The 57,405-nt window shown below is 40.8% G+C and overlaps 1 protein-coding gene and 1 long non-coding RNA gene across 4 annotated transcripts; both read left to right on the top strand.

Moving 5' to 3' along the window:
* The first annotated feature begins 12,576 nt into the window (after positions 1-12,576).
* On the top strand, positions 12,577-24,205 carry ap5s1 (adaptor related protein complex 5 subunit sigma 1). 3 transcript variants are annotated; one of them, XM_062042414.1, is made up of 4 exons: positions 12,577-12,874; positions 20,539-20,830; positions 21,026-21,104; positions 22,195-22,332. In XM_062042414.1, exons 1-3 carry the CDS (start codon positions 12,690-12,692, stop codon positions 21,062-21,064), a joined length of 516 nt encoding a protein of 171 aa, XP_061898398.1. In that variant the 5' UTR covers positions 12,577-12,689; the 3' UTR covers positions 21,065-21,104; positions 22,195-22,332. The 3 variants fall into 3 exon arrangements, with proteins under 3 accessions (XP_061898398.1, XP_061898399.1, XP_061898397.1); XM_062042415.1 differs by lacking the exon at positions 22,195-22,332 and adding an exon at positions 21,691-21,708; XM_062042413.1 differs by lacking the exon at positions 21,026-21,104 and having other exon boundaries at positions 12,585-12,874; positions 22,195-24,205.
* A 20,320-nt stretch (positions 24,206-44,525) lies between these two features.
* On the top strand, positions 44,526-49,154 carry LOC133645746 (uncharacterized). Its single transcript, XR_009825200.1, has 3 exons — positions 44,526-44,658; positions 45,678-45,764; positions 46,544-49,154. It is a non-coding gene; the product is annotated as an uncharacterized LOC133645746 (long non-coding RNA).
* The last annotated feature ends 8,251 nt before the right edge of the window (positions 49,155-57,405 follow it).

Below are 57,405 nucleotides of genomic sequence, written 5' to 3'. Positions count from 1 at the left end.
CCACACAGGAAGTGACGTGAGAAAGAACGCGCCCCACACAGGAAGTGATGTCAGAAAGAACACGCCCCACACAGGAAGTGACGTCAGAAAGAACGCGCCCCACACAGGGAGTGACGTCAGAAAGAACGCACCCCACACAGGAAGTGACGTCAGAAAGACCGCACCCCACACAGGAAGTGACATCAGAAAGACCGCACCCCACATAGGAAGTGACGTCAGAAAGAGCGCGCCCCACACAGGAAGTGACATAAGAAAGAACACGCCCCACACAGGAAGTGACGTCAGAAAGACCGCACCCCCTACAGGAAGTGACGTCAGAAAGAACACGCCCCACACAGGAAGTGACGTCAGAAAGAACACACCCCACACAGGAAGTGATGTCAGAAAGAGCGCGCCCCACACAGCAAGCGACGTCAGAAAGAACGTGCCCCACACAGGAAGTGATGTCAGAAAGAACGCGCCACAGCCAGCTTCATAACAACCGGTTTTGTAACTCGGAGGTAACCACTGGAAAGATGGAGGCGAATCATCCAGACATGCCCGTGTTTCTCCTTCTACATGTACATGAGTAAGGAGTGTCCTGACCAGATATCTAGATCCCTAGATTGATTGTTGTAAAATGTTCTTTATCACATTGTTTACATTCACATGTCCAATAAAGATTTGATTCATTTATGATGTCTCAGGTGTGATTCACTATAATAGGGCCGCACAGCACACTGGATTCCAGTTAATTGATGTACCACAACACTGGATATTGTTCAGATGAGTTACATTTAATTGAAGAACTTGCACACAAAGCAACACGGCACACAAATGTAATTGATTGATTGATTGATTGAAACTTTTATTAGTAGATTGCACAGTGAAGTACATATTCCGTACAATTCACCACTAAATGGTAACACCCGAATAAGTTTTTCAACTTGTTTAAGTCGGGGGTCCACTTAAATTGATTCATGATACAGATACATACTATCAAACATATACTAACATCATAATACAGTCATCACACAAGATAATCATCAGAGTATATACATTGAATTATTTACATTATTTACAACACTAAATTGGCCCTAGTGTGTGAATGTGATTGTGAATGTTGTCTGTCTATCTGTGTTGGCCCTGCGATGAGGTGGCGACTTGTCCAGGGTGTACCCCGCCTTCCGCCCGATTGTAGCTGAGATAGGCTCCAGCGCCCCCCGCGACCCCGAAGGGAATAAGCGGTAGAAAATGGATGGATGGAATCCGGGGTGTGGGATATGGAGGGGGGGGGGGGGGGGTTAGGTTTGGTTGGTATCAACACTTCAGTCATCAACAATCAACAACAATTGCATCATCAGAAAAGGCAAACAAAGCACAGCAAACTATTTACAACTGTTAAGATTGTATATATCTGCGCTCTTACTCTGTGTGTTTATTGTAGAGGTTGGATGTTGTAGCGCATGTTCTCCACTTGGGGCGCTCTGGTGCTGTGTAATGTTTAACACCGCAGCAGTTGTGTGTTCAACAGAAGAAGAAGAAAATAAAGTATCCTCGGAGAGAGGACGTTGATGATCGAACTCGAATAAAGTGTCGTTCATGTGCACGCATAAATGAACTCCAATAAGCTCAAACACCTTAACAGGTTATGGGCCCAGGAACCCCAGTGATTCCAGCCACCTCAAGCAAGCAAGGCAAGGTACCGTTGAGTCGACGCACGGACAGAGAAGCCAAGAAAGTTTGCAGGTGTGGACTTGAGCTAACAGAGGAGAACTGCTTGACCAAGGATAAAGGTAATGCAAACGCGAAGTATTACACGGAGCATAAAAGGGACTTTAGCCAAAGTAGCGCGTACTCTCGAAGAAGAAGTAACCGCGGTAAAGTTTGAGCTAATTAGCATAGCACAGTGCTAAAGTGCGGAGATTAAAGATGGCGGTTCGTACTACTGGAGCAGTATCCCCGCAGCTGTACTTTGATGGATCCGAAAGCAAGTATGACCTTTGGGAAGCAAGGTTTTTGGGACACTTACATATTTTAAAGTTGAGAGACACTGTTCTAAATGAACCAGTAGGAGAAGAGCAAGCAGCAGCGGACAGAATAAAGAATCCAGACTGCTATGCAGAGCTCATAAGGTTGATCGATGATAAAAGCTTGTCTTTAATAAGACATGATGCTACATACAATGGCAGGAAAGCACTGAAAATACTGAGGGACCACTACTCAGGAAAAAGCAAGCCATGAATAATCAACCTGTACACGTCCTTGACAAAACTACGGAAAGCAGACAGAGAGTCAACTACGGACTATGTCATCAGAGCAGAAAACCTGATTACAGCACTTTGTGATGCCGGTGAGACTCTCAGTGATAGTCTGATCATAGCCATGATTCTTGGAGGCCTACCTAACTCTTACAAGCCATTGGCTGTACATGTAACACAAAACGAAGACAATGTGACATTTGCAGATTTCAAAAGAAGATTACGTATTTACGAAGAGTCAGAGAAAATTAGTACTGCTGAGCCAACAGACAATGTGATGAAAACGTTCACAAGACAGGATAGAAATATCCAGAAGAAGTACACCAGCAGCACTCAAAGTAGAAGTGAAGATGGAGATCTGACATGTTTCAAATGTGGATTAAAAGGACACAGAGCAAGAAATTGTATCCGAAAAGTGTGGTGCAACTTTTGTAAGAGCAACACACACCAAGAAACCATATGCAAAAAGAAAGATAAACAAGACAACGCCAGAAAGGTTACTGATGAACAATCCAGTGATTACCTCTTCAAAGCAGCACAAGAAGAAAGTGAGTCAGCACCCAAAATAAAGATGAAAGGCATTATGGTGGATGCAGGAGCGACATCCCACATTGTAAATGATGTAAATAACTTTACAAGCTTCAGAACTAACCACTCCACTGACACATGCCTTCTCTCTGACCGACCACATCAAACATGAGGTGGACGCGGGCAAATACTGCGGCATGGTCATGCTGGACCTTCAGAAGGCCTTTGACACCGTTAATAGAACCTTTATGTAACCACATAAGAAAACCTATTGAGATCAAGATATCTTTCATAAGGGTGACCTGGCCAAGAGGTCAACAGCACATGTCACAGAGCAGTTTCAAAAATAATACATTAAGACATACATTTTAAAATACATAAGAGAACTGTAAAACAACAGAGATTTACATCTTTAAAAACACAGGCACTGTGCAAACGTCTCTCGCTGTTTGTCCCTCAGGACAGAACGGAAGGCTCCAAATGGAAGTAGTTCTGTAAGTTTCAGTTTCGTCTGCAATGCATTCCATGCCATAGGGGCAGCAATGCCAAAAGCTCTTTTGCCAAATTCAGTCCGTACATGAGGAACAGTTAAAACATACAAATTGTTAGAACGTAACGCATAAGAGCTGCTTTTTCTTTGTAACAGAGTACACAAGTATGGAGGGATTAAACCTAAAAGAGCCTTATAAATGATAGTCAGCCAATGTGTGTATCTGCGTGCACTCAATGAAGATAAGTCTGACTTCATATACAGTTGACAATGGTGGGTGAGACTACGACAGCCAGTAACAAATCTTAGTGCTGAATGAAAAACAGTGTCCAAGGACTGGAGGCATTTAGATGAAGCACTAAAATAAAGCACGTCTCCGTAATCAATTACAGGCAAGATAGTTGCTGTCACCAATTTCTTTCTGACTTTAAGAGAGAAGCAGTTTTTATTTCTAAAAAAGAAACCAAGCTTTACCCTAAGCTTAGAGACCAAGTTGTTAATATGGGCTTTAAATGAAAGCTCCTGATCAAGAGTAAAACCCAAGTACTTGTAATTTAAGACCTGCTCTATAGGGTTTCCATTTGATGTTACAATATTTGGAAAATTTTCCAGTAGCACCCTTGAATGAGAAAAAACCATGACCTTGCTTTTATCTGTATTTAAAACCAATTTAAGATCAAATAAGCGAGCCTGGATGACATAAAAAGCAGCTTGTAAAAACTCAAAAGCCTGAGTGATGGAGGTTGAACAGCAATAAATAATGGTGTCGTCTGCATAAAAATGGTACATTGCATTTGACAAATTATTACAAAGATTATTTATGTAGATAGAAAATAAAATGGGCCCCAGCACTGAGCCTTGTGGAACGCCTTTGGTAATGTCCAGTAATGAAGAGGTGGTCCCAGCCACCTGTACACGTTGTGTTCTGCTGGAGAGATAGTCTGTGAACCAAGCAGCTGCATTTTTAGATAATCCAACGTGATGAAGGGCTTGAATTAACAGACTGTGGTCTACTGTGTCAAATGCTTTTGACAAATCAATAAATAGGGCGACACAATATTTCTTGCCGTCTACAGCCTCGATTAAATCATTGAGGACCTTAAGAGCAGCTGTAATAGTGCTATGCTGTTTTCTAAAACCAGATTGAAATGGAGATAAAATATTGTTTGATTCTAAAAAATCCTCTAGCTGGTTACTGATGATCTTCTCAAACAATTTTGCTAAAATGCATAATTTAGAAATTGGTCTGTAATTATTTATATTTGTGGGTCACCCCCTTTTAGCAGGGGAAGAACAAAGGCCGATTTCCAGATTTTTGGAATGCTTTTACTTTTTAGACTTAGGTTAAAAATATGCGAGAGAGGCTCAGCAACAAAATCAGCAGCCAATTTTAAGAAAAACGGTTCAATTTGGTCAGGTCCTGCTGCTTTAGTTGTGTCCAGGCTCTTTAGTGCACTGTTTACCTCGGATATTGATACAGGTGTGAACTCAAAAGTGCAGGTGCTGCGTCTATTTACAGCCTGTGGTGTATTTGGTATATTAACATTAGTTAAACCAACATTTGACAATTGAGGATTCAACGACTCAAACAAGGATCCGGCAGAAACAAAATACTCATTAAAACAATTTGATATAGTTGTCTTATCAGACAAAGTACCAGATTGAGTAATTAAAGGACTTGGAAAGTCATTTGTTGTCACATGATTTAAAGAAGCTTTTATGGTTTGCCAAAACTTTTTGGGATCATTTATGTTTTTTGCATTCATGCAGGTAAAAATCAGACCTGGCCCTCTTAACAAGCGAAGTACATTTATTTCTAAGCTGGCGAAAGCTAAGCCAGTCAGCCTCTGTCTTTGTTTTTCGAGCCCTGGCCCAAGCAACGTCTCTCTCTTTGAGAAGGTTTCCAATTGCAGAGGAAAACCAGGGATTATTTTGACCTTTAACTCTAAGTTTTCGAAAGGGAGCCTGTTTATTGACTATACGTTGAAATTCATTATAAAAGTATTTCAACGCTATCTCAATATCATCAATTAAAGCAACTCTGTTCCACTGAAAGGCAGCTAAATCGTATATAAAAGCTGGGAGGCAAAAGTTTTTAATATTTCTTTTGCATGTAATAGTGGGTTTTGATTTTGGTAGCTTGCAGTTTCTTACAGCTGCAATTGTACAATGGTCACTCAAGTCATTGGCAAACACCCCAGTGCCAGTGTACTTATGGGGAGCGTTGGTTAGAATTAGATCAAGTAAAGATGATTTTGAGGAGTTTTTAGTATTGGGTCGAGTTGGGGAAGTGATTAATTGAGTTAAGTTTAGTGAGTTGCATACAGCTTTAAGGTTATCAGAAGAGGAAGTCAACCAGTCAAAATTTAAATCACCAACCAAGAGAAGTTCACTAGCTTTTAACCCACTCATAAAGGATTCAAGCGAGGCAAGAGCTTCAGTGGAGGCAGAGGGAGGTCTATAACAGCCTACAATTGCGAGAGGTTGGCCATGTGAGAATTCAAGCTGCAGGGCAAGGAGTTCAAATTTAGTGATTGACAGTGATGATAATAAGGTAACATTAAATTTGTTTTTGATATACATAGCCACTCCTCCACCTTTTCGAGGACGATCGCATCGGAAGACATTATATCCATTTATAGCAATGTCCTTGTCAGAGACTGCTTTGGTTAGCCAGGTTTCTGATAAGATAAATATGTCTGCATTGGTTGTTTGAATCCAGATTTTGACTAAGTCTAATTTTGGCAGTAGACTTCTAATATTTGAATGAATTAAACCAAGACCTGACCTAGCTCTAAATTCATCAGGATTATGATGTTGTACAAAGCTGGGCCTGGATTTGGTTGCACATTGCCTGATAGAAGAAGTAAGAGCAATATAAAAATGTTTCGTTTCATATGGCAAGGTAACCCGATGACAACATTACTTGGCTTCACAATGTCAAAATGAGTAATTTCAGAAGGAGAAAAACATCTATTTAACACAGAAATACACCATAAATGAAGCTGGTTAGAATTATTTAGCACTGACCCACATGTAGATATCAATAAGCTTTGTGTAAATGCTGTAGTTTCGTAGGACCAGGTGATTGTTATTGCGTTCGGTAGAGTTAAAGGTTGGTGGAGCACCTGGTCAGGTACCCCACTACAATTGCAGAAAACAAGTCCAGGAAAAAGCATTAATATTAAATACAGAGCTTTTGTCAAAGTCATTGTTAAATTGTTTTACTACCTACCCAGGTCCAATATTCAAAGTTCAGATGTCCAGGCTACAGCAGTTGGAAGGCCAAGCTAAGGCTAGCAGAGGCCCAGCCTTAGTCCGTATGAGGCTAAGATAGATCCAGGCTGTGGCAGATGGAAGGCCAAGATGAGCTAGCAGACCCAGTCTGTAGGCAGTGAGAGGCCAAGCTGGGACTAGGTTAGAGCCAGGCTGTGGCAGATGGAAGGCCAAGATGAAGCTAGCAGACCCAGTCTGTAGGCAGTGAGAGGCCAAGCTAGGGCTAGGTTAGAGCCAGGCTGTGGCAGATGGAGGGCCAAGATGCAGCTAGCAGACCCAGACTGTAGGTAGTGGAAGGCCAAGCTGAGAGTAGGATAGATCCAGGCTGTGGCAGATGGAAGGCCAAGATGAAGCTAGCAGATCCAGGCTGTGGCAGATGGAAGGCCAGGATGAAGCTAGCAGATCCAGGCTGTGGCAGATGGAAGGCCAGGATGAAGCTAGCAGATCTGGTCTGCAGCTAGCAGATCATGTCTGTAGGCAGTGGAAGGCCAAGATGAAGTTCGCAGACCTAGTCTGTAGGCAATGGAAGGCCAAGCTGGGGCCAGGATAGATCCGGGCTGTGGCAGGTGGAAGGCCAAAATTTCAGCTAGCAAAACATCTCCTGGCTGCAGCAGGTCAAAGGACTCCAGATTTCCAAATCCAACAAAAGAAATGCCACTTTTTGGAAGTAAGCCTTCATTCATCAATTGTTACGCTTAAAACTAGTACAATTTACTTAAATTGGCTAAAAAATAAATTAAAACAGATAGAAATTCAGACCACTTTGACAAGCAGACAAACAAAAGACAGTGCTGTCGGCCATCTTGGACCACGCTATACTGTTGGATAAGCTCAGAGCAATCGGATTTAACAAAACCTCTTGGAGCTGGATGCAATCTTACTTGGAGGGGAGGGAGCAGGTGGTAGAGGTGAACGGCACCGTGTCCCCCCCCCTCTCGGTGAGCTGTGGAGTCCCCCAAGGCAGTATATTGGGACCTTTACTGTTCCTAATATACATAAACAACATGTCATCTGCATGCGACTGTGAATTGTTCTTGTTTGCGGATGACTCTCCCTTGCTGGTATCCGGCAAGGACAAGTCACAGGTGGAGAAAATCCTCAATGCTGAGCTCTGTAGAACTTGCACCTGGCTCGCTGACAACAAGCTATCCATACACTTGGGTAAAACAGAATCCATCCTGTTTGGGTCCCACATCAAACTTAAGAAAGTCAATGACTTCACCATAAAAGTAGGTGACAGTGTCATCACCAGGAAAGATGAGGTCACCTACCTAGGTTCCATTCTAGAGGCTAACCTTTCCTGTGATAAAATGGCAACCAAGGTAATCAAAAAGGTTAACCAACGAACGAGATTTCTCTACAGAATTTCCTCTCTGGTCAACAAAAGCACCTTGAGGATTCTGGCGGGAACTCTCGTTCAACCCTTTTTCGATTATGCATGCACCTCCTGGTACCCTAGCAGCTCCAAAACCCTCAAATCTAAACTCCAAACATCTCAGAACAAGCTAGTCAGGTTACTTCTAGACCTCCACCCCAGATCCCACCTCACTCCTACCCACTTCTCTAAAGTGGGCTGGCTCAAGGTGGAGGACAGAGTTAAACAACTTGCACTGAGCCTAGTCTATAAAATCCGCTACACCTCCCTGATACCGAAGTACATGTCAAACTACTTCCTTAACGTAAATGACCGCCATAACCACAACACCAGGGGGTGCTCCACTAACCACGTTAAACCCAGATTCCGAACTAACAAAGGTCTTAACTCATTCTCTTTCTATGCCACATCAATGTGGAATGCGCTCCCAACAGGTATAAAAGAAAGGGCATCTCTATCCTCCTTCAAAACCGCAATAAAAGTTCACCTCCAGGCAGCTACAACCCTAAACTAACACCCTCCCCGGATTGCTAATAATCAAATGTAAACAATCAAATGCAGATACTTTTTATTTTTCTTATGCCTTCTGATCTCTCTCTGTCTCTCTCTCTCTCTCTCTCTCTCTCTCTCTCTCTCTCTCTCTCTATGTCCACTACTTGATGTCCATATCCCCCCCCTCCCTCTCCACACCCCTGATTGTAAATAATGTAAATAATTCAATGTGATTATCTTGTGTGATGACTGTATTATGATGATAGTATATATGATAGTATATATCTGTATCATGAATCAATTTAAGTGGACCCCGACTTAAAAAAGTTGAAAAACTTATTCGGGTGTTACCATTTAGTGGTCAATTGTACGGAATATGTACTTCACTGTGCAACCTACTAATAAAAGTCTCAATCAATCAATCAATCAGACAACACTTTTCAACCAGAGACTCATTCAGTGGAACTAGCTGATGGGACAAGATGCAGTGGAATGGCCCAAGGAAGAGGAACAGCGACGATACACCTAGTGGACAGCGATGGACGACAGCACAGGGCACAACTATGAAATGCTCTGTACATGCCGTCATATCCCCACAACATCTTTTCAGTGGCGAGAGCAGCCGACGGAGGAGCAACCATAACTTTCAAGAAAGGAAAGAGCCACATGATCACTAAAGATGGTAACAGATTTAAAATAAACGAACATGAGAAGTTATATAATCTACCAACTGTTGATGCAAATGAAGATCAGTGTAAAGTTTGTCATGACGTACAAACATGGCACAAGATTCTAGGGCACTGCAACTATGACGATGTAATCAAACTCCAAACTGTGGTCAAAGGTATGGTAATTAAGGGAAATGTTGTTAAGCCAGATCAGATGTGTGAAATATGTACAAAAGACAAGTTTACCCAAACGAGAAATAGGGAGCTAGATGCTAAAGCAAATAAACCCCTGGAGTTAATCCATACAGACCTAGCAGGCCCAATGAAAACTGAGAGCATAGAAGGACACAAATACGCACAATGTTTCACAGATGACTATTCAGGTGCTGTATTAGTATATTTCCTTAAGTCAAAAAGTGATGCAGTTGCTGCAACAGAAAAGTTCTTAGCAGATGTAGCACCCTATGGAGATGTGAAGTGTATACGTTCAGACAACGGCACTAAGTTTACAAACAGAGAGTTCCAAATGTTACTAACAAAGAACAAAATAAGACATGACACGTCAGCGCCTTATTCGCCACACCAAAATGGCACAGCAGAGAGAGGATGGCGAACACTGTTTGACATGGCTAGATGCTTACTGATAGAAAGCAAACTGCCAAACTATTTGTGGAACTATGCCATTCAAACAGCAGCTCATGTTAGAAACAGGTGTTACAATAGACGGACAAAGAAAACAGCATATGAGTTACTTACAGGAAAAGTACCAAATGTGTCACAAATGCAAAAGTTTGGGTCTACATGTTTTGGTTACAAACAAGGAAAAGGAAAACTAGACTCCAAAAGTGAGCAGGGCATTTTCATAGGCTATGATAAATACAGCCCAGCCTTCCTTGTATATTATCCAGAAATGGAAAAGGTCCAAAAGATCAGATTGGTGAGATTCGCAACCAAAACAAGTGTAGAAAGAGAGACACAAACTTTAGAGCCATACACAGGACATGACATTGGAAACAGAGACAATGCAGTCTGTGACAGTGACCAGAAGGATGAGGACAGAGTTCAACCTGAAAACAAAACTGAGGATTTAAATGAGCAGGAAGATGTGGAACAGTCAGCGCCAAATGCCGAAACAGAAATCAGAAAGAATCCATTCAGGATAAAACAAAAGCCAGTTTATCTACAAGATTTTGAGACTGATGATTCATTGGACGGATTACAAACATGTGTTGATTTCTGTTATCGAGTAGTTTGTGACATTCCAGAAACTTATCAGAAAGCCGTGTTATCATCCAAGTCAATGCACTGGAAAAACGCCATGGATGAGGAGATGAACTCACTTGTGGAAAATGACACATTCCAGTTGACTGACTTACCACCGGTAAGCGAGCTTTAAAAGCGAAGTGGGTTTATGCACTCAAAACTGAATGGATCTGATAAATATAAGGCGAGATTTGTTGCTAAAAGATACGACCAGAAAGCAGGAACTGATTACGAAGAGACGTTTTCACCGACAGCTGACATGTTAAGTGTAAGGATTCTCATGCAGAAGGCGGCACAGGAGGACCTAATCTTACATCAGATGGACGTGAAGACCGCGTATCTGCACGCACCCATCGACTGTGAAATCTATTTAGAACGACCACAAGGATACGAGAAAAACTCTAACACTGGTGAAAAACTGGTATGTAAACTGAACAAATCATTGTATGGACTCAAACAGTCGGGCAGAAACTGGAATACAGTGTTACACACCCATTTATGTGAAAATGACTTTGTGCAAAATGAAGCAGATCATTGTGTGTATACAAGAGAAAAATATGGTCAAAAGGTAATACTTTTTATTTGGGTAGATGACCTTATTTTAGCTGCTTCAAGTGAAAAATCAATGCAGGATGTAAAAAGAATGTTAACTCAGAGATTCAAAATAAAGGATTTGGGAATCCTAAAACATTTCTTAGGAATAGACTTTGAACAAACAAATGGACTAGTCAAAATGTCACAAGAGAGATATATGAAAAAGGTTTTACAAAGGTTTGATATGGAAAATTGTAAACCAAGAGAAACTCCTTGTGAACCAAAACTTGATTATGCAGAAAATGCTGAAAAGTTGAAACAACCAAGACAGTACAGAGAAGCAGTGGGAAGTTTAATTTACTTATCCACATGCACTCGACCTGACATAAGCTTTGTTGTGAGTAAACTATCTCAACACTTTAATGAACCTACTATGGAACATTGGAATACAGTGAAACATGTATTCAGATACCTAAAAGGTACATCAGAACAAGGACTTAACTTTAAGAAGAATGTAACTGAAAGACTCGGTCTGACAGTTTACTGTGATGCAAGTTGGGCATCAAATGAAACAGACAGACGTAGCACATCAGGCTATTGTGCAACTTTGTGTGAAGGCAGTTCATTCATTTCATGGAAGACAAGAAAACAACCAACAGTAGCTCTTTCTACCTGTGACGCAGAGTACATTTCGTTAGCTTCAGCTATACAGGAGTGTCTTTACATTGAACAGCTACTAAAAGGACTTGATAACTATCAATATGTTACAACAAAAGTGTACGAAGATAACCAAGGTATGATTGCACTCACTAAAAATCCTGTTAACAGACAAAGATGCAAACACATTGATGTGAAATACCACTTCATAAGAGACATTGTTGCTACTGGTAGGGTATTACTGGAATATTGCCCTACAGAACAAATGGTTGCTGATATCCTGACAAAACTATCTACTAAACATAAGTTGAAATGTTTTTCACAGAATATGTTTGGCATTTTAGGATAAAGACTAGAAGGAGGAATCCTAACAAAACAGGATGATGGAAAATGTTCTTAAATATTGTTTACAAATTGATTTAACACAGTGAGCTAATAGCAAGTGGGGGTGTTAAGATTGTATATATCTGCGCTCTTACTCTGTGTGTTTATTGTAGAGGTTGGATGTTGTAGCGCATGTTCTCCACTTGGGGCGCTCTGGTGCTGTGTAGTGTTTAACACCGCAGCAGTTGTGTGTTCAACAGAAGAAGAAGAAAATATAGTATCCTCGGCGAGAGGACGTTGATGATCGAACTCGAATAAAGTGTCGTTCATGTGCACGCATAAATGAACTCCAATAAGCTCAAACACCTTAACAACAACGTAGTAAAGTTCACAAAATAGGTCAGAGGTCACTATGACGAGCGCATTTTCCGCGCATGCGTACTAGGTCGCGTTGCGCCGGCGGACGGAGAGGGTCTTAAACGCTGGCATTGTGTGAGTATGGACAAGGATAAGGTTAGGTGGGATATATCCTGTATAACCTCAGCCGGTTTAGTGTAGAAGCAGCCTTAGAGAGTATTGACAGCTCGGAGTCGGTCCCAAACATGGCGCTCTGTAGTCACGTGAGGAGCTTTTGACCAATCATTTAGGAGATCGTCAGCCTATACTCTCTCTGATTGGTCAAAAGGCCCTCACGTGACTACAGGACGCCGTGTAAACCCACGTGTGTAAACAGAGCGCTATCTAGTGGCTTAAAACATGTATGACAATACGTTGGTCATGTGACCCATACCCGGAAGTGATTCAATCGGCATCAAAACAGCGGTAAAACCTCCTAAACGGACATGGTTCGTTGTTTTATCATCCACACCGTGTGTCCGATAAATGCCCTTGCTCCAGGGGAGAGCAGGGTGCTCTACTCCCGCGTCTTCGGACCGGACGAGGCAGTCTTTCATGCCGGACAGCAGCGGCAGCTCACCCCGCAGGAGAGGCGACTTCTCTCCGCCGAGAAGGTCTCCGTGGTGGCGCGGTATGTTGGTTCTTTTTCGCCCCAATGAAGTGGACCAGAACCAACATGGTTGAGCTAGCTTTTGTGGTGTGTGTTGACAGCGCCAGTCCCAGGCTTTGTGTGGCGTTATCTTGGTCTTTAATATGACTTATTTATTATTATTATTGTTAAGACACCCAATGCACCCCACCATAACCCTAACGTTACACCCCCACATAGAGTAATAGTCTGTTTACATGCTCAAAAACCAACAATTGACTTAATTTGCTTGAAATGAACTTTTCAAAGGTTTTGTATGCATCATGCACTTTTTAATGTGTTTGTATAGAACACGACTATCAAGATGATCTTATTAATGTATGATTATCATTAGTGGATAGTAAGTATCATAAATAGGCTATTTTTTAAATCATCATTAATTAATGAAGGGATTCTCAAACTGTGGTACGGGTTCCATCTAGTGGTACGCCAAAGAATCACTTGATTAAAGTACAGTGTTTTACTATAAAATATTCCAGCTGTGTCTAATGGTTCTGGTGGTTCCAAACGTGTCCCATTTACGAATAATGGAGGCCACTGCGCTCATTAGAACCTTCAAGGCAGCTGATATTTTTCTGTACCCTTCCCCAGACTTGTGTCTACACTCTACAGACTGTTCATTTGACTTCATTATTGTTTAGTGTTCTGCAGGGGCGTCACTAGCTCTTAAGGACAGAGGGGGCTTAGCCCCCAGGAGATGCAGGATGCGAGCGAACGTAGCGCACGAGCACAAAACTTCACAAACGGCTAACAAAGACTTTGAAATTATTCATTGTTATTATTATTATTTCAACCGGTTTAGTTTCAATCTGTGTTCAGTACAACAACAAACATGGGTTTGCACAGTGACATTTTGTTTACAGCATCAACAAGAAACAATTACTTGCATGATCCTTCAAGATACACTGAAACACAATGAAAGTCATGGCATTAGCCTCTATATTATTAAAGGCCTACTGAAATGAGATTTTCTTATTTAAACGGGGATAGCAGATCCATTCTATGTGTCATACTTGATTATTTCGCGAAATTGCCATATTTTTGCTGAAAGGATTTAGTAGAGAACATTGACGATAAAGTTCGCAACTTTTGGTCGCTGATAAAAAAGCCTTGCCTGTACCGGAAGTAGCGTGACGTCACAGGTTGAAGGGCTCCTCACATTTGTACATTGTTTACACCAACAGCGAGAGCGATTCTGACCGAGAAAGCAACGATTACCCCATTAATTTGAGCCAGGATGAAAGATTTGTGGATGAGGAAAGTGAGAGTGAAGGATTAGAGTGCAGTGCAGGACGTATCTTTTTTTCGCTCTGACCGTAACTTAGGTACAAGGGCTCATTGGATTCCACACTCTCTCCTTTTTCTATTGTGGATCACGGATTTGTATTTTAAACCACCTCGGATACTATATCCTCTTGAAAATGAGAGTCGAGAACGGGAAATGGACATTCACAGTGACTTTTATCTCCACGACAATACATCGGCGAAGCACTTTAGCTACGGAGCTAACATGATAGCATCATGCTTAACTGCATATAGAAACAGAAGAAATAAGCCCCTGACTGGAAGGATAGACAGAAGATCGTTACGTCTCGTCTCGATTACTGTAACGTATTATTTTCGGGCCTCCCTATGTCTAGCATTAAAAGATTACAGTTGGTACAAAATGCGGCTGCAAGGCTTTTGACAAAAACAAGAAAGTTTGATCATATTACGCCTATACTGGCTCACTTGCACTGGCTTCCTGTGCACTTAAGATGCGACTTTAAGGTTTTACTACTTACGTATAAAATATTACACGGTTTAGCTCCAGCCTATCTCGCCGATTGTATTGTACCATATGTCCCGACAAGAAATCTGCGTTCAAAGAACTCCGGCTCATTAGTGATTCCCAGAGCCAAAAAAAAGTCTGCGGGCTATAGAGCGTTTTCTATTCGGGCTCCAGTACTCTGGAATGCCCTCCCGGTAACAGTTAGAGATGCTACCTCAGTAGAAGCATTTAAGTCCCATCTTAAAACTCATTTGTATAATCTAGCCTTTAAATAAACCCCCCTTTTTTAGACCAGTTGATCTGCCGTTTCTTTTCTTCTCTCTTCTCCCCTGTCCCTTGCGAGGGGGAGTTGCATAGGTCCGGTGGCCATGGATGAAGTGCTGGCTGTCCAGAGCCGGGACCCCGGGTGGACCACTAGCCTGTGCATCGGTTGGGGACATCTCTGCGCTGCTGACCCGTCTCCGCTCGGGATGGTTTCCTGTTGGCCCCGCTGTGGACTGGACTCCCGCTGATGTGTTGGATCCACTGTGGACTGGACTTTCACAATGTTATGTCAGACCCACTCGACATCCGTTGCTTTCGGTCTCCCCTAGAGGGGGGGGGGTTACCCACATATGCGGTCCTCTCCAAGGTTTCTCATAGTCATTCACCGACGTCCCACTGGGGTGAGTTTTTCCTTGCCCGTATGTGGGCTCTGTACCGAGGATGTCGTTGTGGCTTGTACAGCCCTTTGAGACACTTGTGATTTAGGGCTATATAAATAAACATTGATTGATTGATTGAAGATCAACAATACTACCAAACCCTGGACCTGTAACCACACGGTCAATGCTGTGCCGCCTGGCGAAGCCTAGCAATGCTGTTGCTAACAATGCCATTGAAGCTAACTTAGCTACGGGACCTCGACAGAGCTATGCTAAAAACATTAGCTCTCCACCTACGCCAGCCCTCATCTGCTCATCAACACCCGTGCTCACCTGCATTCCAGCGATCAACGGCGTGACGAAGGACTTCACCACGATGATCGGTGCGGTCAGCGGCCCGGAGACGGAGGAAGTCAACCCAGACAGGTGAGGACAGCGGTGAGGACAGCGGCGCGGCGGCGGACGGCGTTGTAGCTTTCGACGACACCCCGGCCGCCATCAGAGTCGGCAAGAAACATATATTTCCCCAAAGTTACGTACGTGACATGCACATAGCGACACGCACGTACGGGCAAGCGATCAAATATTTGGAAGCCAAAGCTGTACTCACGGTAGCGTGTCTGCTATCCAACTCAAAGTCCTCCTGGTTGTGTTGCTGTAGCCAGTCGCTAATACACCGATCCCACCCACAGCTTTGTTCTTTGCAGTCTCCATTGTTAATTGAACAAATTGCAAAAGATTCACCAACACAGATGTCCAGAATACTGTGGAATTATGTGGTGAAAACAGACGACTTAAGCTGGCCACCGTGCTATTCCAAAATGTCTGCTTCAACCCGTGACGTCACGCGCAAACGTCATCATACCGAAACGTTTTCAGCCGGAAGTTTCCCGGGAAATTTAAAATTGCACTTTATAAGTTAACCCGGCCGTATTGGCATGTGTTGCAATGTTAAGATTTCATCATTGATATATAAACTATCAGACTGCGTGGTCGGTAGTAGTGGGCCTTTAATTCACAACATAGAGGCAAATGCCACAACTTTCGCTCACAATACAATAATTGTTTGTTCCCAAATATTTTGAAGTTGCACATATTACATTTTGAGCACATATGTGACTGAAATGGTTGTAAATTCAAGCCCTGGAAATATTACTTAATTACTTGAATTAAAGTAATATCTGGATCGGGATAATTTGGCTTGTATATAATATATTTATATATATATATATTATGGCAAGCCGTTAAGGAAATTAAATATATATGGAAGTCTGAATAGAAATGAGAAACATTTATATATACTGTAAATAAGAAAGACTTAGTCTGCTGATCTGAAAAAGAGCCAAAGCTGTCAAAGAGCTGAGGGACCATCTTCAAAGTGCAATGCTGAAACAAATAATGCAAACAATAAAATGTAACTTCCAGGGCTTGAGATTAAAGTAGTCCCGTCGTCCCGGGGACGGTAAAAAAAAAATGCACGGGACGAAATTAAATGCTCCCTGGGACGATGGCTTTTAACCATTTTTTTTCTTTTTCTTTTTATGTATTTATTCATTTTACATTTTATATTAAATGTCTTGGTTTTTCCACCCTCTGAAAATCCTATGAAATGTTTAACAAGCCATCCTATAATAATACAACAGCTATTAATGTAACAATACAATAAAACAAATATATTTAATGATGTTGTTTTCATTATTTTAACAATAGGCTAATGCAGACCTGGGCATTGTGCGGCCCGCGGGCCGCATCCGGCCCTTTGTACGTCCCTGTCCGGCCCGCGTGAGGCCAATTATAAATTACAAAATAAATTTTAAAAAGCATCTATTTCGAGTGTGCAATACAACGGTGCTGCTTTTGTTTTGAAAAGCGTTATTTGTATTACTTCCGTGTGGACGTATGCTTGTGCGCGCAGCGGCAATCTCAAATTACAAAATAAATTTAAAAAAACATCTTTGTCGTGCGTGCAATACAACTGTGCTGCTTTTATTTTGAAAAGTGTTATATGTGCGTATGTCCTGTGAGGGAAGGCGCACAGCGACAAGTGATGCCCGGTTATCCCTGAGACGCTAAAAAGAGAAAAGTTGATGACGAATGGCGTGTTTTCAACAAGACATGGACTGCCAAGTAAAGGTAAAGCTGTGTGCTTATTTGTGGTACACACGTTGCTGTGTTTAAAGAATATAGTGTAACGACCTGCTGAAGTTGATGTTGTCTTCTTGAGTTGCGTAAATGAGGAGTGAGGAGACGTGCGTGTGGAAGGAACGAGATATGTTGAGCTGTGTTAGTATAGCTTGCTCAATAAAGGTTTAAAAAGAGCGTCAGACTTGATGTGCACTTCTTCTGGACGCTACAATTGGTGGCAGAAGTAAAACTTTGCGCATACTGCACTGTTTGTGTGCTACGTCATCGGGAGGTACGTGCCACGTGAGGAGCTCGCCGAGAGAGAGAGAGAGAGAGAGAGAGAGAGAGAGAGAGAGAGAGAGAGAGAGAGAGAGTGTTTACAGGTGCAGCCACGCTGCTTGCCACGGGGGGAATTCCGCCCTCAATGAAGACTCCCAGGTTTGATGGCAAGGCGAACTGGGAGGCATTTCATCCCACTTGTGACATCAATTGTAGCGTCCAGAAGAAGTGCACACCAAGTCTGATGCACTTTTTAAACTTTTATTGAGCATGCTATACTAACACAGCTCAACTTATCTCGTTCTTTCCAAAAGGAAAACCAATCCTCACTCCTCATTTCCGCAACAGCAACGCTTACTCCTTCTTCGCCAATCACCTTACAGGCGTGCTACGTTCACAACGTTTTCTTATCTGGTTAAATAAAGGTTCTACAACAAAGAGGATGCAGGATAAAGTGACAGAAATTGACATTTTTGTATTGTAATATACATCAGGAAGTGTTGTGTAAGAAAGTGTTAAAAATAAAACCATCAAAAGCCATCTGCTTTTGTATAAAGATAAGTTAGGTTAAATGAAAATATTATTATTATTATCTATCTTACGGTATATCAAAAATAATTTGAGCAAAATTTAATTGAAATATTGTCAGTGTGGCCCTCCAGCAGTGCTCGGGTTGCTCATGCGGCCCCCGGTAAAAATTAATTGCCCACCCCTGGGCTAATGTATATTACTTTCTATAAATTCTACATGAAACACAAAACTTAAAAACTAAATTATTTACAATTGCAGACACAAGGTTCTTGTTCTGCAGTGCTGTGTGCTAATGTGCTTCGTACACCTGCCAGACCGCAAGCAAGGTCGCAGAGAAAATGCGGACTGGATTTTGAGTGATGTGGGCATTTTCTATATGAACAAGTGGAATGGATTGGATACCGACGCACTGAAGGGGCTCTCTACCTTACACTATGAAGTGAGGGGAAACTCAGTGAATAATGACAGGTTATATGATTATTTATTTAAACTCATATTCGGGCCACTTTATAATGAATATGTCGGCATGTATTTGTAAAAAAAAAAAAAAAGTTTTTTTTTTTTTTAACACCAAATTATTTAGGGGGCCTTAAAGGCCTACTGAAATGAAATGTTTTTATTTAAACGGGAATAGCAGATCCATTCTATGTGTCATACTTGATCATTTTGTGATATTGCCATATTTTTGCTGAAAGGATTTAGTATAGAACAACGTCGATAAAGTTCGCAACTTTTGGTCTCTGATAAAAAAAACCTTTGCCCCTACCGGAAGTAGCGTGACGTTGTCAGTTGTTCACTCCCTCATATTTTCCTATTGTTTTCAACGCAGCTAGAGCTATTCGGAGCATTACCCCATTAATTTGAGCGAGGATGAAAGATTCGTGGACGAGGAACGTTAGAGTGACGGACTAGAATGCAGTGAAATAAATTTTTTTCCCGCTCTGACCGTAACTTAGGTACAAGCTGGCTCATTGGATTCCACACTCCTTTTTCTATTGTGGATCACGGATTTGTATTTTAAACCACCTCGGATACTATATCCTCTTGAAAATGAGAGTCGAGAACGCGAAATGGACATTCAGTGCCTTTTATCTCCACAACAATACATCGGCGAAACGCTTTAGCTACGAGCTAACGTGATAGCATCGTGCTTTAACTGCATATAGAAACAAAAAAAATAAACCCCTGACTGGAAGGATAGATATTAAACCGTGGACATGTAAATACACGGTTAATGCTTTCCAGGCTGGCGAAGGTTAACAATGTTGTGCTAACGACGCCATTGAAGCCTACTTAGCAACCGGACCGCACAGAGCTATGCTAAAAACATTAGCTCTCCACCTACGCCAGCAAGCCTTCATCTGCTCATCAACACCCGTGCTCACCTGCGTTCCAGCGATCGGCGGAAGGACGAAGGACTTCACCCGATGCGTTTGGCGGCCCGGAGACGTAGGAAGTCAAGGTGAGGTCGCCGGCTAGCGAGTCTGCTCTCCAACAAAGTCCTCCTGGTTGTGTTGCTGTAGTCCGCTGCTAATACACCGATCCCACCTACAACTGTCTTCTTTACAGCCTTCATTGTTCATTAAACAAATTGCAAAAGATGTCCAGAATACTGTGGAATTATGAAATGAAAACAGAGCTTTTTGTATAGGACTCTACGGGGTACCATAACTTCCGTTAAACTGACTACGTCACGCGCATACGTCATCATACCGCGACGTTTCAGCCGAATATTTCCCGGGAAATTTTAAATGTCACTTTATAAGTTAACCCGGCCGTATTGGCATGTGTTGCAATGTTAAGATTTCATCATTGATGTATAAACTATCAGACTGCGTGGTCGGTAGTAGTGGGTTTCAGTAGGCCTTTAAGAACATTTTAGGGGGGCTTGAGCCCCCCTAAAACAACGCCAATGGTGTTCTGTCAAGTGAGGGATTTTATTCATAGACCGGTGTGTGCCTTGCCTGAATTGACCACAGGTTGACCCCAATTTTAGCTTCATGGCAAAGGCAGTGAATAATTACTTGCATGTAATTCTTAGTTTTTGTTATTTATAATACGCTTTCAAAAAAACATTTCACACTGTCATTAAGGGGTATTGTGTGTAGAATTTTGAGCACAAAAATGAATGTATTCCATGACATTTTGGAATAAGGCTGTACTGTAAGAACATTTATAACTGAGGGATTTAAATCTCTGAGCCCTAAACAACCGCATAGAGTGTTTAGTGTGTTTATATCCAGCGACAGCAGTTTCTCTTTATGATGATGACTGAAGCATTTTCCTGTTTGGTCCAGGCAGGTCCACAGTGCCGTCTCCATGTGCCGGGACGCCTCTGGGCGTCCTTTGATGGAGACGCTTCCCGGCGAGGAGATGCTGGCTCTACAGGACGCTGACAGCGGCGTGGTCCGGCTCCGGTCTGGAGACCCCTTCTCCGAGGAGACGAGTGCGCTGTGGATGGCCGTGCAGAGTTTGGGCTTTGTGTTGGTGTGCGAGCCTCACGAGAACCTCCTCCTGGCGGAGGGAACCCTGCGGAACCTGACCAGACAGTGCTTGGAGCACCTGCACATGCTGGGCCAAGGCAGCGAGGTGAGAACGAGCCTAAAAGAGATCAAATGTAGAGATTTCTTGTCAACTGTACGTGTCAACATAAAAAAGTATCAAATAATTATAGTTTCATATTATTACACATGCAAAGTCTCCAAGTATCCAGTAACAAATGTATCCGCATCATTCAATTTACTGCTTGATGGGCTTAACCTAATGAATTGTTGTGGCCACTAGGTGTCGCCAAAAACAAATTACCACTCCACTTCAACTTAAAGATGGTATAAGTCCATTCCAGGTGGTTACTAATAAACAGGTTAGTGTTGTTCTTTCTGACTAATTTCACTTGATCGAGCCTCTTGTAATATTTTACACTACAAACTACCGTCAATTCCGGATTATAAGCCGCTATGTTTTTCCTACGCTTTGTACCTGAGGTTCATAAAATGGTACGGCTAATTTATGGATTTTTCCTTTGCTGACGGCCATAATGTTTTGTGTTCAATAGTTTTCATTAAGCACAAGCAGAAACACTGAAATTGTGTGTTATTGTTTGTGCTATGGCGCCACCTTTTGGACAAGTTTGCTCGTTACAGGTGTTGCGGGTTGAAAATCTGCTTTGTTTTAATGCCTTAAACCGGAAGTAAAGCTGTTTATATCGTTCTTGCGCAAAATGATTCTTAATCCATCACTTCAAGCAACGTTCGTAAGTTTTACAATATATCTAAAACCATTCTTACTCACTAAAGTGTCTCATGTGTGACGTCTGTAGGAGTGTTTTCATGCATATTTGTACGTGCTAGCGTCGTTAGCATTAGCTAATATGCTAACAAGTTTTACGATAGTCTATGTTAGTATTATTAACACACTATTACATTATTTTTGTATTCTTTCACTTTCAGAAATTTCTCAGTAAATTCACCAAAACGTCACAATGGAGTTATTAAGTCTGTTTAGCTGATTGGAGAGCTAGCTTGCCCAGCTAGTGGGTCCATGACCATGACTTCTGTTTTTTTTTGATCAGCCGTTTTACTGCAGTGTTGCAGACACCGTTTGCAAACAGTTAAGGTATGTAAATAAACATTTACAGAATATTTCTGTGTAAATAACTAATTTCACAACGTATATATCTGCGACTTATAGTCGCAGATATATACTTAACTGACAATCTACAATGTAAATAGACATGATAATAAAGAAAACGCATTGAATGAGGTGTGTCCAAACTTTTGGCCTGTATTGTGTGTGTGTGTGTGTGTATATATATATATATACTGTATATGAAATTAGCCCAATGTGGCCCCCAAGTCAAAAAGTTTGAACACCCCTGTGATAGAACTTCAAATAAAAGTCACTTTTGTACAATTGGTGACCTTTAATAACATCTCCTATTTCCTCTGGTTCAGGTTTTGCTGAAGAGCAACCGCATCGACGTTCTCCTCAGCCACCTGCTTCCTCACGGCCAGCTCCTCTTCCTCAATCACCGCTTTGCTCAGAGTCTGGAGAAGGATGTGGTGGCCTACATGAACAAGTGAGCACGGGGGTTAGCGCCACCATGTTGGACCACTTTCAGACTCCTTGCTAGATTGCGTGGCAGGCCACAGAGCTGCACGCCCTCAGTGTTGATTGGCCGGGACTTCTAATCCACACGCATTTATGACTCAATGTACGTTCTGAGTGACGGATTAAAGGACGGAGCAACACAGGAGATGAAAGTGTAACAATGCAGTTTTCATATGTAACTGTCGACCTTGGTCACAGCACTGAAAGAGTAGCTAGAGCAGGTTTGTCGGCCAACAGATCGTTTTTTTTTTAATTGGCCCGCTGTGCATTCTACGAACAAAATAAATAGTTCCCAGATTGGAACAGCACACACGCAAAAAAAGGCCCAAATTCCCAGAAAAATGGCACCTGAAAACCAAAATGGCCGACAACTTTGTTTGTCTTACTGCAGGGGTGTCCAAAGTGCGGCCCGGGGGCCATTTGCGGCCCGCAGGTAATTTTTAACGGCCCCACGGCACATTCTAATAATACGATTAAAAAAAATCAAAACATAAAAAGTGGTATAAAAGAGCAAACAGGTGAAATGTAACAAGAAAATGTTACAATGTTTACTCTAATAACACAAAGCTGCCATGCAGGCTGTTTCTTTCTTAAAAAAATTATAATTAATCAAAATCAATGTTATTATGAATTATTGACTTATTCAAGGCTCCATTTACATCACATTGAATATTCCACTTTGAGATAGTTTTTTGGGAAATGTTGCATATTTTGTGTTTGCCATTTAAAAAACAAAGTTTTTATTTTTTTTTACTTTTTAAAGAAGGGCCTAAAACAAACAAACAAAAAACATAAACAACAATAAAAATGATAATTGACGGATAGATCTGAAGTTGATCTTGAGACAATTGTGTTAAAAGTAAAAAAAAATGTATGATTTTTTTTTTTTTAACTTTACTGAGCAGGACCTTTTTGGATCCCCAATCATTTTAGTGGGACTTTTTTTTTTTGAGTGTCATTGCTCAAAAAATAATAATTAATTAAAATCAATGTTGTTATGAGTTATTGACCTGTTTAAGGCTCCAATTATTGTATCATCCAAAATATTCCACTTAAAATTTTTATTGGGTGAAAATATTGCATACTTAGTGTTTGTTCCATAAGAAAACAGGATTTTATTTGACAAAAAGGGCATACAACTTAATATTGACCTTGAATAATAATACTGAATAATGTGAAGTGAACTATATTTATATAGCACTTTTTTCTAGTGACTCAAAGCGCTTTACATTGTGAAACCCAATATCTAAGTTAAATTTTTAAACCAGTGTAGGTGGCACTGGGAACAGGTGGGTAAAGTGTCGTGCCCAAGGATGGGGCAGAAGCGGGGATCGAACCTGAAACCCTCAAGTTGCTGGCACAGCCACTTTACCAAACGAGCTATACCGTCCCAATGATGACACATGATAATGACACATTTTTTATATTTATTTGATCAAGCCTAAGTGGAGGCCTAAATGTATATTTTTTTAAACATATATTGTATTGTTTTTTAAAATAAAAAATATAAAAATGGCCCCCGCTTGCTTTGATTTTTCAGTGTGTGGCCCTCAATGGAAAAAGTTTGGACACCCCTGTCTTACTGTATATGGTCTGATGATTTCTGTGCGTCCTGTCATGATAAACATGTCTGCACATTTTTTGCAAAATATGCAAAGTTTTCAAGTGTGTTCAATCAATCAATCAATGTTTATTTATATAGCCCTAAATCACAGGTCTCAAAGGGCTGTACAAGCCACAACGACATCCTCGGTACAGAGCCCACATACGGGCAAGGAAAACTCACCCCAGTGGGACGTCAATGTGAATGACTATGAGAAACCTTGGAGAGGACCGCATATGTGGGTAACCCCCCCCTCTAGCAATGGATGTCGAGTGGGTCTGACATAATATTGTGAAAGTCCAACACATCAGCGAGAGTCCAGTCCATAGTGGGGCCAGCAGGAACCATCCCGAGTGGAGACGAGTCAGCAGCGTAGAGATGTCCCCATCTGATGAACAGGCTAGCGGTCCACCCCGGGTTTGGAGCAGAGTAGAAAAGAAAAGAAAAGAAACGGCAGATCAACTGGTCTAAAAAGGGGGTCTATTTAAAGGCTAGAGTATACAAATGAGTTTTAAGATGAGACTTAAATGCTTCTACTGAGGTAGCATCTCTAACTTTTACCGGTAGGGCATTCCATAGTATTGGAGCCCGAATAGAAAACGCTCTATAGCCCGCAGACTTTTTTTGGGCTCTGGGAATCACTAATAAGCCGGAGTTCTTTGAATGCAGATTTCTTGCCGGGACATATGGTACAATACAATCGGCAAGATAGGCAGGAGCTTGACCGTGTAGTATTTTATACGTAAGTAGTAAAACCTTAAAGTCGCATCTTAGGTGCACAGGAAGCCAGTGCAAGTGAGCCAGTATAGGCGTAATATGATCAAACTTTCTTGTTTTTGTCAAAAGTCTAGCAGCCGCATTTTGTACCATCTGTAATCTTTTAATGCTAGACATAGGCAGGCCCGAAAATAAAACGTTACAGTAATCGAGAAGAGATGTAACAAACGCATGGATAATGATCTCAGCATCGCTTGTGGACAAAATGGGACGAAATTTAGCGATATTACGGAGATGAAAGAAGGCCGTTTTAGTAACACTCTTAATGTGCGACTCAAACGAGAGAGTTGGGTCGAAGATAATACCCAGATTCTTTACAGAGTCACCTTGTTTAATTGTTTGGTTGTCAAATGTTAAGGTGGTATTTTTAAATAGATGTCGGTGTTGAGCAGGACCGATAATCAGCATTTCCGTTTTCTTAGCGTTGAGTTGCAAAAAGTTAGCGGACATCCATTGTTTAATTTCATTAAGACACGCCTCCAGCTGACTACAATCCGGCGTGTTGGTCAGCTTTAGGGGCATGTAGAGTTGGGTGTCATCAGCATAACAGTGAAAGCTAACACCGTATTTGCGTATGATGTCACCTAGCGGCAGCATGTAAATACTAAAGAGTGCAGGGCCAAGAACCGAACCCTGGGGAACTCCGCACCTTACCTTAACATAGTCCGAGGTCACATTGTTATGGGAGACACACTGCATCCTGTCAGTAAGATAAGAGTTAAACCAAGACAAGGCTAAGTCTGTCATCCCAATACGCGTTTTGATACGCTCTAATAAAATATTATGATCAACAGTATCGAAAGCGGCGCTAAGATCAAGAAGCAGCAACATAGATGACGCATCAGAATCCATCGTTAGCAATAGATCATTAGTCCTTTTTGCGAGGGCTGTCTCCGTAGAGTGATTTGCCCTGAAACCGGATTGAAAAGGTTCACAGAGATTGTTAGACGCTAAGTGTTCATTTAGCTGCTGTGCTACAATTTTTTCGAGCATTTTCGAGATAAACGGAAGGTGGGACACCGGCCGGTAGTTTACCAGGAGATCAGGATCGAGGTTAGGTCTTTTGAGTAGAGTATGAATAACCGCTTTTTTGAATGCTAGGGGAACAGTGCCAGAGGAAAGTGATAAGTTTATAATATTTAACACTGATGGACCTAGTAATACAAAAAGCTCCTTGATAAGTTTCCCAGGAATTGGGTCAAGTAAACATGTTGTTTGTTTTGTCCCATTTACACATTTTGACAATTCCTCCAATGTTATTTCATCAAAGAGAGAGAAACTATTTTGGAGGGCGGTATCCGTCGTATATACAGTCGTATCTGTGTTAATAGAACCCAGTTGTAGCTGAGATGCATTGTCTTTAATCTCTTTTCTAATGACTTCAATTTTCTTATTAAAGAAATTCATAAAGTCATCTGCTGAGTGGGTGGAGCTACTGGGAGAAGTCCCTTGTTGGGTTAGCGATGCTACTGTACTAAACAGAAATTTAGGATCATTTTTGTTGAGGTGCATGAGATTTGAGTAATATTTAGCTTTAGCTGAGGTAAGCATGCGTTTATAAGTTATTAAACTATCACACCATACTTGATGGAAAACCTCAAGTTTAGTCGCACGCCATTTGCGTTCCAGCTTTCTACATGATAATTTCTGGGCTTTAGTTTCTTCTGTAAACCATGGGGTACGCCTTTTAGGGGCCCTTTTTAGCTTTAGCGGTGCTACAATATCAATGGTGTCGCGCAGGGCGTCATTAAAGTTGTTAGTGAGGTTATCAATAGAGCCCACATAATTTGGGAATGGTGCCATTACCGAAGGCAGTAGGTCAGTAAGAGTCGTCGTTGTGGCAGCATTAATGTTGCGGCTGCTATAGTAGTTATTATTATTATTATTAGTTTGTTGACAATGAGTCAGAACTTCGAATTTTATAAGGTAATGATCGGACATTACTTTAGGCGTGGCGAAGTTGGTAGAGTGGCTGTGCCAGCAATCGGAGTGTTGCTGGTTACTGGGGTTCAATTCCCACCTTCTACCTTCCTAGTCACGTCCGTTGTGTCCTTGGGCAAGACACTTCACCCTTTGCCTCTGATGGCTGCTGGTAGCGCCTTGCATGGCAGCTCCCGCCATCAGTGTGTGAATGTGTGTGTGAATGGGTAAATGTGGAAATACTGTCAAAGCGCTTTGAGTACCTTGAAGGTAGAAAAGCGCTATACAAGTACAACCCATTTATCATTTATTTAGTGTACGGGAGTATCGTAACTTTAGAGGTGGTGACACCCCTGACAAGCACTAGATCTATCGTATTACCGTTGCGATGCGTGGGTTCATTTATTATTTGTGTAAGACCACAGCTATCAATTATAGTCTGGAGCGCCACGCATGGAGGGTCCGATGGGGTATTCATATGGATATTAAAGTCCCCCATTATGATTATATTGTCGGCGTGCGTCACTAGATCAGCAACAAACTCTGAGAATTCACTGATGAAGTCCGAATAGGGCCCAGGGGGGCGGTAGATAACAGCCAGGTGGAGAGGCAGCGGTGTGACAAACCTCAAAGTGAGCACCTCAAACGAGTTATATTTATTATTTAGGTTAGGTGTAAGATTATAGTTTTCATTGTATATTAGTGCGACACCCCCTCCCCTTTTAAGAGGTCGGGCAACATGTGTATTGGTATAGCCAGGAGGAGATGCTTCATTTAGCGCAAAAAAATCGTCTGGTTTGAGCCAGGTCTCGGCGAGACCGACGACGTCAAGTTTGTTGTCTCTAATGACTTCATTAACTAATAGCGTTTTGGAAGATAATGATCTTATGTTTAAAAAGCCCATATTATAGGTAGTGGGCTGTTTTGAGGATTGTTTGTTGAAATTATCCGAAGTAGCAATATTAATAATGTTGCGTTTATTATGCGTATTGCACTTTAAATAGTTTCGACCATATCTAGGAATTGATACGACGGGGATATTCAGATTGTTTGCTTGATGTTGCGATAAACTGAACGCATCATAGTTAGCTACCTCAGTACAATGTATGTCTGCCTCTGACATGGTCACAAAAGAAAAAACATTATGTGAGTTGTGTTTTATTCTAAGAGAATTGCTATGTGTGCAGGGATCATCCAGCCTGACGCCGGCTAGTTCTAGTTTAAATGGCTTCTTATGGCTCCACGCTTCTTTGGTTAGCTTTTCTCTTTGTTGTTAGCCCAGCTCGGCATCCCCGCTTCTGCTTCCGCTCGCACTGCCTATGTCGTCTCCATTGGCGGTCACCGCTAGCACTTGACTCCGCTGCTACAAAGGCCGCTCGATGTAGCCCACAAAGTATTCCCATGCTAGCGAGGAGGTCCACCGTACATGCATCTTTCAGTCTATAACGACCCGATCCATCCACATCCAGAATTGTCTGTCGGTCATATGTGATCACAGAGTGTTCACGCTTTGAGCCATCCATGAAATTGACAGAAATGACGGGTGTTTTTTGCCAAATCGCTCTACACTACCAAGAGCGTTAGCAGAGCCGCTGCATTCCCATGCGCCGCCATTTGTGTTAAAGCCTTTTAATTTTTTTTAGTCTGAGGAATGATAATACCGTAAATTCCGGACTATAAGCCGCTACTTTTTTCCTAAACTTATAAGACAGAGCGGCTAGTTTATTAATTTTTCTTAACTAACGGCAATAATAAAAATTATTTTTATATAAAAACAAAAACACAAGCAGAAATATTTTTTATTGTTTATAGTATGGCACCATCTTTTAGATGAATTAGCTCACTGTAAGTGCTGTGGTGTACTTCCATTAATGGGTAGTGCATTTTTTCTTTTTCAACCGGCGTGCCATTCAGTCTTCTAGCCGTCCATAGCGTTTTTACTCATATGAATTCTTTATTCATCACTCCAAGCAAGGTTTGAAAGTTTTACAATATAACTACAACTGTTTATAGTGACTAAACCTTCCCATGTGTGATGAATGTAGGAGTGTTTTCATGCACATTTGTAGGTACTATCGTAATGTAATAACTCTAGCGTTGTTAGCATTAGCTAATATGCTAACACGTTTACGAGTGTCCGTGTTAGTATTATTAAATTACAATGACATTCTTTTTCTATTGTTTCACAAATTCCTCAGTAAATTCACCAAAATGTCACCGTGGAATTGGAGAGTTAGCTTCCGCAGCTAGCGGGTCCATGACGATGACTTCTGTTTTGTTTGATCAGCTGTTTTACTGCCGTGTTACAGACAATTTAAATATGACAATAAAGATTTACAGAATATTTTTGTGTAAATAACTTTATTCACAATGTTTATACGTATATATATATATATGTGGCTAATATATGGAGAAATATTTTTTTCTTCTAAAATTTAGTGGGTGTGGCTTATATAGTCCGGAAAATACAGCATTGTTAGTAAGTAATAAAAATAATATCTTGAAGTAGTTGTTTTAGATATCACTCTTATTTGCTCTGTTACCTACAATACAGACTAAAGATGTAGATGTAGATTCTCATATTCAATGCATCCGGAAAGTATTCACATCCATCCATCCATCCATCTTCTTCCGCTTATCCGAGGTCGGGTCGCGGGGCCCAAGCAGGGAAGCCCAGACTTTCCTCTCCTCAGCCACTTCGTCCAGCTCTTCCCGGGGGATCCCGAGGCGTTCCCAGGCCAGCCGGGAGACATAGTCTTCCCAACGTGTCCTGGGTCGGACGTGCCCTAAACACCTCCCTAGGGAGGCATTCGGGTGGCATCCTGACCAGATACCCGAACCACCTCATCTGGCTCCTCTTGATGTGGCGGAGCAGCGGCTTTACTTTGAGCTCCCCCCGGATGACAGAGCTTCTCACCCTATCTAATTTCAGCCGCTTGTACCCGTGATCTTGTCCTTTCGGTCATAACCCAAAGCTCATGACCACAGATGAGGAAGGGAACGTAGATCGACCGGTAAATTGAGAGCTTTGCATTCCGGCTCAGCTCCTTCTTCACCACAATGGATCGATACAGTGTCCGCATTACTGAAGACGCTGCACCGATCCGCGTGTCGATCTCACGATCCCCTCTTCCCTCACTCGTGAACAAGACTCCGAGGTACTTGAACTCCTCCACTTGGGGCAGGGTCTCCTCCCCAACCCGGAGATGGCACTCCACAGTGTGATTGTTTTTGTTTTTTAGCTTTAATACATTTGCAAAAAAACTACTTTTTAGATTATTAACATGGGGTATTGTGTGCAGAATTTGGAGGACAAAAATGAAGGCATTCCATTTTGGAATAAGGCGGTAACATAACAAAATGTGGAAAAAGTGCAGCGCTGTGAATACTTTCCGGATGCTCTGAAGTTTAGCACTGGGGCAACTAATTAATTCTAAAAACAAGGTTTTAGTTGGCGAAATAAATATATTAGTTAAGAACAAGCTGTATATATTAAATACCTCAATAATAATAATAATACATATTGATTAGATTCAACATTAGTTTGCTTTGTTACAAAATGTGAGTAGATTTAACATTAAAATGGGCTGTAAAAATAAAGGTGGTACTGTTTTTATATTAAGAGTAATGCACTGTAACAAAAAATGACCGTAAATATTTCTGTATTTCGGCGACAGAATTATACCGTAAAAATAACTGTTTTAAGTGTAAAACCTACTGTTAAAATTCTGTTGACTGAGCTTCCGGTTTTTATTACCATAAAATATGCAGGTTTATTTTTCAGAGTACCGGTACCTACCACACACATCTAAGTTGTGGATGTTTTGTTCAGATTGTTTAACATATTAACATAAAAAGCTTGGTTTTAGCATTTTTATATATAAAATGTATCAAATTGGCCCTTCCATCTATCCATCCATTTTCTACCGCTTGGGGGGTGGTGGTGCTGGAGCTTATCTCAGCTTGAAATGTTCTGTATGCGGCACTTTCTGTATGAAAATGTCATACAATTTAAGTCTATGTTGGAAGTTTTCCCCGTAGATATATCCAAAGCATTCCCCATTTTCCCCATTCAAAATTAATTATACATTTTTCATACTTCCACAATTCCCACATTTTTCAACCGATTCAAACTATTGCACGGCTTCAACACATTCAATTCATCCTGGAATTTCAAACAAACATTTTTCCACATTCAACAAATTTCCAGGAATTCCTGTTTTTTTCTAACCTTATTTCCAACCTTTTTTAGTGCTGTGACCAGGGGTGTCACTAGCTTTTAAGGACAGGGGGGGCTTAGCCCCCAGGAGATGCACAGGATGCGAGCGAACGTAGCGCACGAGCACAAAACTTCACAAACGGCTAACAAAGACTTAGAAATTATTAATTGTTATTATTATTATTTTAAAAAATGCACGGGACGAAATTAAATGCTCCCCGGGACGATGGCTTTTAACCATTTTTTTCTTTTTCTTTTTATGTAGTTATTCATTTTATATTTTATATTAAATGTCTTGGTTTTTCCTCACTCTGAAAATCCTATGAAATGTTTATTAGGCCATCCTATAATAATACAACAGCTATTAATGTAACAATACAATAAAACAAATATATTTAATGATGTTTTTTTCATTATTTTAACAATAGGCTAATGTATATTACTTTATATAGATTCTACAAGAAACACAAAACTTAAAAACTAAATTATTTACAATTGCAGACACAAGGTTTCGTGCAGCTTCACTCATTGTAAAGGAAAAAGGAAGTCCACGCAGGAGAAAAATGACTACAAAGATGGTGTCTGGGTTTTTCTTATATATTTATACAGTATATACACTACCGTTCAAAAGTTTGGGGTCACCCAAACAATTTTGTGGAATAGCCTTCATTTCTAAGAACAAGAATAGACTGTCGAGTTTCAGATGAAAGTTCTCTTTTTCTGGCCATTTTGAGCTTTTAATTGACCCCACAAATGTGATGCTCCAGAAACGCAATCTGCTCAAAGGAAGGTCAGTTTTGTAGCTTCTGTAACGAGCTAAACTGTTTTCAGATGTGTGAACATGATTGCACAAGGGTTTTCTAATCATCAATTAGCCTTCTGAGCCAATGAGCAAACACATTGTACCATTAGAACACTGGAGTGATAGTTGATGGAAATGGGCCTCTATACACCTATGTAGATATTGCACCAAAAACCAGACATTTGCAGCTAAAATAGTAATTTACCACATTAGCAATGTATAGAGTGTATTTCTTTAAAGTTAAGATTAGTTTAAAGTTATCTTCAATGAAAAGTACAGTGCTTTTCCTTCAAAAATAAGGACATTTCAATGTGACCCCAAACTTTTGAACGGTAGTGTATATACATATTAAGTCTTTCATACATATACATATATATATATATATATATATATATATATATATATATGTATATATATATATATATATATATATATATATATATATATATATATATATATATATATATATATACATATATATATACATATATATATATATATATATATATATACATATATATATGAAAGACTTAAAGGTATACTAGAGGATGTTGTGGATCATGTTGACTATTGGTCCTCCTAATTGTCAATCATTCTGATGATGTTACGTAAGGACATATATATATATATATATATATATATATATATATATATATATATATATATATATATATATATATATATATATATATATATATATATATATATATATATATATATATGTATATATATATATATATATATATGTATATATCAAATAAAACAAATGGCTTATCGATATGCCATTTTTTTTATTTATTACAACGCCAAAATAGGCCTACCAACGCCAATGGTTGTAATTCTGTAGCACTTTGAGATTTGGAATCAAATGTAAAGTAGATTACAAATACAATCTATTGTATAAATAATATATATATATATATATATATATATATATATATATATATATATATATATATATATATATATATATATATATATATATATATATATATATATATATATGTATGTCCTTACCTAACATCACCAGAATGATTGACAATTAGGAGGACCAATAGTCAACATGATCCACCCAGAAATAAATAAAACAAATGGCTTATCGATAAGCCATTTAAAAAAAAAAAAAAATGTTTTGATATTTATTTATATGTATCATTATTCTCCTACTCACCTTTCCAGTAGAGGCCTCTCCCCTCTCACTTTCTGTGCTCCTCTGCCCTGACTCCTACAGGTCAATAGGGGTTGTGGAGTGATTATTATTATCATCTACTGATGATAGTCATACGTAGGGATGATGTTTGATAAGAAATTATCGAGTTCGAGCCTATTATCGAATCCTCTTATCGAACCGATTCCTTATTGATTCTCTTATCGAGTCCAGATAGGTTGTTGTATATGGTAAAAAACACAATATTTGGTTTAACAAAAGTTCACTTTTATTATATAAGAAAAAAATAAAATCTAATAAATAAATAAATATTGACTGTTACCCCCCCTAAAAAATAAAATAAAATAAATAAATATTGACTGTTGTTACCCAAAGTATATTAAGTGGGATTTTTAAGTAAAACAAATATATACAGTAACACAAAAACAACCTGTCTCTGTGACCACTATAGGTGTATAAATAATACGATAGTGTTAAATAAAATCAGTCCCTTGCGCACAAAACTGAAAATAATACAGCTCCCCATAAAGTGCACTTCTGCTGCTATTTGACATAACTGTTTGTTATGATGCTTTGACATTTTTGCACTTTATTTCTTTATTGAAAGAAAATTCTATGAATAGAAAAGGTGTTTGCAAATGTGGTTACAATGCTAAAAAAATGAAAAGTTAAAACTAAAAAAAGAAATACACTTTATTGAGTTAACATTATTTCTTTATAGGGGGAAATATGTTATGAGCTAGGAATATAACAACTACACTACCCAGCTGTCACACCCCGCCTCGGGTGAAGGTAATGTAACCGTTGCAAACCAGACTTTCAAATCAAGGATGGCAAGGCACGCAGTTGGTAACAGTTTACAAACATTTATTGAAATCCCCAAAAAAGTGTCAAAAGGTAAACAACGACAGGAAAACAAAGCACCTACAATCTCAGTAGATGATGCATGGAGACCGAAACTCCTGCTCAGGACAGAGAACCTCCTCTGGCAGTGACCGACAGCAGACTGTCAGAAAAACGGCATTTTCCAACTTAAATAGCTCACAGCTCATTGACAGGGGGAATTAAGAAAACAGTTATTTTGCAAATTACACCATAAATTACCATCACATGTCTAAAAAGTATTCACATAGTACTTTTGCATGTGTAGAGCAGTCATTTTTGTACACAGTATATTCAGGCTTTAGACAACACAACTTTCAAATGTCCAGTGTCCTTCTGTAATACCCAGCTTTTGATAATCATGGTTCGACCCAAATTTGGCCTAATTAGTGAATGCAGGTGTGTTCACCTATATAAAGCCCTCAGCCCCACTCTGACTCTTTTAGTCAATTGTTCAGAGCCATGGTGAGTGACAGGTAACAATTTGTTTGTTGAGCACATGCTTTTCACTAGCTAACAAGATTGAATATTTGTATGTCCATGTTGAACTTCCTAACAAATGTGCACGGTTTGTGAGGAAGTCCAAAGGTCAAACAGTGACAGTGTGGGGTCAAACTGTCACATTACCTCCCTCCTCTCCAGCGACAGCAAGTTCAGGGAGACGAGACAGGTAATCAGCTAGCAAGTTAGTTTTGCCAGCTCGATGTGTGATATTGAAGCAAAAGGGCTGTAACGCCAAGTACCATCTGGTGACACAGGAGTTCTTATCCCTCATGGAGTTGATCCAGCTCAATGCTCGGTGGTCCGTTTTCAGATCAAAGGTCCGTCCCAGAAGGTAATAACGTAGGCTATCCAATGCCCACTTGATGGCAAGACATTCCTTTTCGATGGCAGAGTACCTAGTTTCTCTGGGATGCAGTTTACGGCTCAGATATAGAAGCGGTTGTTCCTCGCCCTCCTTTCCTTGGGCTAGGACGGCTCCAAGGCCCACACCGGAGGCATCAACTTGAACAAGGAATCGCTGGTTGAAGTCAGGACTTTGTAAGACCGGGAAAGAGCATAGAATAGCTTTGACCTTTGTGAAGGCAGTTTCACATTTTTCTGTCCATTTGACTGGATTAGAGGATGCTTTGGTAGTCAGCTCGACAAGAGGACCTGTGATGGTAGAGAAGTGGGGCACAAATCTTCTGTACCATCCAGAAAGCCCCAAGAATGACCGGACCTGCTTCTTTGTCCGGGGTATAGGACTGTCTTGGATAGCCTTCACCTTGTCCACCTGAGGACGTATCTGCCCGTTGCCAAGATGGTAACCTAGGTAGCACACCTCAATTTTGGCCCACTCACATTTCTGGGTGTTAAGAGTGAGCCCGGCAGAATGGATCCGGAGCAGAACTTGACGCAGGTGAGAGAGGTGGTCTTTCCAGGAAGTGCTGAAAACCACCACATCATCGAGATAGGCAGCAGAGAACTGGCCACACCCCTGCAGAGCGCGATCCATTAGCCGCTGAAAGGTTGCGGGGGCTCCGTGGAGTCCGAACGGCATAACTGTGTAATGATAGAGACCCTTTGGTCCACGGAAGGCAGTGTACTCCCTTGACTCCTTCTTTAAAGGGACTTGCCAGTATCCCTTACACAGGTCAAGGGTGGTTATGAACACAGCTTTGCCAAGCTTCTCAAGAAGTTCATCAATACGTGGCATGGGATAAGCATCAAATTTAGAAACGGCATTTACTTTGCGTAGGTAATTACATACTCGTATAGTGTTGTCTTTTTTAGGAACGAGGACAATGGGGTTACACCACTCACTGTTTGAGGGTTCAATTACTCCTAGATCCAGCATGGTTTGGATTTCATGGTTGAGGGGCTCCACCATCCGCTCAGGCACTCTGTATGGGCGCTGACGGATAGGTGTTGGGTTTTTTAAGTGAATGACATGTTCAATTAGTGGAGTCCTTCCGGGCTTTCCACTGAACAATACTGGGAATTCTTCACACACTTGCAATAGTTTAAGGGCAGATTGTGCAGACAAGTGGCTTACATCAGGTTTCTGTGGTGTAGTGAGCATGGACAGATCTGTCTCCTCCACATCATCCTCCATTTCCACTTCCCGTGCCAGCATCACCTTTTTCTCTTGCAACTTCTTGCTTTGAGTATAGGTACTTGACTGGCCTGGACATCCTTTCCTTCCACAGAGGATTTCCTCTCCTTCCATTCCTTCAGAAGGTTGATGTGGTACACTTAGGATGCCTTTCCTTTATCCGGATGTGAGATCTCATAAGTAACTGGACCAGCTTGTCTGACCACGGAGTAGGGACCTTTCCATTGGGCCAGCAGTTTATGACTTGAGGTTGGAAGCGAGAGCATGACCTTTTGACCTGGCTGTAGCACCCTGTGACGTGCTTTCCGGTCATACCAGGTCTTCTGTTTCAAGGGGCACACTGGGGCTCGATGCCCTGGCTGTTGGCAGTGGTAGCAGATGAGATCCTTCACTGGACTCTGTCTCGGGAACAATCTGTTGTCCCCTGAGGTGCTGTAACCACCTGCTTTCTGCACACCTCTTTGGTGTGACAGGTCGGCTGCACCTTGGGCTGCTACATGGTTGTTCTGCTGCCTTGGCATTCGGAGTCCTTTACGAGCATTCAAGTACTGGCCTGCAAGTTTAGCAGCAGTAAGTCCATCTTCTGGCTCATGTTCCTTGACCCAAGTCTTCATTTCGTTGGGCAGCATGCGAAGCATTTGCTCCAGAATGAAAAGCTCTGCAATGTCTTCTTTGGAACGCTGCTCTGGCTTGATCCATCTTCTGTAGAGACCTTTGAGTCTGTTGTAAGTCTCCTTGGGAGATTCACCAGGGGGAATGTAGGTTGACCGGAACTGGAGCCTATAAGTCTCAGGAGAGATATCAAACTTAGCAAGGAGGGCTTCTTTAAGGTCAGTATAGACGTTGGCAGGTCCAGTCAGACTGAGGCCAGCCCCAGGTGCGAGCGATGCGCTCGAAGCGGACAAGAAAGTTTTCGATGTCCTCACCCTGCTGGAAAGGGAGCATCTTTGGGCCTTGTCGGAGATGATGGTCAGGTGGCAAGGAATCTCTGGACGGCGACGCTTGAGGACTAGGAGTTGGCTGTGGGCGAGTTCTGGGTTTGGGTTTGGGCGACTGCTCATAACGACTATCATCAGTAGTACGGTTAGCATTTGGTTAGTGAGTAAGTGATCTAGGCTAGGCCTTGTACAGACATTTTTTAACTCCTGGAGTTCACGGACTAGGATAGCTTCCCTACGTTGCTGTCCAATCAAAAAGTCTTGGAACATGTTAACCAGGGTAGGTTCACTTAGCACTCTTTCAGTCTTTGGTGGCTCAGCAGACCACCTAACCTTCCCAGAACCCTTCCTATGCTGCTTACGCCTAGCCCCAGAGTTCTCAAAACCTTTGACGTCTTCTTCAGACTCCTCTGTGTTCCATCCAACTTCACGCTCCTCAGCCATAGTCGTCCAGTCCAGCCTCATCGCTGTGGCCCCTCGACCAGCCATCTCATCAGTCTCCTCTGTCATTGTCACCTTTGACACCTGGGATCTCAAACCAGTTCTGGCCTGCCCTCTGCCAGGTGTGTTGTAAACTCTGCGGCTTGCCATCCCACCACTGCCATCATATGTCACACCCCACCTCGGGTGAAGGTAATGTAACCGTTGCAAACCAGACTTTCAAATCAAGGATGGCAAGGCACGCAGTTGGTAACAGTTTACAAACATTTATTGAAATCCCAAAAAAAGTGTCAAAAGGTAAACAATGACAGGAAATCAAAGCACCTACAATCTCAGTAGATGATGCATGGAGACCGAAACTCCTGCTCAGGACAGAGAACCTCCTCTGGCAGTGACCGACAGCAGACTGTCAGAAAAACGGCATTTTCCAACTTAAATAGCTCATAGACCCGCCCACTAGCTGGGACTAATTTGACAGGGGGAATTAAGAAAACAGTTATTTTGCAAATTACACCATAAATAACCATCACATGTCTAAAAAGTATTCACATAGTACTTTTGCATGTGTAGAGCAGTCATTTTTGTACACAGTATATTCAGGCTTTAGACAACACAACTTTCAAATGTCCAGTGTCCTTCTGTAATACCCAGCTTTTGATAATCATGGTTCGACCCAAATTTGGCCTAATTAGTGAATGCAGGTGTGTTCACCTATATAAAGCCCTAAGCCCCACTCTGACTCTTTTAGTCAATTGTTCAGAGCCATGGTGAGTGACAGGTAACAAGTTGTTTGTTGAGCACATGCTTTTCACTAGCTAACAAGATTGAATGTTTGCATGTTGAACTTCCTAACAAATGTGCACGGTTTGTGAGGAAGTCCAAAGGTCAAACAGTGACAGTGTGGGGTCAAACTGTCACACCAGCATGCAACGGGAGTGACGAGCATGCGCGGTAGCCCCGAAAAGTGTTGTTGCATGTCATCACCCGGCAGCTAAGAATGAGGTTATGAGCACGCTGTGAAAGTAAACGTCAAGAACTCAGCCAACACGCCTCGTCTGCATTATTTATAATTAGACAGACAACACATATACAGTGTGATTTTGTTTTGTTTACAAGGAAAGAAAAACAAAAGTTAAAAAAGGGAGATGTCATATAGTATGTTGTATATATATGTATGTGCTGCGTTTGCTTTAAGAACGTTGCGACAGCTGCCGTAAAGGAAGTGCGTTGCTAGCCTTGTTGCTATGTTTCCGGTTGGTCGTAAAAGTGTTCGTCATGTGTTTGTACCCTGCTCAAATCTCTCAGTAAAGTTATTCATTGGATTATACCTTTTGTTTTGAACTTTATTACACCTTGGAGCGCTTTTTCCGGTGCATTTTTTTCCTGCTTTCGCTATCTGCGTCTAATGACTGAGCTACGTGACATCATTTCTTGTGATGTCTCACGGGGCATTTCTGGTCGGGAAGGGATTGGTCCCAGGGAGTCGAATAAAGAACCAACTCTTTTTCTTTACTATAGTGGTCTCGATAACGGGTACCGGTTCTCAAAAAGGGATTCGAATCTGAGGACTCGGTTCTTTTCTTATCGAACAACCGGGAAAACCGGTTTCGAGTATCATTCCAAGTCATACGTGAATGAGCTGTGTAAAGTGAGAAACAAAGCTGATGTTACAGAAGGAAGTAACCCCAAAGATAGCAAATGGTAAAAAAGAGTGCACATTTACTTTATAAATAACCAGGACCTTCATGATGCATTTCAGGCTAACTAACTAACTAAGTAGCAGCATTGTTCTAGAGCGGGAATGTAACTTTTTGTCAAACACAGACCTGGTGTTAAGTGCAGCTAATACATTTGACTACAAGCAGTGATGAATATTACTTTCTTGAAAAAGTTTCCTATGTCCATTTTGCATCCGTTCACGTTCTTGTTCTGCAGTGCTGTGCGCGAATGTGCTTCGTACACCTGCAGGACCGCAAGCAAGGTCGCAGAGAAAATGCAGACTGGATTTTGAGTGATGTGGGCATTTTCTATATAAACAAGTCCAAGGACCGCAAGCAAGGTCGCAGAGAAAATGCGGACTGGATTTTGAGTGATGTGGGCATTTTCTATATGAACAAGTGGAATGGATTGGATACCGACGCACTAAAGGGGCTCTCTATACCTTACGCTATGAAGTGAGGGGAAACTGAGTGAATAATGACAGGTTATATGATTATTTATTAAAACTCATATTCGGGCCACTTTATAATGAATATGTCGGCATGTATTTGTAAAAAAAAAAAAAAAAAAAAAAAATCAATCAATCAATGTTTATTTATATAGCCCTAAATCACAAGTGTCTCAAAGGGCTGTACAAGCCACAACGACATCCTCGGTACAGAGCCCACATACGGGCAAGGAAAAACTCACCCCAGTGGGACGTCGGTGAATGACTATGAGAAACCTTGGAGAGGACCGCATATGTGGGTAACCCCCCCCCCCCCCCCCCTCTAGGGGAGACCGAAAGCAATGGTTGTCGAGTGGGTCTGACATAACATTGTGAAAGTCCAGTCCACAGTGGATCCAACACATCAGCGGGAGTCCAGTCCACAGTGGGGCCAACAGGAAACCATCCCGAGCGGAGACGGGTCAGCAGCGCAGAGATGTCCCCAACCGATGCACAGGCTAGTGGTCCACCCGGGGTCCCGACTCTGGACAGCCAGCACTTCATCCATGGCCACCGGACCTATGCAACTCCCCCTCGCAAGGGACAGGGGAGAAGAGGAGAGAAGAAAAGAAACGGCAGATCAACTGGTCTAAAAAAAGGGGGGTCTATTTAAAGGCTAGATTATACAAATGAGTTTTAAGATGGGACTTAAATGCTTCTACTGAGGTAGCATCTCTAACTGTTACCGGGAGGGCATTCCAGAGTACTGGAGCCCGAATAGAAAACGCTCTATAGCCCGCAGACTTTTTTTTGGCTCTGGGAATCACTAATAAGCCGGAGTTCTTTGAACGCAGATTTCTTGTCGGGACAAATGGTACAATACAATCGGCGAGATAGGCTGGAGCTAAACCGTGTAGTATTTTATACGTAAGTAGTAAAACCTTAAAGTCGCATCTTAAGTGCACAGGAAGCCAGTGCAGGTGAGCCAGTATAGGTGTAATATGATCAAACTTTCTTGTTTTTGTCAAAAGTCTAGCAGCCGCATTTTGTACCAAACTGTAATCTTTTAATGCTAGACATAGGGAGACCCGAAAATAATATGTTACAGTAATCGAGACGAGACGTAATGAACGCATGAATAATGATCTCAGCGTCGCTAGTGGACAAGATGGAACGAATTTTAGCGATATTACGGAGATGAAAGAAGGCCGTTTTAGTAACACTCTTAATGTGTGACTCAAACGAGAGAGTTGGGTCGAAGATAATACCCAGATTCTTTACCGAGTCGCCTTGTGTAATTGTTTGGTTGTCAAATGTTAAGGTGGTATTATTAAATAGATGTTGGTGTCTAGCAGGACCGATAATCAGCATTTCCGTTTTCTTAGCGTTGAGTTGCAAAAAGTTAGCGGACATCCATTGTTTAATTTCATTAAGACACGCCTCCAGCTGACTACAATCCGGCGTGTTGGTCAGCTTTAGGGACATGTAGAGTTGAGTGTCATCAGCATAACAGTGAAAGCTAACACCGTACTTGCGTGTGATGTCACCCAGCGGCAGCATGTAAATACTAAAGAGTGCAGGGCCAAGAACCGAACCCTGGGGAACTCCGCACGTTACCTTGACATAGTCCGAGGTCACATTGTTATGGGAGACGCACTGCATCCTGTCAGTAAGATAAGAGTTAAACCAAGACAAGGCTAAGTCTGACATACCAATACGTGTTTTGATACGCTCTAATAAAATATTATGATCGACGGTATCGAAAGTGGCGCTAAGATCAAGAAGCAGCAACATAGATGACGCATCAGAATCCATCGTTAGCAATAGATCATTAGTCATTTTTGCGAGGGCTGTCTCCGTAGAGTGATTTGCCCTGAAACCGGATTGAAAAGGTTCACAGAGATTGTTAGTCACTAAGTGTTCATTTAGCTGCTGTGCAACAATTTTTTCGAGAATTTTGGAAATAAACGGAAGGTGGGAGACCGGTCGGTAGTTTACCATGAGGTCAGGATCGAGGTTAGGTCTTTTGAGCAGAGGATGAATAACCGCTTTTTTGAATGCTAGGGGAACAGTGCCGGAGGAAAGTGATACGTTTATAATATTTAACACTGATGGACCTAATAATACAAACAGTTCCTTGATAAGTTTCCCAGGAAGTGGGTCAAGTAAACATGTTGTTTGTTTTATCCCACTTACACGCTGTAATAATTCCTCTAATGTTATTTCATCAAAAATTGAGAGACTATTTTGGAGGGCAGTGTCCGTCGTATATACAGTCGTATTTGTGTTAATAGAACCCAGTTGTAGCTGGGATGCGTTGTCTTTAATCTCCTTTCTAATGAGTTAAATTTTCTTATTAAAGAAATTCATAAAATCATCTGCCGAGTGGGTGGAGCTACTGGGAGGAGTCCCTTGTTGGGTTAGCGATGCTACTGTACTAAACAGAAATTTAGGATCGTTTTTGTTGAGGCGGATGAGATTTGAGTAGTATTTAGCTTTAGCTAAGGTAAGCATGCGTTTATAAGTTATTAAACTATCACTCCATGCTTGATGGAAAACCTCAAGTTTAGTCGCGCGCCATTTGCGTTCCAGTTTTCTACATGATAATTTATGAGCTCTAATTTCTTCTGTAAACCATGGGGTGCGCATTTTAGGGGCCCTTTTTTGCTCTAGCGGTGCTATACTATCAATAATTTCGCGCAAGGCATCGTCAAAGTTGTTAGTGAGGTTATCAATAGAGCCGACATAATTTGGGAATGGTGCCATTACCGAAGGCAGTAGGTCAGCAAGAGTCATCGTTGTGGCAGCATTAATGTTGCGGCCGCTATAGCAGTTATTATTATTATTAGCTTGTTGACAATGAGTCAAAACTTCAAATTTTATAAGGTAATGGTCGGACATTACTTTAGTATATGGAAGTATCATAACTTTGGAGGTGGTGACACCCCTGACAAGCACTAGATCTATTGTATTACCGTTGCGATGCGTGGGTTCATGTATTATTTGTGTAAGACCACAGCTATCAATTATGGTTTGGAGCGCCACGCACTGAGGGTCCGTTGGGGTATTCATATGGATATTAAAGTCCCCCATTATGATTATATTGTCGGCGTGCGTCACTAGATCAGCAACGAACTCTGAGAATTCACTGATAAAGTCCGAATAGGGCCCAGGGGGGCGGTAGATAACAGCCAGGTCGAGAGGTAGCGGTGTGACAGACCTCATAGTAAGCACCTCAAACGATTTATATTTATTATTTAGGTTAGGGGTAAGGTTGAAATTTTCATTGTATATTAGTGCGACACCCCCTCCCCTTTTAAGAGGACGGGCAACATGCACATTCGTATAGTTAGGAGATGCCTCATTGAGCGCAAAAAATTTGTCTGGTTTGAGCCAGGTTTCGCTAAGACCAATGACGTTAAGATTGTTGTCTCTAATGACCTCATTAACTAATAACGCCTTGGGAGACAATGATCTTATGTTTAAAAAGCCCATATTATAGGTATTGGGCTGTTTTGACGAGTTTTTGTTAAGATTATCCGTAGTGGCAATATTAACAATGTTGCGTTTATTATGCGTAGTGCACTTTAAATAGTTTCGACCATATCTAGGAATTGATATGACGGTAATTTTCCGATTGTTTGCTTGGTGCTGCAATAGACTGGACATATCATAATTTGCCACCTCAGTAGAATGCATGTCCACCTCTGACACAGACACAACAGAAAAAACATTATGTGAATTGTGTATTATTCTAAGAGAATTGCTATGCGTACATGGATTATCCAGCCTGGCGCTGGCTAGTTCTAGCTTAACTGACATTGTAATTGCCTGTGACCGGGCTTGCTCTAGTATAGTCAGTCAAGTGAGACTTAAATAGTAGTCTATGTTTCTAGACAGGATGATGGCGCCTTCCTGGTTAGGGGGAAGGCCGTCTCTCATCAGCAAGCCTGGTTTGCCCCAGAAAGAGGGCCAGTTATCAATAAACGTTAGTCCCTGTTGCCTACAGCAGCTAGACAGCCACTTGTTAAGCGAGACTAATCTGCTATATCTCTCATCATTGCCTCTCGCAGGCAGGGGGCCAGAGACAATTACTCGATGCCTGGACATCTTTCTATTTATAGATTGGATACCGACGCACTAAAGGGGCTCTCTATACCTTACGCTATGAAGTGAGGGGAAACTGAGTGAATAATGACAGGTTATATGATTATTTATTAAAACTCATATTCGGGCCACTTTATAATGAATATGTCGGCATGTATTTGTAAAAAAAAAATAATAAAAAAAATATAACACCAAATTATTTAGGGGGGCTTAAGAATATTTTAGGGGGGCTTGAGCCCCCCTAAAATAGGCCTAACAACGCCAATGGCTGTGACTCCTTTCACATTTTTCAACCCATTTAAACTGTTCCACTGTCAAAACATTTCTCTTAGTTAGGACAAACAACTAAGTTGGTTTAAGAACTTGAAAAATTCCCGGTTTTCCCGAAATTACATAATACCATTTTTCAATTAAAAAAATGTGACTACTTCAACATATCTCGACCGCTTTAAATAATTCCAACACCAACCAATTCAGCTCATTCAGGACATTCACGCTTAGTAATCTGTTTTTTTTAAATCCTGCTTTTCCCAAAATCCCCAAATTTCCAGGAAATTCTCATTGAAATGAATGGGACATTTTTCCAAGTTGCACAATTCCCACATTTTTCAACCTATTCAAACCCTTCCAACATCAACACATTCCACTCATCCTGGACATTCAAACTAACACTTTCCCAAGTTCCAAACCAAATTCTGGTTTTCCTGAAAATTCAAACTATTCCAACATTCAAACTATTCTTACATTTATACAACATTCTGTCAGCATTTCAGTTCAACTTCAGCATTAGAGCATTCACTCGCAATTCCTTCAGGAATTGCCTCATCTAGTAAATATGTTTTTTTTCATTTATAAAAAATAATGACTATCAAAAATATTTTCAATGACTTTAATGAAAAGATTATGAAAACCTCATGATCATTTGTAAAAGCCCCCAATCTCTAATAGTACAGAATGTATCGATGCTGTATTGCACGACTCGGCCACCAGGGGGCAGCCGTCGTCCAGGTTGACAGCTGACAAACGCCTCACAAAAACAAAGAATTAAAGCTCCAACTAAATGCTGCTGTGACTCGCAGACAGTCGGAAGTGAAGCTCGCCGACATCAAATAAACATTTTGTTTTCATGTGCGGCTTGTAATTAGGTGCAATTAATGACGCGCGCCGCAGGAAGTTGTTTCCTCGACAGCTGTTTGGGTTAAACGGGTGAGTGGCTGTCAAACGAATATTAAAATCACCCTTTTGCTTCCCCCTCCCGTGTATCTCACAGCATGCTGCGTGTCACAACAGTGCGTAAACATTTGGACGAGAAGCAACCCTTCCCCTTCGTAAACGCTTTTTATCACGTCTGCGGGGGGAACGTTTTTAATCATGATTCATTGCCGTACAAGTGGTCAAAGAACAGACGCACAAACTCCCTCCTTGGATTGCCAACACCGACCTCTGAAGTTTTGTGTGCAATAATGGGTCCGGCAAAATCACACGCTCTGCTGTTTTTAGGGACCTACTGCAAAAACACCAGTCAAAGATCCTTTATATGACAGGAGCACTGCTGTTTTTAGGGACCTACTGCAAAAACACACCAGTCAAAGATCCTTTATATGACAGGAGCTCTGCTGTTTTTAGGGACCTCCTGCAAAAACACCAGTCAAAGATCCTTTATATGACAGGAGCACTGCTGTTTTTAGGGACCTACTGCAAAAACACCAGTCAAAGATCCTTTATATGACGGGAGCTCTGCTGTTTTTAGGGACCTACTGCAAAAACACTAGTCAAAGCTCCTTTATATGACAGGAGCACTGCTGTTTTTAGGGACCTACTGCAAAAACACTCATCAAAGATCCTTTATATGACAGGAGCACTGCTGTTTTTAGAGACCTACTGCAAAAATGCAAGTCAAGTGGTTCCAATACAATTTGGTCAAATATGTGTATTATTTTATTTAATTTGATATTTGCCAAAAACAGAAACTTAAATATGAAAACTTCATTAAAACTGTTACATGTTTGCTGTGAGTGACTGCTCGCTGTTGTGAAAAAAGCTAAGTATTATTTTCGATCTGTGTGCTTCTAATTGTTTTACAGCTTTCTTTATTCCTTCCCATGTTTGGGAAGGAATAAAGAAAGCTTTATTCCTTCCCAAACAAGTGAGGGAATAAAGAAAGCTTAGTCTTATCTAACTTACAAACCACCCACTCTCTGTCTCACCGCCCCTCTTTCTGCTAGCTAGCTGCTGTCTGAAGGAATCTGCTCCCACACCTTGCAACCACTTCTCTAAAGACAGCAAGAACTGGACTTGGTGAAAGAAACAACGTGAGTATGGCTCCCTGCTCTTCGTGCACCGTTCTCATGGATAGGTTGGCCCTACTACAAGACTGTGTCCGCCAACTAGAGTAGAGTAATTTCATAACTTTAGACGCTGCAGACACATCTTGTAGCATTAGCAGTAGCGAGCTAACTAGCCCAGTTTGTAGCAGCCCTAAGCGGCCTACAAGCAACAGTGAACCGGTTGAGACGCATAATAGATTTAGCCCTTTACCCATACTTGCCGACCTTGAGACCTCCGATTCCGGGGGGTGGGGCGGGGGCGGGGTGGGTGTGTGGTTGGGGGCGGGGGGCGTGGTTAAGAGGGGAGGAGTATATTTACAGCTAGAATTCACCAACTCGAATATTTCATATATATATATATATATATATATATATATATATATATATATATATATATATATATATATATATATTTTTTTTTTTAAATTGTATTTTATTATACCTATAAATAAAAGAAATACTTGAATTTCAGTGTTCCGGAGGCTATCCAGTAGATGGCAGTATTGTCCTGTTTAAGAGTGTCACAACGTTGCTGTTCACGGCAGACGAACTGCTTTATGGTAGACGAAAACGTAACTGCTGTTGTTGTGTGTTGTTACCGTGCTGGGAGGACGTTAATGAAACTGCCTAACAATAAACCCACATAACAAAACCAAGAACTCGCCCTCGATCATTCTACAGTTATAACGTGATTGGGCAGGCACGCTGTTTATATCGTGGGAAAGCGGACGTGAAAACAGACTGTCGCCGCTGTCCCCACTCAGGTCCGCATGGAGCTGGAAGGGGCGTGGCCTCCAGCTCCGGCTGAATTCCGGGAGATTTTCGGGAGAAAATTTCTTCCGGGAGGTTTTCGGGAGAAGCGCTGAATTCCGGGAGTCTCCCGGAAAATCCGGGAGGGTTGGCAAGTATGCCTTTAACTTGTCCTACACCCCAGTCTACCCGGCACCACACCTTAGTCATAGGGGACTCCATCACCCGGAACACACAGCTTAGCAAACCAGCCATAATTAACATTAACCTTGAAGCTAATCTTAGGGAGATAACACGCAACAGGCCTAGTAAACACGTACGACAGGCTAATCGCACCACTAGCTACGCGAACATAGTTGTACACGTTGGCTCCCTCCAATGACATTAGGATGAGGCAGTCAGAGATTACAAAGAGAAACATAGCTAGGACTTGTAATCTCGCTAGAAAGATGTCCAGGCATCGAGTACTTGTCTCTGGCTCCCTACCTGTGAGAGAGGCAATGATTAGTCTCGCTTAACAAGTGGCTGACTAGTTTTTGTAGAGAACAGGGACTAACGTTTATTGATAATTGGCCCTCTTTCTGGGGATAAAACGGGCTTGCTGATTAGGGGCGGCCCTCACCCTAACCGGTAAAACGCCATCACTCTAGTAACATAGATTACTGTTTGAGTCACACTTGACTAACTACACTAGAGCAAACTCAGACACAGGCAATTACAGTGTCTGTTAGTCTGGGTGAGGAGTCAGTTAAGCTAGAACTAACCAGCGTCAGGCTGGAAAATTTCTGCACACACAGCATTTCTCCTAGGATTATACACAACTCACACAATGTTTTTTCTGTAGTGACTGTGCTAGAAGTGAACATCCATTCTACTGAAGTGGCAAATTATGACACGTTTAATCTATCACAGCACCAAGCAAATAATCTGAAGATCCCCATTTTGTCAATTCCTAGATATGGTCGAAATTATTTGAGGTGCACTACATAAAATAAACGTAATGTTATCAATATCACTACTACGGATAACATTAACAAAAACGCCTCAAAGCATCCCACTACCTATAATATGGGCTTTTTAAACATCAGATCATTTTCTCCCAAAACGGTATTAGTTAATGAGGTCATTAGAGACAACAATCGTCATTGATTTCAGCGAAACCTGGCTGAACCAAGATTAATCTTTCCCGCTTAACGAGGTATCTCCTCCTAACTATACGAATGCACATATTGCCCGTCTCCTTAAAAGGGATGGAGGAGTTGCACTAATATCAGGGTTTCCCGCAGCGCTTTGTTGTTAAGGTGGCCGCCTTAACAACAAAGAGCCACCGCCTAAACTAAAGTCTTAACAAGCTGCTCCGCTTAGTTCCGCCTGTGCCTCTGTCAGTACGTCTCTGCAGCACCCAGCATTGTCCCACCCACAGAACCATCTGATTGGTTAAATGCAGAGCGGTAACAGCCAATCAGCAATGCGTATTCAGAGCACATGTAACAGCCAACCAGCAGTGCGTATTCAGAGCGCATGTAACAGCCAATCAGCAGTGCTTATTCAGAGCGCATGGAATCAGTGCTCAGGCAGGCAGAGAGGAGAGACGGTGGGTTGAGCAGAAAAGTGTTTAGCAGGTGAGCATAATGCAGCGGGCTCTCCCCAAATTATAATAAACACTTCCAAGTCAACTACTAGTAATATCGCTATGAGCCCGTTGACGTTCTAGAAACATAAGCGCCAGCTTAGCTCGCTCGCAGTCCTTGAGTTGAAGGCTAATTAGCTTTTAGTGTAACGTTAGCTCATTTTGCAGTGTGTGCGTGCGTGTGTGTTACGGACAGTAAAGCCCTGTCTGTGAGAGAAAGACAAGCATTATTGACCTACAGTTAACAACTAAGTTATTTCACTCTACCTTTTTCTGTGTTGATTGAGCTGTGTTGAAGCAGCAAAAAAGGACATTATGTTAAATAGTCCTTGTCATCACCTCCCGTACACTAAAGTAATGTCCGATCATTACCTTATTAAATTTGAAGTTGTGACTTAGTGTCAACAAGCTACTATGACCACTGCTTTAGCAGCCGCAACATTAATGCTGTCACAACTAGGACTCTTGCTGGCCTACTGCCTTCGGTAATGGTGCCATTCCCAAATTATGTGGGCTCTTTCGATAACTTCACTAACAAATTTAATGATGCCCTGCGCAACGCCATTGATAGTATAGCACCGCTAAAGCTAAAAAAGGCCCCTAAAAGGTGTACCCCCTGGTTTACAGGAGAAACCAGAGCTCTTAAACTATCATGGTGAAAGATGGAACGCAAATGGCGTGCGGCTAAACTTGAGGTTTTCCATCAAGCATGGAGTGATAGTTTAATAACTTATAAACACGCGCTTACCTTAGCTAAAACTAATTACTACTCCAATCTCATCCGCCTCAATAAAAACAATCCTAACTATTTGTTCAGTACAGTAGCATCGCTAACCCAACAAAGGACTCCTCCCAGTAGCTCCACCTACTGGCAATCATTGAGGGCGGACGCTCCCTTTTCCTCTCCCTTATCTCTCTTGCTTGCTTCATTGTCTTGTCTTAACTTTTTTGTTGCCTCTTTTTGCACTGCTCTCCAAATCTAAACATTGGAACTATTTAACCAGTTAAATAGTTCCAATGTTTAGATTTGGAGAGCAGTTAAATAGTTCCAATGTTTAGATTTGGAGAGCAGTGCAAAAAGAGGCAACAAAAAAGTTAAGAAACTGACTAACGAAATTGACAAGATCTTGGGTTTGGGGGAACCTGCTTGTCGTGACGGAGCGGTTGTTGCTGGACACGCGACGGACTCTTGGGAGAAGGAGTGCCGCGTGCCTGGCGTCCCTTTTCAGTCGAGGACGTGAAGATATCTACCTATTCGGAATTATGACAACAGGACATCTGCTGATTGGAGTAAGCCTTGCTCTGGTTTGTCGACAAATTGGAAGTTGCTGGCAGTCTTCAAAGTACCCCAAAGCTGCCACAAATGATTGGAGGATGCGGGAAGAACTGTGGACACTCTTGTGATGTGGATCACATCGGACTGTCTGCCCCGCAGGATTTTGAGGACCAGTCATAGACAATTTAGAGTGAAAAGCAAATTTTATTTTCACTCGTATACAAAACATTCTAACTTGGATTGTTTCCCTGGCTTCGAGACTCTCCCGAAGGACAGTGCGGCGAAGACACAACAAACTCCCTTCTTGTCTCTCATGGACACACACCTGTTGTTGTTGACTTTGGACTTATCGGCTGTACGACATCAAGGCCGCGGAACAGAGACACACTGCAGGCTTACACACACACATGCATCCACAAGAAAATATACGCCACACACACATACCCCACCCCCAATCCAACGCCCTTGACGCAAATCCCATAAGGGTGATGGAAGGATGGGCAGCGCCTGAGAGCTGCGGCCTGCCACCATGGTCCCCCCTCCCCTCTAATGCTAGATATCTCGAGATGTACGTTGTAATATGTATATGTGCTTTGCTATGGAGGTTTTTCCCCACTCCAGACTGGGCCCCCTTGGGAGCCCAGTCTGGATTGTAATTTTTTTACTCATCCTTCCCCAGCGTTGACCTTTTTCCTATCTTTTACGGGGCACCTTGTGGCGACCCATCAGCGTTCCTGATCTGTAACCTTGTACACTGTTTGTTTGTCTAATCTTGAACGGGTTTGTGCTGAAAACAAAGTTTCGTTGTACTTGTGCAATGACAATAAAGACCTATCCTATCCTATCCTGATGACTTTCTGAATTTCTTTAATAAGAAAATTTGTCTCATTAGAAAGGAGGTTAAAGACAACGCGTCCCAGCTACAACTGGGTTCTATTAACACAGATACGAATGATATATATGACGGAGATTGCCCTCCAAAATAGTCTCTCTCTTTTTGATGAAATAACATTAGAGGAACTCCTGCGACGTGTAAATGGGACAAAACAAACAACGTTTTTACTTGACCCACTTCCGGGTAAACTTATCAAGGAGCTGTTTGTAATATTAGGACCATCAGCGCAAAATTTTATAAATTTATCACTTTCCTCTGGTACTGTTTCCCTAGCATTCAAAAAAGTGGTTATTCATCCTCTGCTCAAAAGACCTAACTTCGATTCTGACCTCATGGTAAACTACCGGCTGGTGGGTGTCCCACCTTCCCTTTATCTAAAAAATCCTATAAGAAATTGTTGCACAGCAGCTAAATGAACACTTAGCGTCTAACAATCTCTGTGAACCCTTTCAGTCCTGTTTCAGGGCAAATCACTCTACGGAACCAGCCCTCGCAAAAATGACTAATGATCTATTGCTAACTATGGATGCTGATGCGTCGTCCATGTTACTGCTACTTGATCTTAGCGCTGCTTTCGATACCGTCGGTCAAAACATTTTATTAGCACGTATCAAAACACGTATTGGTATGTCAGACTTAGCCTTGTCTTGGTTTAACTCCTATCTTACTGACAGGATGCAGTGCGTCTCCCATAACAATGTGACCTCAGAGTATGTTAAGGTAACGTGCAGAGTTTCACAGGGTTCGGTTCTTGGCCCTGCACTCTTCAGCATCTACATGCTGCCGCCGGGTGACATCATACACAAATACGGTGTTAGCTTTCACTGTTATGCTGATGACACCCAACTCTACATGCCCCTAAAGCTGACCTACACGCCAGATTGTAATCATCTGGAGGCGTGTCTACATGAAATTAAACAATGGATGTCCAGCAACATTTTGCAACTCAACGCTAAGAAAACGGAAATACTGATTATGGGTCCAGCTAGACATTGGCACTTATTTAATATAACCCCTTAACAACAACAAAACAATTATGCACTTATCTAATAATGCCACCTTAGCATTTGACAACAAAACAATTATACACCTATTTGATAAAACCACCTTAACATTTGACAACCAATTACACAAAGTGACCCGCTAAAGAATCTTGGTGTTATCTTCGACCCAAATCTCTCATGTGAGTCACACATTAAGAGTGTTACTAAAACAGCCTTCTTTCATCTCCGTAATATCACTAAAATGTATGTCTCGTCTTGATTACTGTAATGTATTATTTTGGGTCCTCCCTAAGTCTAGCATTAAAAGACTACAGTTGGTACAAAATGCGGCTGCTAGACTTTTGACAAGAACAAGAACGTTTGATCATATTACGCCTATACTGTATATTTCTTTATATACATATACAGTATACCGATATATACAGTCTTGGTCAAAAGTTTACATACACTTGTAAAGAACATAATGTCATGGCTGTCTTGAGTTTCCAATACTTTCTACAACTTTTTTTGTGATAAGAGTGATTGGCGCACATGCTTGTTGGTCACAAAAAACATTCATGAAGTTTGGTTCTTTTATGGATTTATTATGGGTCTACTGAAAATGTGACCAAATTTGCTGGGTCAAAAGTATACATACAGCAATGTTAATATTTGGTTACATGTCCCTTGGGAAGTTTCACTGCAATAAGGCGCTTTTGGTAGCCATCCACAAGCTTCTGGCAAGCTTCTGGTTGAATTTTTGCTTCAATAGCGGCCTTTAGCATCCATAACACCTCAGCAATACCACAGGCTGATTGCCTCCATGCCACGCCGCATTGATGCAGTAATCCGTGCAAAAGGATTCCCAACCAAGTACTGAGTGCATTAATTGACATTTTCAAATGTTTAATTTTGTTTTGCTGTTATAAATCTTTTTTTTTTTTACTTGGTCTGAGGAAATATTCTAATTTTTTGAGATAGGATTTTTGAGTTTTCTTAGCTGTATGGCATAATCAGCAATATTAAAATAACAAAAGGCTTGCAATATTTCAGTTGATGTGTAATGAATCCAGAATGTATGACATTTTTGTTTTTTTTATTTGCATTACAGAAAATAAATAACTTTATCACAATATTCAAATTTTCTGAGACAGTCCTGTATACAATAATATAAACCAAGTCATTGTATTTCATTTAGGATTATTTCATATCTTCATTTAAATAAAAAAATATTTATCTTTTTTAGATACAGTCAATAAATAATGTGAACATGTATCATAACATGGAAATCTAAGAGAACGTGTTGTGAATGAGGATGCTTGTGGACTGGGATTTTTTATTTATTTATTTATTTATTTATTTTTACACATTTTTATTAAAAAAAAAACCAGTTTTTCCAACGTATTCAATTTTAGACGATTTTTCTTCTTAGTTATTATTTCTCCGGCTGTAGAAAAGACCTGCTCACAGGGCACAGAGGAGGCGTCAGTTCGACACAGTTCGCTTATCGGTCACGTGACCGAAACAGCACCGACACAGGGTTTTGCTCTATGAGCTCGACGCATGCGGCGATGCATCGGTGTTGCCGAACCCATCACTAATATATATATATATATATATATATATTATATATATATATATATATATATATATATATATATATATATATATATATATATATATATATACATGTACACTACCGTTCAAAAGTTTGGGGTCACCCAAACAATTTTGTGGAATAGCCTTCATTTCTAAGAACAAGAATAGACAGTCGAGTTTCAGATGAAAGTTCTCTTTTTCTGGCCATTTTGAGCGTTTAATTGACCCCACAAATGTGATGCTCCAGAAACTCAATCTGCTCAAAGGAAGGTCAGTTTTGTAGCTTCTGTAACGAGCTAAACTGTTTTCAGATGTGTGAACATGATTGCACAAGGGTTTTCTAATCATCAATTAGCCTTCTGAGCCAATGAGCAAACACATTGTACCATTAGAACACTGGAGTGATAGTTGCTGGAAATGGGCCTCTATACACCTATGTAGATATTGCACCAAAAACCAGACATTTGCAGCTAAAATAGTCATTTACCACATTAGCAATGTATAGAGTGTATTTCTTTAAAGTTAAGACTAGTTTAAAGTTATCTTCAATGAAAAGTACAGTGCTTTTCCTTCAAAAATAAGGACATTTCAATGTGACCCCAAACTTTTGAACGGTAGTGTATATATATATACATACATACATACGTGTGTGGGTGTATATATATGTACATAATATATATATATATATATATATATATATATATATATATATATATATATATATATATATATATATATATATATATATATATATATATATATATATATATATATATATATATATATACACACACACATACATTATATTAACATAATGGATACATAATTAGTATTTAATATTATTGAATATTAAGATTAATGTCGTTGTGGCTTGTACAGCCCTTTGAGACACTTGTGGTTTAGGGCTATATAAATAAACATTGATTGATTGATTGATTGAAGAGTATGTGAAAGTTCGACTGCTAGCTTGTTTACTTCTGTGACTGGGGGGGGAATTTTTTAAAAGAACGTCACCAGACAGAGCCACCTGTAAGTGTTTGGACAACGATAACAATGCGTCGTTTTAGGTGCCAACGCTAGTAAAAACGTATTCCGTCTGTGTCATTGGTGCAACCACCCCGATGCACTGACGCTACGTCAAACAGCGGGTGTTCCAGGCTGGTCCACCGACATTACTAAAGACGGGTCACCCTGGCAACAAGACTGGCTGTTCTCCTTCACGAAGGCCAGTGTAGCATACAAATATCGTTTCTTTAAGGTAGATTTATTACTAAATGTGCCTTTAATCGCCCCCTTGCTTTTTCCAAAATGCTGCTAATTATACATATACATATAAATGCTAATTATACATATGTATATTTATATATATATTTTGTCAAACCAAGGAACACAGCCACAAAAACATGTACAGCCAATCTTGCGGTCCATCAGGATGGTGACTTGTTGTCTTCTCGCGCCTCTAATCCACTCTCTTTATCCATCCTACTCTAGCAGGTGTTTTTATTCGCTGCCGTAGATCTCCGTGACTCGGAGTGTGGTCTTCCACGGCCGTCCTGTGGTCAAACACCATCATCGTAATCGCAAACCAGATCATATTTGTTGGAGTGCTGGCTGTAAAAACGATACGGCCTTCTCCCTCCCCTCAGTAAATGAGCATTTATGGTGGCTTTAATGGGCCGCAGCCTTCCTGGTCTGCACGTCTCTCCGTCCAGACGGGTCCTAAACCTCCTCGTCACACTTGGCTCTGACGCAAATGAGCAATAAATCCCTCCCTGGTGATTTCAGCGCTGCTCGTTTTTTATCTTTATTAATTAAAAGCTCTTGTGTAATGTATTCAGTGCCCGTTGTCTTTTATTACCCAAAGTTTTTATGAAAATAAATGCAATTAACGTAATTGGCCATGATAATCATATTTATGGACACCCTGGGAGACAGAAAGTGAGCAACATGTTTACAAATACAAAATATTTTCATCAATTTGTTTGAGTGCTTTTAGCCAATAGACGAGCGATACGTGTTTTTAAGTTTGAGTCCCCAGAAGTGTTGTGTTGGCAAAACGTATATTTTAATCACCATGTTTAAACCACAATTTTAGCTTAAATATTTGTGTAACAGTTTCTTCTCTTTAGTTTTTTGTGACTTTTATGACCCTTTATGCATTATCTTGGGGCTTGTTGAATATCTCCAAACCCCCACTTTGGCCAGGGTCAAAAACCGCTGTGATGTTGGTTGATCACTAATTTGTTGTTTTGTCAAAAGGTAACTCTTAAAATGGGTTTCTTTTATGATTGATGTTATCAACTGCCTTACCCAATGGTTCAACCAAAACATTCCTGTCCACAGTCAGACCAGGGGTGCAAAAACGTTTTGACTTGGGGGCCTCATTGGGCTAAAACTTTTTGGCAGGGGGTCGAAAGCCGACTGCATGTAAAATAACTATGTGTGTGTGCATGTATTTGTATATATATATATATATATATATATATATATATATATATATATATATATATATATATATATATATATATATATATATATATACAAATACATGCCATACTGCCATGTATTTGTATATATATATATATATATATATATATATATATATATATATATATATATATATATATATATATATATATATATATATATATATATACACATACATTTATACATGTACATACATACACATATATATATATATATATATATATATATATATATATATATATATATATATATATATAATATATATATATATATATATATATATATATATATATATATATATATATGTGTATGTATGTACATGTATAAATGTATGTGTATATATATATATATATATATATATATATATATATATATATATATATATATATATATATATATATATATATAATGTGTATGTATGTACATGTATATATATATACACTACCGTTCAAAAGTTTGGGGTCACCCAAACAATTTTGTGGAATAGCCTTCATTTCTAAGAACAAGAATAGACTGTCGAGTTTCAGATAAAAGTTCTCTTTTTCTGGCCATTTTGAGCGTTTAATTGACCCCACAAATGTGATGCTCCAGAAACTCAATCTGCTCAAAGGAAGGTCAGTTTTGTAGCTTCTGTAACGAGCTAAACTGTTTTCAGATGTGTGAACATGATTGCACAAGGGTTTTCTAATCATCAATTAGCCTTCTGAGCCAATGAGCAAACACATTGTACCATTAGAACACTGGAGTGATAGTTGCTGGAAATGGGCCTCTATACACCTATGTAGATATTGCACCAAAAACCAGACATTTGCAGCTAGAATAGTCATTTACCACATTAGCAATGTATAGAGTGTATTTCTTTAAAGTTCAGACTAGTTTAAAGTTATCTTATTGAAAAATAAGGACATTTCAATGTGACCCCAAACTTTTGAACGGTAGTGTATATATATGTATGTACATGTATGTATGTATATGTATGTGTGTATGTATGTATGCATATGTACATGTATACATATATATATGTATGTGTGTATATATGTGTATATATGTATACAGTATGTGTATGTATATGTATATATGTATATATATGGGTGTATATACTGTATATATATGTATGTATATGTATGTATATATGTATGTGTATATATATATGTATATATACATATATATAAATATATATACGTATGTATATATATGTGAATGTATATATATATATATATATATTTATATATATATATATATATATACTGGACTGACATCACATGGACAAAGATAAGACCTTCTGGAGGAAAGTTCTGTGGTCAGATGAAACAAAAATTTAGCCGTTTGGCCACAAGACCCATCAATATTTTTGGAGGAGAAAAGGTGAGGCCTTTAATCCCAGAAACCCCATTCCTACCGTCAAGCATAGTGGTGGTAGTATTATGCTCTGGACCTGTTTTGCTGCCAATGGAACTGGTGCTTTACAGAGAGTAAATGGGACAATGAAAAAGGAGGATTACTTCCAAATTCTTCAGGACAACCTAAAATCATCAGCCTGGAGGTTGGGTTTTGGGTGTGCAGTTGGATGTTCCAACAGGACAATGACCCCAAACACACATCAAAAGTGGTAAAGAAATGGCTAAATCAGGCTAGAATGAATGTTTTAGAATGGCCTTCCCAAAGTCCTGACTTAATTGTGTGGACAACGCTGAAGAAACAAATCCATGTCAGAAAACCAAAAATTTAGCTGAACTGCACCAATTTTGTCAAGAGGCATACTTGCCAACCCTCCCAAATTTTCCGGGAGACTCCCGAATTTCAGTGCCTCTCCCGAAAACCTCCCGGGACAACCATTCTCCCGAATTTCTCCCGATTTCCAGCCGGGCTTAAGGCACGCCCCCTCCAGGTCCGTGCGGACCTGAGTGAGGTCAGCCTGTCGTCACGTCCGCTTTTCCTTCATATAAATAGCGTGCCGGCCCAGTCACGTTATAACATCTACGGCTTTTGGAGAGTGCACAACTGCA

This window comes from Entelurus aequoreus, linkage group LG03 (assembly GCF_033978785.1).
Source record: "Entelurus aequoreus isolate RoL-2023_Sb linkage group LG03, RoL_Eaeq_v1.1, whole genome shotgun sequence".
NCBI lineage: Eukaryota > Metazoa > Chordata > Actinopteri > Syngnathiformes > Syngnathidae > Entelurus > Entelurus aequoreus.
Note: the sequence above shows the minus strand (reverse complement) of the source record. Positions and strands in the feature narration are given on the sequence as shown.

Excerpts from the sequence above, each read along its gene's own strand:
- ap5s1 (XM_062042413.1), top strand. The coding sequence starts at position 12,690 with ATGGTTCGTTGTTTTATCATCCACACCGTGTGTCCGATAAATGCCCTT. Across the intron at positions 12,875-20,538 it reads AAGGTCTCCGTGGTGGCGCG|GCAGGTCCACAGTGCCGTCT; the intron begins GTATGTTGGTTC and ends TGTTTGGTCCAG. Across the intron at positions 20,831-22,194 it reads TGCTGGGCCAAGGCAGCGAG|GTTTTGCTGAAGAGCAACCG; the intron begins GTGAGAACGAGC and ends CCTCTGGTTCAG.